The sequence below is a fragment of the Chanodichthys erythropterus genome, chromosome 22, assembly GCF_024489055.1.
Source record: "Chanodichthys erythropterus isolate Z2021 chromosome 22, ASM2448905v1, whole genome shotgun sequence".
In the NCBI taxonomy this organism is placed as follows: domain Eukaryota; kingdom Metazoa; phylum Chordata; class Actinopteri; order Cypriniformes; family Xenocyprididae; genus Chanodichthys; species Chanodichthys erythropterus.
The window spans coordinates 10555822-10626517 of NC_090242.1; the positions used below are offsets into that span (position 1 = coordinate 10555822).

The following is a 70696-nucleotide window of genomic DNA, read 5'->3' on the forward strand; positions in this document are numbered from 1 at the left end:
AGAGACGATGAATGACTGTACCTCGCTTTAATGTCGACAGTGAACGGAAAGGGTTAAATGTGACATTTCTGTCCCATTTTGGTGCTACGGGTGAATTTTGACTGATTAGGATCGAATAAAATCAAAGAGATTGACGTTCACCTTGATGTTCAGAAAATGTGTCAAAGCTTTCTTCCTAATTTTAAGAGATGCTTTAGAAACGAGCGTCAGCCATTGATATTAAATATTAAGAAATGAAAGAGAAGTGCGCATGCGCACTGAGTGCTGCGCGCAGCGGTGGAGCTGCATTCAAAGCGGTGGAGTTCAATTAATCTCGCACGAACGGAGATAAATAATGCTCAATCTGTTTTAACTCTTCACTGTGTTTTCAGTTCAGCGTCTGTAAGTGTCTGTCATTATTCAGAGCAGCTGACGCGGACTCTGACGACACGCGGAGGGCGTTACTTTCCTCAGCGCTGGGCAGGACGGACCAATCACAGCCGCCGGTGATTTACCGGATGCAGCATTGAATAATAGTGCATTCCTGATTCCGTTTTGATTGACAGGTGTCAATCCTTGAACTCAACAAATCAAGCCGTGCACATCATCATTGTGTTGAATTCATCTTGAATCAGAATATCTTCTCTTCGGTGATGATGAGGGCGGGGCAACCTGTCACTCACATGAGATCCACCAATAGCAAACCACAACCATCGTCATAAATGTGTAAAATATATATATGTTAATATCTTTATCTTAACGCTTACATGTAACAAACTTCTGTAGTTATTTTCTCTGAAACATGTTTATTTTGAGAAATATCTGTTTTTATCTAGCTACATTACAGTTTCACGTCACACTCTTAATGTTTCATATTGTTTATTCAAATCCTGTCAGATCATCATAATGTGTGTAATCAACATAAAACTACAACATTCTTTGCATCAAAATGTGTTTTCTATTACCGTACATCGCCTGAGACTCAATATTGTCGACGAACGACTAAATGACGGTATCATGTAAAACGTAAAATCATGATGAAAATGTCTGGAACAGGACAAGGAAATATAGAAGAAAAAAAACAGTTTATTTCCAAATGAAGTTCACGATTCAATTACATGGAGCCTTCTAAAATATTCAACAGGAGCAAGAAACAATGGATAAAAACTTCCAGAAACCAGCTGACAAAACAAAAGCATTGTGGGAATAATGCAGAAACACAAGCGCTGATCCGCTCCGGCTCTACAGAACCTTGTATCGGCCTTTGCTGGTCGGCTGGTACGAGTTTTGCTGAAAGAAGAGAGGATGACAGTGAGGTCAGACTCTATACAGCACAAGATAATGCGCTTACTTCATCTACTATGCACTAATATTTAAATTAATCATTTAATATGATGCATGAAAGTGAGCAGGAAATGATGTCACCGTACCAGGCGGATGAGTTCCTCTTTGATGAGGCGTGTGATCTCTGCTTTGGCCTTCTGCACGGCCAGTTCGTTCGCACCTGTGGACACACACATGGGTTAGTCACTGAACCAGAAGCTCAGCGTGTCAATCACAGACAGAGGGAGCGTCACGTACTCTCGATGGCCAGGTAGATCTTGCGCTCGCCCTCTTTGGGCTCTTTGCCCGGGGGGAAGTAGGTTCCTCGTATGGTGATGGCGGCCTCTGAATACTCGCCGATGCGCTGAAGGGCCTCCTTCGACGTCACCTTCCATCGGGCCGTCTGTGAGAGCAGAGAGCGTCAGTCAGTCTGTCCTCACACACACTCACACACACTCACACTCACACACACACACACACACACACACACACACACACTCACACACTCACACACTCACACACTCACACACTCACACTCACACACACACACACACACACACACACTCACACTCACACTCACACACACACACTCACACACTCACACACTCACACACACACTCACACTCACACTCACACACACACTCACACACACACACTCACACACTCACACACACACACACACACTCACACACACACACACACAAGTCAAGGAGGTTATCTGTAAAACTTCACAAGGTTATTAACGAGGTAATCAAATTTGTCTCAGGTTTTGCCTTTAAACTTAAAATGAAGAAAAACAGATTCTTAACCCTCTGGTGCTGTCTGGCCATTTTTAAAAAAAAATCAAAAATGAAAAATTAACTTCATCGTAATGGTACAAAACTTGGTAAAGGTTTTGGCACTTGCAGTGTGAGCACATAAAAAAAAAATCATGGATATGATTTGAAAAGTTTAAATAGTCCTGAAAAAAATAGTCACACTTGTGCTTCTCACAGTCAAAAATGAGTGAATGGGAAATGAATGTCATCTAGTGGAAGCGTTTGGTATTGCGGCCAAACAAAATCTGACTGAAAGCTCAATTTTTCAGATATCAAGCTCAAATTTTGAATTTATTTAGATTTAATTTTAGATTTTAGCTTTGATTTCCTCACAGTTTTAGAGTAAAACATGTTTTGAAAAATATATATTTCATAAAAACTTGAAAATGGTATTTTCATAACAATAAATGTAAAATTTAAACTTTTTTTAAGTTCACTTTTTCAAACTTTTTTCACTTCAGCAATAAAATGCCAAGTGTATTCTTTAAAAACAGACCAAACTTTTAAGATTTATGAAAGTTGGAAATTTCATTTTCAGGTCTATGGATTACTGCATAAATATAATTTCGTACCATAAAATACCCTAAAAATACAAAATATTAATTAATAAACATTATTGAACTAAAATGTAATACATTCTTTACTTAAAAATAAATAAATAAATAAATAAATAAATAAAAATAAAAATTGACAGACACATGAACAACACCAGAGGGTTAAAAGACAAAATACTCCAAATAAGACAATAAGAAGAATGTTCTTTAGAATTCTTTAGAAAGTTTGGTGAATCCGGCCTCTGGTCACTTCAGTTCCAGAAATAAACTCAAATGTGTTTCTGTGTGAGACGAGTGTAGAGCACTGCACAGATTCAGACACATCTGTACTCTGTAAGGAACCGAAGGAGTTAACTATCAATGATTGACTGACAGCTGTCGTTACTCGAGCGAACATGTTTATACTCCAGTTTCTCGACTCATTCTCATGCTCTGGGAAGGATAATCACAGGATGAGGTCAGCGCTGCGTTCTGAACTCAGGTGTTGTGTGTGCGGTTCACGTGATGAGAGAGAGGCGCACCTGAGGGAAGTCGTTGATCTCTAACTCCTCCTCGTATCTCTTGACGGTTTCGGCGGCCTCTGCGGCCTGTCGGTCCTCCTCCAGCTTCTCCACAGGCGTGTAGTTGAGTTTAGCGTTGATCTTCTCCGCCTGCTGCTCCGCGATGGTCTTGGCCGAGACCGAGGGCGCGATCATCGTCCCGCCGCGCAAAATGGCATTTGTCGCCTGCTGCATCACATCCTGAAATCAATGACAGCATGTGTCACATCTTTCATCTTTCTGGATTGCTGCAGGTCTGTGCTAAAGACCTGAGGTTATTCATTCATTTATATTAAAAGATGATCAAAAAATATCACTGGCTGGATACTGCATCACAGCAGCAGGAGAGAAGCCATTATCGGAATATGACATTACAGAATGAGCCGTTTTAGAACTATGGCTGTCAAAACTAAATGAAGAGCCCATTTCATTTCCAGTTTCATTCAGCAGACATGCGTTGTGTGATCTAATGCGGTGGTGTAGAGTCTGTGCTCACCTGCGCCTCAGCGCCCAGATTCTTCTGCACCTGTATCCTGGCCGCCAGTTTCTTGGCGATCTCCAGTTTCTGAATGTTTCCAGCGGAGGGGGTGCTCAGGCCGGAGACGGCTGTCACGGCTCCGCTCACGCCACCAGAACCTCCTCCCGCGGCGCCGCCCGGGGCCGAGAAATCCTTCACACGCTTCTTAGAGTTGAACATGCTCTCGATCTGCTCGTCGATCTGAGAACAGAGAACACCAGCCTTCACTCACGGTTCACAAACACAAACGAGTCTAACAGCATCACGACTGTGGCGAAAACATTTACTTTTAGAAGTTATACTTCTGAGGCTGAGTATTCAACATGTTATATGTGCAGAGAAGATATCTGAAAATCGATTTTGTCTTCACTATAAAATCGCAGGCATCACTTTACAATAACTTTGAACATAAACCCACCCAGATCTGAACACTCTCAGGAGTCACTAGTGCTCTACTGAAACCAAATGAACACTACTGAAAACAAATAAACACTACTGAACGCTCTACTGAAAACAAATAAACACTACTGAACGCTCTACTGAACGCTCTACTGAACGCTCTACTGAACGCTCTACTGAACGCTCTACTGAACGCTCTACTGAACGCTCTACTGAAAACAAATAAACACTACTGAACACTACTGAAAACAAATAAACACTACTGAACACTACTGAAAACAAATAAACACTACTGAACACTACTGAAAACAAATAAACACTACTGAACGCTCTACTAAAACAAATAAACACTACTGAACGCTCTACTGAAAACAAATAAACACTACTGAACGCTCTACTGAAAACAAATAAACACTACTGAACGCTCTACTGAAAACAAATAAACACTACTGAACGCTCTACTGAAAACAAATAAACACTACTGAACGCTCTACTGAAAACAATTAAACACTACTGAACGCTCTACTGAAAACAAATAAACACTACTGAACACTACTGAAAACAAATAAACACTACTGAACGCTCTACTGAAAACAAATAAACACTACTGAACGCTCTACTGAAAACAAATAAACACTACTGAACGCTCTACTGAAAACAAATAAACACTACTGAACGCTCTACTGAACGCTCTACTGAACGCTCTACTGAAAACAAATAAACACTACTGAACACTACTGAAAACAAATAAACACTACTGAACGCTCTACTGAAAATAAACACTACTGAACGCTCTACTGAAAACAAATAAACACTACTGAACGCTCTACTAAAAACAAATAATCACTACTGAAAACAAATAAACACTACTGAACGCTCTACTGAAAACAAATAAACACTACTGAACGCTCTACTGAAACCAAATGAACACTACTGAACGCTCTACTGAAAACAAATAAACACTACTGAACACTACTGAAAACAAATAAACACTACTGAACACTACTGAAAACAAATAAACACTACTGAACGCTCTACTAAAACAAATAAACACTACTGAACGCTCTACTGAACGGCTCTACTGAACGCTCTACTGAACGCTCTACTGAACGCTCTACTGAACGCTCTACTGAACGCTCTACTGAAACCAAATGAACACTACTGAAAACAAATAAACACTACTGAACGCTCTACTGAAAACAAATAAACACTACTGAACGCTCTACTGAAAACAAATAAACACTACTGAACGCTCTACTGAAACCAAATGAACACTACTGAACGCTCTACTGAAAACAAATAAACACTACTGAACGCTCTACTGAACGCTCTACTGAAAACAAAAACACTACTGAACACTACTGAAAACAAATAAACACTACTGAACGCTCTACTGAAACCAAATGAACACTACTGAACACTACTGAAAACAAATAAACACTACTGAACGCTCTACTGAACGCTCTACTGAAACCAAATGAACACTACTGAAAACAAATAAACACTACTGAACGCTCTACTGAAAACAAATAAACACTACTGAACGCTCTACTGAACGCTCTACTGAAACCAAATGAACACTACTGAACACAACTGAAAACAAATAAACACTACTGAACGCTCTACTGAAAACAAATAAACACTACTGAACGCTCTACTGAAAACAAATAAACACTACTGAACGCTCTACTGAAACCAAATGAACACTACTGAACACTACTGAAAACAAATAAACACTACTGAACGCTCTACTGAAAACAAATAAACACTACTGAACGCTCTACTGAAACCAAATGAACACTACTGAACACTACTGAAAACAAATAAACACTACTGAACGCTCTACTGAAACCAAATGAACACTACTGAACACTACTGAAAACAAATAAACACTACTGAACGCTCTACTGAAAACAAATAAACACTACTGAACGCTCTACTGAAAACAAATAAACACTACTGAACGCTCTACTGAAAACAAATAAACACTACTGAACGCTCTACTGAAAACAAATAAACACTACTGAACGCTCTACTGAAAACAAATAAACACTACTGAACGCTCTACTGAAAACAAATAAACACTACTGAACGCTCTACTGAAACCAAATGAACACTACTGAACACTACTGAAAACAAATAAACACTACTGAACGCTCTACTGAACGCTCTACTGAAACCAAATGAACACTACTGAACACAACTGAAAACAAATAAACACTACTGAACGCTCTACTGAAAACAAATAAACACTACTGAACGCTCTACTGAAAACAAATAAACACTACTGAACGCTCTACTGAAAACAAATGAACACTACTGAACGCTCTACTGAAAACAAATGAACACTACTGAACACTACTGAAAACAAATAAACACTACTGAACGCTCTACTGAAATCAAATAAACACTACTGAACACTACTGAAAACAAATAAACACTACTGAACGCTCTACTGAAACCAAATGAACACTACTGAACACTACTGAAAACAAATAAACACTACTGAACGCTCTACTGAAAACAAATAAACACTACTGAACGCTCTACTGAAACCAAATGAACACTACTGAAAACAAATAAACACTACTGAACGCTCTACTGAAAACAAATAAACACTACTGAACGCTCTACTGAAACCAAATGTACACTACTGACCACTCTACTGACCACTCTACTGACCACTCTACTGACCACTCTACTGAACACTCTACTGAACACTCTACTGAACACTCTACTGAACACTCTACTGAACACTCTACTGAACACTCTACTGAACACCATTAAAAACAAATGAACACCACTGAACACTCTACTGAACACATATGAACACTACTGACCACTCTACTGCAACCAAATGAACACCACTGAACACTCTACTGAACACATATGAACACTACTGACCACTCTACTGCAACCAAATGAACACCACTGAACAGGTACTAGTTTAACAGGCAGATGTGAAGAGTGTGGTGTAAGCCCTAAGGGCGAGTGAATGATGACAGTGTGATGGTAACGGTTCAGACTCACGTCCAGAGCCGCGTCATCATCGTCAGAGTCATGCAGACCCAACGCAGCTTTCTGCAGCTTCTTCCTCTCGTTGGCGAGCGCATGTTCGGTCTCGTCGAACTTGAAGCCTTTCCCGGAAAATCCGCTGCTGCTCCTGATGCTCTTGCCCTCCTGCGGGAACAACGGCACACGTATCAGACATCAAAGACCTCGGCATGACGACACACGTGGAATGTTTTGCTTCTATAATGTGTGTTGTTTCAGACTAGAAGACAGCCACTTGCTTTGGTCCTAAATGAATCAGCCATTTGAATGAACCGCCACCTACTGGCGGTTTTATTTTCATATTTCATAGTATTTAATTTTTCATTAATATTCATGCACCTCCAAGCTGTATTAAACAGACATCTTCTGAAAAAAGACAAACTGTAGCTTTAAAAGTTTGTGTAATAAATTCTGTGTTGATTCAAAATATTTCTTTCTAAAGCTACTTTTTCTAATGTCTCATCTAACACAATAATGACTTTAAATTATGATTTGAAGGCAGTTTCTCAGCCAAAATTAATTGGCACACGTATTAATTAGATTAAAAACTGTAATCAACTGTGATTAAATCATCTGGGGAAAGACCATCATTTGTTCTGTATTGATCTGCAGTGTCGTATCTAACGACTCAGTGAACAGGAGCGTCTCTTACAGCTTTCTGTTGCTCTTTGAAGCCGGTCCACAGCTGCTCGAGCTCGGGGGGAACGGGCGATCCGGACAGCTCCAGGGCTTTGATGATGTCGCCGGAGTATCGCACCTGGTCTGCAGTGATGAACGTGTACGCGAAACCCTGCAACACAGAGCCACACGTGAGCCTCTCTCCCATCACGGATCAGGAGCGTGGTGGATCCGCTCGGACTCACCTTGTTGCCGGCTCGTCCCGTGCGTCCGGCGCGGTGCACGTAGTCCTCATAGTGGTTAGGGCAGTTGTAGTTGACCACCAGGATGAGGTGCTTGACGTCCAGGCCTCGTGCGGCGACGGAGGTGGCCACCAGCAGCCGACAGGCTCCGTTCTTGAAGTCGTTGATGATGCTGTCCCTGTCGTACTGGTCAATGCCTGGATAAAGAGCACAGCAATACTGCGTCAATCTCTCAATACACCTGAAACTACTTCAACCAGTGGTGCAGCGTGCCGTCTCTGACCTCCGTGCAGCGACATGCAGGGGTACGAGGCCTTCATCAGGTCCTTCAGGAGGCTGTCGGCGTGCTCCTGCTTGTCCACGAAGATGATGACGGATCCCTTCTCCTGATAGTGACCCAGAATCTCCAGCAGCTTCAGGAACTTCTTCTCCTCCTCGATCACAATCTGTCAAACACACAGCCTGAGCTTCTCACTGACACACACACAGACGCTTTCATTCCCAGCTGAAGAGACGAGTGGGACTCACCACGTGCTGCTCCACGTCTGAACACACCACACTCCTGCCGCCCACCTGCACCTCGATGGGCTTGGACAGGATCCTGCGGGCCAAGGCCTCCATTGTCCGTGGAAATGTGGCAGAAAACATGACGGTCTGCCGGTCGGGCCTGACGTTATCCACGATACGCATCACCTGAAACAAGCACACATCAACCACTCAGAACTAGAGTCCTCGATTAAATTAGATTTTTTTTAAAATCCTTGATTGCAATTTATCCATGTCGATTAACCATCAAAACACCAGAAGTGGTTATTATATATGCCTTTTAAATCATTTTAAAGGCTATTGTTCACTCACACAACCAGTCAAAAGTTTGGAAACAGTAAGATTTTCATCTGCTCACCAGGGTTGCATTTATTTAAATAAAAATACGGTAAAAACAGTAATATTGTGAAATATTATTCCAATGTAAATCAGCTGTTTTCTATGTGAATATACAGTAAAGTGTAATTTATTCCTGTGATCAAAGCTGAATTTTCAGCATCATTACTCCAGTCTTCAGTGTCACATGATCCTTCAGAAATCATTCTGACATGATGATTTGCTGCTCAAGAAACATTTATTGTGTACAATTGTACAAAATATTTGTGTACTAATATATATATATATATATATATATATAATATATATATATATATATATTTTTTTTTTTTTTTTCAGGATTCTTTGATGAATAGAAAGTTCAGAAGAACAGCCTTTATTTGAAATATAATCTTTTGTAAAATTATAAATTGTCACTTTTGACCGATTTAATGCATCCTTGCTGAATAAAAGTATTAATTTCTTTTCAAAAATATAAAAATAAAAATTCTTACTGACCCCAAACTTTTGAACAACAGTGTATAATGTTACAAAAGCATAGTATTTCAGATAAATGCTTTATCTTTTATTCATATCTTTCTATGAGCAGCAAATCAGCATATCAGAATGATTTCTGAAGGATCATGTGACACTGAAGACTGGAGTAATGATGCTGAAAATTCAGCTTTGATCACAGGAATAAATTACACTTTACTATATATTCACATAGAAAACAGCTGATTTACATTGTAAAAAAATATTTCACAATATTACTGTATTTTTGATCAAATAAATGCAGCCTTGGTGAGCAGACGAAAATCTTACCGTTTCCAAACTATTGACTGGTAGTGCAAGTCTATTTTTATTACCACAAAAAAGTATCCGATTGCTTGATTAATCATCAAATAATCAACCAATTACCAAAATAATCATTAGTGACAGTCGTAATATAAACATGCATCTTTAGTCTAACACAAGAGAGACTGACCTGCGGTTCAAAGCCCATATCGAACATCCGGTCAGCTTCGTCCATCACCACATACGTAGCTCTGCGCAGGTTGGTCACTCGACCTGAGCAACAACATCAGATTGAGCAGAATGAATGCAGAGGACAACGACATTCACCATCAGCTCAAAGCAAACACGGCTTTAACAGGAAGTAAAGATGGTTCAAACACTACAGCCAAATTACTCCTGGTAAACTCAAGAGTGGGCCAACTGATCGAGACGTTCTCGCGTACCATCTCAGGGCCACGAAGAACCTGTAAAACTCATAAGAGCCACATCATACAATAAATGAGAGGAAGCCGCCGAGCGCTATCTGACGGGACTGAGACCTATGAAAGAAACATATTAGAGATTACCTCGCATGTGTGGAAACCAAACCAACACATCCACTGCGCCTGTCTCTATCCTCACTTACAATGAAACTGTCCAGACGGGTCTGAATGTCACTGCAATGGATTCTGGGTGTTTGGAGATCTGCCTACCTGTGTCTGACATGCATTTCTGAAGTAGTCACACACTGCTGAAGGGTCAGAGGATTGTTCCCGGTTCATTCAGCAGCATGTGTGACCATTTCAACCTTTCCTAAAAGGCAAACGACTGCAGCATTGTGTCACATGCTGAAATACAGTCTGTAAGTACAGCCACAAAACAGAACGGCACACCAGCTGACATGAGACGAGTGTGAGTCGCCAAACACGCTGAACAATCCTCTGAGCAGCTGAAGCACACACACACACGCCTCACACACACACACTTACCGCTGTTGGCGCCCAACATGTCGATCATTCGTCCAGGAGTGCACACTATGATTTCTGCGCCTCGCTTCAACTCCGCGATCTGAGAGACAAAACACTGATCAGAACAGCTTCTCTGTGACAGGAGAACCGTGAGGATGAGAACTATATCAGCGTCACACCAACATATCACGATATCGTGCTGTTTATCAAAAGAGCGCTGCAGTTTTATCATCTGCTGCTTTAAAGCAGGATGGATTCTGATTGGCTGTCAATGTTTTTATCGTTTCTTTAGCTGGAAAAGGTTCCAGTGCTCTCCGTCCTCTGTGCCGTCATCACTACAGTTGCAGTGTGTGTGGATTCTGCTAATCTTAGAGATAGATGATTTTAAGAACTAGTTCTGGTCCTCGGTGTGAACGGTCCTTCGTCACACACCTGCTCGCTGATGCCCGTGCCTCCGTACACACACACCACACGCAGGCCCAGAGACTTGGAGAACTTCTTGCACTCTTTGGTGATCTGCAGAGCCAGCTCTCGCGTGGGGGTCATGATCACGGCTGCAGCAGAACACAAGACAATTCATCTGATTATGATTCATTTAAATATATAGTATATAATATATACAATATAAAGCAGGCAGAGGTGGAACATACCGATGGGTCCTTCTCCCTCTCCTAGCGGCCGCTGGTCTAATATGTGCCGGAACATCGGCAGCAGGAAGGCGATGGTCTTTCCGCTTCCTGTTTTAGCGATGCCAATGAGATCACGTCCCGACATGATGGCCGGAATGGCCTGGGCTTGGATCGGGGTCGGCTTCTCATAGTTGTGTCTTGTCATAGTTAGAAAAGGGCAAAGAGGAATTCTGGTTACAAGTCAAGTCACAAATATCTGCTAATGATGTCATTATTCAGATCAGTGTTGATTCAGTTCAGATCAGTGCTGATTCAGTTCAGTGTTGATTCAGTTCAGTTCAGTTTTGATTCAATTCAGATCAGTGTTGATTCAGTTCAGTTCAGTTTTGATTCAGTTCAGATCTGTGTTGATTCAGTTCAGTTTTGATTCAGTTCAGTTTTGATTCAGTTCAGATCTGTGTTGATTCAGTTCACTGTTGATTCAGTTCAGTTCAGTGTCGATTCAGTTCAGTGTTGATTCAGTTCAGTGTTGATTCAGTTCAGTGTTGATTCAGTTCAGTGTTGATTCAGTTCAGATCAGTGTTGATTCAGTTCAGATCAGTGTTGATTCAGTTCAGTGTTGATTCAGTTCAGTTTTGATTCAGTTCAGTTCAGTGTTGATTCATATCAGTGTTGATTCAGTTCAGTTTTGATTCAGTTCAGATAAAGTTCATCAGTTATGAAACAAGTTCAGTTTCAGAGGTTTTGTTCTCAGTAGGGTCAGTGCGGTCAAATCAATAATGCAGTAACATGAAACAAAACTGTGAAAGCATTGATTCAGTCTGGAGCACGTCTGAGAGAGCGTTCATACTCACTTCTTCATTGCGTTCAGCACCTTCATGGATATCCCACACTGCACCCATGTCTTGATGGGCTTCGGACACCCTTTCCCTTTGACGATGATTCCCTCCAGCTCCAGACGGTATTCATTCACCTCTGAACGGATGAAACACATGCATGAACAAACTGTGCCAGAGGATCATGGGTAAACTGCTGTGTGAACGACAGTAAAGGTTAGAGTGTTTTGTGAAGCAGACCTTCAGGGGTCATCCGAGCCAGCTCCGGCACCTCCACGTAGAAGTTCTTGCGGAAGGATTCATATTCGATCTTCTGATGATCCACAGGCTCCAGAACTTTCCTCTGTTTGGTCTGAAAGCCTGTGAGAGCCGTCTGCAGGTCCACGACCTCTTCCTCTGATGAGTACTGCACACACACACACACACACACACACACACACACACACACACACACACACACACACACACACACACACACAGTGAGAAGTGTTTGCATCAGTGATGAGAGCTGTGAGGAGGATGAAGAGCGGCTGTACCTCCATGGCGTCCTGATCGTTCTCCATCAGCTCTCCTTTCTTCTTGGAGGAGTGCAGCATCTTCTTGGTTTTCACGACCGTCACCACTTTGGTCACAGACATGCCTCCTTTATGCTGACACACAGTACAGTGATAATGAAGGATCGTTATTCACGCTCTCGTGGTGTTCATCAGAGACAGTGATGGGTCTGCACCATCATACAATCAGTTACAGAAAAGAGCAGCGTGAACATTTCGTACCTTGTCGTTTCCTCCTTTCATGGTGCCCATGTTGAACTTCTTGACCTCTTCTTTGACCTCCTCCATGTAGGCGTCCAGAGGGTCGAGCTCCTCTCCGGTCTCCTCCTCCATGAGCGCAGCCTCCTCCGCCTCGTCCGCTGCGTCTTTCTCCTGCTCGTCCTCGTCCGGCTCCGCGGGCGCTTGAGTCTCTTCATCATCATCTGAACACACACAGTCAGGTGAAAACTCAGAACATCACTGCAACACAACACCGACTGACTGATGATTACTGACCGTCATCATCCTCCAGACTCCACTTCTTCCCCTGCTTCATCTCCTCCAGCTCTTTCTTGATCTCGCCGATGTTCTCCATGGCTTTCTTCCTCTGCTCCTCCCTCCACTTCTCCACCCGCTCTTTCCTCTTCCTCATCTCCTCCTCCAGGGTGTTCTGGTCGAAGTCTTGCTGCAGGATTCATTCATTAACACAAGGTCATTCATTCATTCACTCACACGGCTGAACGAGTCAGTAAGACAGCACTCACGTCTTCAGCCTTCTCCTCCTCCTTCTCCTTCTCCTCCTTCACCTTCTTCTTGTCAGCTGACTGCTCACCGTTCTCCGACTTCTCCTTGCTAGAAGGTCAGCATCACATTAGACTCTTTGATTTCAAGGACCCTGACTCTCAAAGACATGATAACGATGATCACATGATGTTTTTCTGAGTGTGTTATTGTGCAGCCGTGGTCAGCTGACTCCTAAAGTTTGTGTTATTTTATGCAGTGGTCAGTTCACAGCAGTGACAGAAATTTAATTTTCCAAATGTTTTTTTTAGCTTATTAAGAGCATTTTACCTAATCTTACCTAATTATATGTAGCTTATGCATAAATTATGTCAAATTATTATATTTAATCAATAAACTTGATTATTAAACAGAAAAGGTTATCGTAGACGATCTATAACGCACACCTCCACTGACGAGACATTTCTGATACTTCTGCTGTAATTACAGGCTTATTTTCAAAAGTATTTACAAAACGAGGAGTTGCAATATATTAATAATTACTTAAAATAATGATAAATAATAATTCTTCAACACACACACATATATATATTCACACAAATATATGATGTAAACAAACATATGTTAGATGCGATTAATCGACTATATACACATGCTGTATTATACTGTATACACGTGTGTATGTGTGTTTATATAACATTTATTTAAATTGTCATGGTCTTTAATATTTTATTGTGAAGAAATTTATTGATTTGTGAGTTAAATAATTAATGTATATTAGTGTTGTCTAACTTTACTACTTTACCTTAAAAAACACAGATACTCGATATGATTTTCGATACCACAGAGAAAACTGCCATATAGATATTTCTACTATCATCTCATAATTTGGGTGATTTTGTTGTAATAGTTTACGCACAACACAGGGAGGCTTTAATTGAAACTTTGAACTAAATTTACAAAACAAAAGATCAAATAAATTGCAAATGATAGCACAAATACATTTAGACAAGACAAATTAAATAAAAATGTTTAAGTTTTTCAGGTCTAACAGTAGTGTTCAGCTGAGAAATACTACAGACGTACTCAAATGTAAAATAACACTAAATAGCCTTCAATGTAAAAATTAAAAACAGATTAATGCTTATAATTACAGCTCTGAGTCCAGAGCAGAGAGTGATTTTCTGTGTGTGTTCTTTGAATCAGTCTGCCGTCACTTTAAGAGCTGATGCACGGACCGAATATACTGATACACAACGTGTGTTTTCTCAACTATTTACACTCCAAAACTGACTGCATTTTCATGAACGCTCACCAAGACGGGCACTGTCACATGATTCTGTATTTTACTGTTTAAGCACAATAAGGGAATGACTAAAATGATGCGTAATTCAAGCACTGTTCAGGCGGAGCGAGTGTGTGTCACTTCACCGTCAAGAGCTGGTAATATAGCGCTTATTTTACATTTTTATTGTAAACCTGTGGGTGAGTCCCGGACCCCTGCTGAAAGAGAGTGTGTGTGTGTGTGTGTGTGTGTGTGTGTGTGTGTGTGTGTGTGTGTGTGTGCGTGTGTGTGTGAGTGAGTGAGAGACGGACGCTCACCTCCTCCCTCTGCTCCTGCTCTTGCTCCTCCGGCGCTCTCGGCTCGCGCGTCTCCTGTCCCGACTCCTGGAACGTCTGTGAAGAGATGAGATGGGGCGTTAAGTCACATGAGCGCAGTGCAGCAGTGTGTGTGTGTGTGTGTGTGTGTGTGTGTGTGTGTGTGTGTGTGTGTGTGTGTGTGTGTGTGTGTGTGTGTGTGTGTGAGCCTGACCTGGGTCTCTTGCGGTCTCTGGAGCGGGATCTCCGGCGCTCTCTGCTGCGCGTGCGTTCCCTCCGGCTGCGCTCCCGGGTGCGTGATCCGGCCCGCTCATCTTTCTTGGAGCGTTTGGAGTCCGGCGACCGGCTCTTCGACCTGCTGCCTGACCTCGCCCTCGAGCTGGAGCGCTTCCTGTAGTGCCTGCGACAACATGACACGCCCCATGAGCACATGAGCACTGCAGGAGGCTGACCTCACACGACACGGCCAGAGCTCTTTTTAAACTGAACTCTCTCATCACACACTCATTTACTTTGAGCGTTTGGGATGATTTAAATTTAAAAAGGATTTAAATCCCTAACTGTGTCGTATATTCGAGTGCAACGCTTCTCAAACAAGAACAAATGTAGGGCGGGGCTTGATTTTGATTGGATGGTTGTGGTTTGCTATTGGTGGATCTCATGTGAGTGACAGGTTGCCCCGCCCTCATCATCAGAGAAGAGAAGAGATGCTGCAAGAGGAAGATATTCTGATTCAAGATTACGAGGAACATGAATTTAATGATGATGTGCACCTGTAGGACTGAATTAAAAATATTGGATTTCAAGAGTTTTAATTTATTCTAATTTTTATGTACCAATATTGAAGTTAAATCTGAAGAATCGTTCTGTTTTCAGATGATGAATGAAGAGAACTCTGCAGCACGCCTCCCATCCAATAATCACAATAATCTTTGTTACTTTTGGTATGAGAAACAGTCTCAGATTTCAAATTGTCCATTTTATTTTGACATCCAAAAATCGCTGGAGCGCCTCAGATTATCTCTTCTTTACTATTAGTTCCAGCAGCAAATAAACATGAATGAACATCAGAAGGTTCAGAACAACTGACTGAAATCAATCATGTGTCATGTGATCAAGATTCAACCGCGGAAACTTCAATAAAACAGCTGGAGAACAATATTATCCGCAATATGTTTCACATTTACCTCAGAAGAGACATTCAATGACCATAAACTCCATAGCTAGAGAATGAACTCTATTTACCATTCTTCAATAGCCTCTTTAATGCAAGTTTCATAAATATATATAAAACAACGAATTGGAGTAGAAACATAAATATGTACTTATAAAGTTAGTATTATAACTTTATATAAACTTCCTTGTGTGTAATTTAAATATTTGTCTACTAATCAGTTATATTAACCTTCACTATTATAGTGTAGTTCAGCTTTAATAGAGAATTTGCATGTACTGATTTATGCCCAGCCCTAGTGCACGGATAAATAATTTACAATAAACACTGCAATATTCCATAAAAAATAATAATAGTCTATTTTGATTTCATGTTGATTTTATTTTAAAGAAGCACAGTTTCGTTAATATTTCATTAGAAATTTCGTTTTCTTATACTGGCTGCATATTAGTTCAAAAGACTGAAAAACGCCTTTATTTAACTGTTATTTACAGCAGAGGTCAACATATCTGAAAATTAGACAAGAATGAAAACATGGACGCTAACTATACGTTGTTATGACGTAACTGATTAAATTGTGTTATTGTGTGATGTAATCGCGCTGAAGCGCCTACAGTCAGAGCAGATGATCTCTCACACACTGAGGCACTCATTAACCTCCAGTCGATGTTATTAATGAAGATAATAAAGTGTTAATAATGTTATTGTCAGAGAGTCGCAGCTCAGTCAGAGTTCACGTGCGATTCTCGCGCAGCGGATTTAGTAACTCTCGCGATAAACGCGTTTAACTCACACTGAAAATACTATGAAAACATTTAAGCGTGAAGCTTAAAGAAACTGAATAAACATGTAAAGATTTACCGTGACTCTCTTCCCATGATGTCGCTGTAGTGAGTTCATACACACAAACACATCCGGCTGCGCGATGACAACTTCCGCTGTTTGCTTTAAAGGGACAGTTCACCCAAAAATTTAAATTCTGTCATCATTTATTCACCTCAAGTTGTTCCAAACCTGTTTGAATTTATTTCTTCTTCTGAACACAAAGAATATTGGTAAACAAACAGTTGTGGAAAATCATTGACTATTTTTTCTCCATACTTAAGGATTTAACTGTTTTGTTTACTCCAAAATATCTTCTTTTGTGTATCAGTGCGACTAAAAACGAACATTCAGTTATTAATCAGGCTGTCCATTTATTTAAATGAGACAATTTATACCGCAAACAGAAAATGCAAATTAAATAAATAAATAAATAGTTATTTATTTTGTTTTTATGGTTCTTAAGTTTTTTTGTTATGTGTGTGTGTGTGTGTGTGTGCTAGTTTTTTTTGTTTGTTTCTTGGCACTGATCAGATGGGGCACTATAATTTCGTTGTACTGCAATGACAATAAAGCTTCTGTTCTATTATAATAATAAAAACGTGTTGGGATATTAAAAGTAACAAAAAAAATTATTAAAAGCTTATCAAATGTACCACTTCCGCCTACCTGAAATACTGCAGTTTGACCGTGTGTCTCAATCAGCTCCCTAGTTCAGTAGTCAGGGCACTGATGAGGGAATCAGTCACTTTCATGATATACTGATTCACGACCTATGGAATTAGGGAGCTGATTGAGACGCAGGGTTAGTTATATTACTGCGGATCCCCTTCATTTTGATTTGGTCATTTGATAATCCACTGCTGTCACTCAAACACTCCTAATGCCAAGATGATCATCAATCCATCAATCATTACTGTTCAGAAATACACAGATTACACCCAAATAAAATGAAATGACTGGAAAAGCACTGAATGGTTGTGTCTCCACAGCTATAGATCTGCCCTATGTAGACAGCATTCAGTACAACACTGCAGCACTTCCATTAATACCCTCCCTTAAAATGATTTTCTTCTTTTGCCCACTTCCCTCATTAATATTTCATGCTGACAGATTAATAACAGAGATTCCTGCACGTTTAATTTCACACAGCAGTCAGAAGGACATGATTATGTTTATTGTTCGACCAGGTATATACAGTAATCACAGGCATAAGAGCTCATAACTCACCTCATATTAGTGTGAAAACACAGTAGTACACTGGAATATCAGTTTTGCAGGATTATGTAAACATGATCAGAAACAAGTACCTATTAAGTGCAAACAATAAAGGTGATAATCCGTCCCAAAATGACAGAACAAAACGGCATTTACTGTAAATTAAACAGAAAATCAACAGATCGTGCAGATCTATTGTAAACTCATGTTTCTGAGAAGCTCAATAATACTAAAATCTCTTGAACACAAACATCAACTCACAACGACTGCAAATCAGAGCACGTGCTTTTCTTAAGAAACATTATTCGGATAGTGTTATCCAGAAAATCTGAAGACATAAACCTGCTCAGATTATGCTGGTTTTGCTGGTCCAACTGAGTCACTGTCAAACCAGAAACAAACGGGTGAAACCTTCATGTCTGGATCACAAATCAGTCCAACATTAAATGAAACTGATGACAGAAAGAAGAGGATGGTGAATAATGTCACAATGCAAAACAACGTAATGGTCCAGAAAAAAACTTGCTCAGTTGGACGAGACCTTCACTAGTCTCACAGCGGTCAACATTAACTCTAACCACCACTAAAAAGGACATTAAAATGTGACAAAATGAACGCTGGCTTGCAGAAAACGCTGCAAAGCAACAAACAGGTTTTTCACAGCTCTGATGGCCACAAACGAAGAGAAGGATGTGCGTCAGTCTCTCCCTCAGGACGTGTCCGAGCCGAAGAGCAGCAGCAGCTCGTGACACATGATGAAGCTGAAGAAATAAACGCAGAGGTCGGAGAAGACGTGGCTCATCTTCCTGTAGGTGTCCATGGAGCGGCTGATGACCTCGGCAGGGATTCCCGACAGCAGCAGAGCAGCGGTCAGCACCGTCGTCTTGCTCTTCTTCTCCACCTGATGGGTCAGACGAGGGAAGAACCTTATACAGCATCCCGCGCAAGATCAGCCTACAGAGAACCCAACTACAGTCTGCATGTTATTATCATCTACAGTCAGTGGCAACATCAAAACCGCTTTACAACTTACATCATCAGTTCCAAAGCAGAGACAAACCTTTGGAAAGTATTTGTGCAATCCCATGAATCCCAGCTCAAGAGTGAGGAACGGAGCAAATATGGACTGAAAAACAGAAGAGACAGCGTTTAGATGAGCACTGGACACAGCAGAAACACACGCCTGCGCCGCAACACTCACCAAATACTGGCAAACAAAGATGCGCACGAAGACGGCGAGAGCGACGCTGCCGACGAGCCTGAAGAGACAGAACGGGTCCAGATCTTCTGCCTCGCCGTCGCCGCCGTCCTGAGCCGCCTTCTCGCTGGACAGCTGCCCGCGCAGCTTCATGGCATCGTCGAAGCGGGACAGGTACTTCTGCAGACCCCTGCGAGGAGAGGACGAGAGCTCGTCGGCCGACAGATCCCCACGCGGCCGCTGCCGAAGCCCTCGGGACACGTCCTCCTCCCCCACGGCGTCACTGGAGTTCCTGTCGGGCGGCTCGGAGCTGCTCCCGCCGGACTCGGACGGATGAGGAGAGAGTCTCTTAGCGGAGCCGGACCATGGCTCGTGCCGCTCCAGATCCAGGTGGAATCGCGGCTCCAGGACGCTTCGGGCTGCTTTACAAAGGCAAACACAAACAGAGAAAGACCATATTCAGTTACATTCATGTAATCATAATTAGAATAACTGCGATATTATTCTAAAACCGCGATATTGACAAGCCAACCGCAGAGGATGGCAAGTAACCACCGCAACGTTTCTTCTTTTTTCATGAGGCTGTGCTCTTCTTGTTTAACATTTCATTGCATGCTAAATACGTTAATAATGATAACAAGAGTGAAGAGTGTAATTTTTTGTCAACTGGCTCTTTTTTAACTTCATTAAGACTCAGTGTACCATTGTGACTTCATGAATGAATCAGCAGGTTTGAATGCATTTGAATGAACGATTTAATGACTCGCTCATAAAGACAGTCCCTTGATTGACAGCCTGTCTAGAATGTGCAGACAAATCCCTGGTGAAATATCAACACTCTTGGAAAGCCCATCATACAGTCAGATTCGAGGATCGGAACTAAATGCTATTTATATAACAATAACCCAACAAGCTTTGCAAAGGCGCCAATATATCATATAGCGCGATGTTGAGCCACTCAAAATTCCTTCACCGTAACAGCCCTAATCATAATAATTTATCACACAGCTGGTTAACTGTCAGTGTCACTAATTCCCTTTTTCCCCACATCACGTTTTGGTAATCATCATAAATTAGGTATCATTCAGGTGATTAAAAATTCAAAATTCTGACACTATGGTGTCTGAAACTCATATCCAAACACACCAATCTGATTGGCTGAATGTATGGACGTTGTGACGTTAGTGTAGGGCATCACCGAGTCCATATATAGATGCCAGAAATGCAAGTAGACAGCTTTTTTGTCTTTGGAAGCCGCATGTTTGATGAGCGCTTGTCTGCCTGCAATCCTGTGTGTGAAAACAAGTTAGGAGTTTGTACTCCATGTCAGGGTTGAGATACAGGACGTGTGTGACGCCATGTCCCTGCTTTATTACGGCGAATGACTCACGGCAAATGTGTGTAATGTGTATGGATGAAGAACATACAAGGTCAGTCCTTGAGGGGATCTCTCCAACTCATGCATATCGCTGTGGAGGAAACCTGCCTTACCCACAAAGCCTTGCCGTGTTACATCTAACCTAGTGGGTAAAGCATATGCGGCAGCAGGTCAGGCCGGTGCGTCCCTGCACACCATGGCGGTTCTCCAGGCATACCAGGCTGACCTGCTAAAAGATCTGGTTCACGGTGAGGGTTTAGGGGCAGTTCAGGAACTCCACTGAGTCAGAGATCTAACCCTCCGGCAACCTAAAAAAAACAGCCAGTGTAATCGCCCATTCTATAGCCATAGTTTTTATGAAACAGTATCTGCGGCTCAACCTCACAGGGATAAAAGAAAAAGATAAGGCCTTTCTCCTTGATGCCCTGATATTGCTCTCCGGCCTGTTCGGCGACGGGTATCAGGAGGCAAAACTCAGTCTGTGGTGTTCAAGGAGCGAATCCCTCACTGTATCCAGGAGGAGTCGGCAGCTTCCACCAGCCATGCTTGACCGGGGCCAGCTCCAGGAGGGAGGAGCAGAAGGCGAGCGTGGCTTCTCACCTCGACATTGTGTGCCAGATTTTCTTCGAGGCTCTTATACCACCAGCTTTGGTGATTTGGTAGGTGGAGGTGTCCGACGGCCCATTCGACCCACGAGCGAAGCCTCCCTCCCAGACAGTTCACTGCTTCAGGGCCTCGAACAGGCCAAAACTGTCAAAAAAATTATTCCTGTCAGACGTTGTGGCAGCGTGGCAACTTCTGCCCAACGTCTCTCAGTGAGTTATGAACACTTTAAGAAAAGTTTACAGGATCCAGTTTGCTTCCTGTCCACCCTGTTTCCAATGTGTGGTAGCAATGAAGGTGCACCAGATAGACAAAAAATTTCCTCGAACAATTGCTACACTCTCTCCTGGGGCCATAAAACATGTACCCATCCCAGAGAGAGGCAGTGTTTTACACACTGTACTTTATTGTGCCCAAAAAGGATGAGGGCTGCATCCGATTTTAGCTCTGAGGGTCCTGAACTATACTCTGTAAACATACTGGTTCAAGATGATTACCCTAAAACTCAGTGTCACAAATCCAATTTGAGGATTGCAGATCTAAAGGATGCACATCGAGGTGAACACAGGAAGTTTCTCAGGTTTGCTTTTGAAAGCAAAGATTACCAATATCGAGTTCCACCATTCGGCCTAATTTTTTTCCCAACATACATTCAACAAATGCATAAATGTTGCTCTGAGGGGTCAGTGGAACAGCATTGAGATGTTGTGCTCGCTCATATGAAGCATCTGGGACTTTGATTAAACCCCAAGAAAAGTGTACTTTCTCACAAAGAAAGAACCATGTTTCTAGGGGTAGTGTGGGATTCGCCCACGATGCAGGCACATCTGCTTCCTGCATGTGTGATTTTGACTCTGAACACTGTAAAAGACATCAAGCTAGGTCAGGACATGAGACCTCTCCAGCGCTGCAGGCTACGTGCTCAACAACTTTGGAAAAAGCCATGGTTTCTCAACAGAGGCTTGGCATTAGGGATGTGTTGCCATTGCAAGTCTTTAATGATGGACGCCTCTCTCATGGGCTGGGGTGCGATTCCACCAGGACCACCTCCTTCTAGTGGCTCTGTTAATGTCTCTCCAATCTGGAGTGATCATCTCTCTCTAATGCAGGGGATCTGGAAGCTTTGGGTCTGGCCCCTGATGGTTACCAGCTCATAGATTCTGATCTTTCTGCTGAAGTCACTGAGACAATCCTCAGTTCTAGACCTCCTTCAATTAGGAAGTTGTATGCCCTGAAATTGCAATTATTTGTGACATGGTGTGAACAGCATGAGGTGATAGTTAACTGCACTGCTTTAATTCCTTCAAAAACGTGTCTCAGCGGGGCCGGCTACCTTAAGGGTATATGTGGCCGCTATCCGCTAGCCACATAGTGTCTCGGTTCATCAGCTGATCACAAGTTCATTCCTGGGACCTAGCATTGGTCCTGGGAACCTTAACAGAAGCCCCATTTGAGCCCATGGAGTTCAGAAAAAATGCAGGCTCTCAAAGTGTCTCTTCTGTTAGCATTAACACCACTCAAGAGAGTAGGAGACCTCCAGGTCCTTTCAGTAGCCTTCTCCTGCTTAGACTTTGCACCTGGTGATGTCAGAGTGCCCCAGACCGGACTACACGATCACTTTGCAGGCTTTCTTTCCTCCACCTCACGAGATGCTGGAGCAAGAAAGCCTCCACCTGCTATGTTCCGTCCATGCTTATGTCCACCGCTCAGGCCAGTGGCGTAGATCCTCTCTGCTTGAAGTTTGCTTTTGTGGTCACAATAGAGGTAACATATTGCATGTCGCATTAGAGTACAGATGCTATCACCCTCTTCTATGAGGTGTGTGGAATGGCTTCTCCTCTAGGGATCAGGGCCGACTCCACTATGAGTGTAGCGTCTTCTAGAGATCTTGTGAGGGATGCACTTTTACTGGCCCTCCGCACACATTCATCAGGTTCTACAGTTTGGATACACATTCAACCCCAAGATCTCGAGTCCTTCAGGGTTGAGCGAATCCAGTCTGCACTCAACAAGCATCTGTGATTATACCCGTTACCTTGGGCGTGGTGATGTTAGAATTGAAGTTCCCATAGAATCAATGACATGACACTGCGTCGACTTCCATTCGAACAGGAACGTCAGTTTAGGTTAAGTTTGTGACCTGGTTTCCTGCGAAGGGAACAGGACGCTGGGTGCACCGTTGCCACGCCTCGGGTACGCCTGTGCATCTTCTTCAGAAAAATGGTATCTGTTGATGCGCATTCCTGGCGTCTATTAATGGACTCTGTGATGCCCAACGCTACGTCACATCATTCATGTTCAGACACCGGCTCACATAGAAGAGAACCTGTTTACACACGTAACCTGAGACATTTTTTGATTTTAATCAATTCTCATTTTGATGAACCAGCATTGATTCTTAAATCCCAAAAATCAATATTTTAGTCTTTGCTGTTTTTAGTTGATGCTTGAACAAAGCTTCACTAAACATTATTTGTAGCGCCAATAATCATAAGCTTTGTGCTTTGATATTTTTGATATGAAATTCATGATATTATTACCTGTTCTTCAATATTTAATGTATGTTTGAAAAAATCTGTCATGAAAACAAGTTATGGTAGCTGTTATATGTTTAAATTTAAAACAACAAAAAACAATTGGAGTATTGTCATTAAATAGTTATTTTATGATTGCCTCATGTGTAATTTAAATGTCTGTACACAGATCAGTTGTTAGTTTTAACCTGCAATATTATATAGTAGTAAAGTAGTGACTGACAGGTTCTCTGTGTAGTTTACAGCATTACGGTAGTTCAGAGATTTTTTATTTTTTTAATTTACCTAAAATACATCCAAATGAATCGATATTGAATCAAACTGAATCATCCAAATTGAATCGAATCGTGAAACTTGTGTCAATGTCCATCACTAGTAACTGGACTTTTGTCTCACAGACTCATAGTTACTGAGACACGGTCAACATGATCAGCTCTGTTTCTTATCAATTATTCACACAGGTTGGGCCTCATGAATCTGCCGTTTAAAATGCCATTTTAACTGGAATTCAAATTGAAGAATAATGCTAAATGTAAAACAAAACACATTATGGCATGAAATGCATAAATGTTTTAGATTCTGCTCTATTTCTATTCATCTAATCAAATGTAAGTGAATGAGTGTCATTGATCATCTGACTCTTTCTGATGATCTCAGATCCTGATCATCAGGTGAAGCTCATGTCAGAAACAGAAGAATCAGAATCACTGCACATTAAATGAATCATAAGGGGAAGGGTTTTGTAAATCAGCCTCGAGGTTAATAACACTCAGTCAGTGTGATTGCTGCGTTGGAGCTCACATCTGTCGGCGCTGCTGCTGTCGGCGTCACTCTTACTGAAGCCCACGATCTTATTCATCCGATCCTCGGAGTTCAGCAGTAATTTCCTCCTCCGGATCTCCGCGCGCCTCTGAGCCGCGGTGCGCGCGCTCTTCTCCTGCTGCGGCGCGCTCTCGCTCTCGTCACTCACCTCCATTGCTCAGATTTGTGATGTTACAGCAGTTATTAAATATAATCCGTCTGCGGCTCCTGTCTCTCTCTGTGCGTGTTATTATTGACGGGGCGGGGCCTCGCGCAACATTATGACGTCGCGCATAATGTGTCTCCTATGAATGACGAACCCGTTTCAGAATAAAAGCCAGAGATCATCATCTCACTTTACAGTAACAGTGGAAAGTAATGATCTAATGTAACAAATGAGAGAGCTGCAAACACAAAAACATTTCTGAACGTCTAGCTCTATGTTTCTCCTGCTGATTTTAGGCTTCAAGTTGTGTTTATTTGTGAAGATTATTGTGTAAGCGTGTAAGAATCATAAACCAATCCAAAAGCCAATGGAAGAAGCTGTCAAATAATAAATGTTTTTCTATAGAAACATTTTAGGGAAATATATAGAACACAACCATTTAAATATACATTTACACAGTTTTGTGGTGGTGAAATAATATTTCTGGTCTTTACAGAAAAGAGTAAATAAGGGTTTTACCATGGGACTTTGGTTTTACAGACAGAAATGTACAATGTAAAAAAGGTTTATCAGAAAATACCTATCCTTAAAAACTCTTATCTAACTGTATAAACCAAATATAACATCTTTATACAACAAAGAAAAATAAAGTTTAACAGGTTAAAATCAATGAAGCACTCAAAATCGCCATGAAATCAAAATGCAGTTTTTTTTTTTTATGGAATATTGCAGTGTTTATTATTAATGATTTATCGGTGCACATCATTATTAAATTCATGTTCCTCATAATCTTGAATCAGAATATCTTCCTCTTGCAGCATCTCTTCTCTTCTCTGATGATGAGGGCGGGGCAACCTGTCACTCACATGAGATCCACCAATAGCAAACCACAACCATCCAATCAATTCTACACAGACAAAATCAAGCCCCGCCCTACATTTGTTCTTGTTCCTGAAGGGCATGAAGACGGCTGTGGTTAAAAAGGCGAGAGCCACGGAGTCAGTAGCAGCTCCTCATCTGAACACAAACTCCCCTGCTGTGGGACCCCTTGGGTTACACCAAACCACCGCCCGTCGAGGAGGCCGCTGCAGTCCACCTGTGCTCGAACACTCATGGGTGGAAGTCGTCGCTATCGCTTCCCTCAAAGCCGTGTCGTGATTCACACTATGGCGGTGCTTCAAGTCTCCAGGCGAAGATGCTGCAGGCCTGGGATGAGAGAGGTCCAGATCCTGAGTCGTTCATGAAACTGTGCTCGTCCACAGACCTGGTGCTCAGATTGACGAGGAAGACTGCTCAGCATTGGTCACTGTTTGGGCAGCCTGGTGTTCCTTCAGCGTCACTTATGATGACAGAGATGAGGGGCTGGGGGAAGGCGCTTCACAAGCACTTTGAGAACGCTTACGAAGTCTGTGAAGGCAGCTCTTTCTCCTGATGAGCAGAGCAGAATATGTATCTGAATTATTTTGACGACAGCTTCTGGATCACTTACAGTGCCCGGGGCTGTCTATCAACATGCAGAAGAGTCCCTCGTAAAGCACCGTGCTCTTGGGTACGATCCTAACTCGCGATTGTTGCGAGCGCTCATGTCTCAGGTCCGTGTCCAATCGCTACTCAGCGCTCTCACCGTATTCAGGCCAGGGAGATCAGATTCTCTTTCAGCTGCAGTAGTTGTGTGCCGGCTTTGACTCCTGCGTATGAAACCGCTTCAGCTCTGGTTGAATATGGGGGCACGGCTATATGGGCACGCTGACCACTTGGCTCAACACCTCCTGAGTGGTCAGGAGGAAAGTCGTTGACAGACTGGAGAGCCCCTTTGAGACAGCAGGCCAGCTTGCGGCACCTGGACGAGTGTGCAGTCAAAGAGGCACATAAACTGCCTAGAGCTGAAGGCAGTATCTTTAGCTTTGCAGCACTTCCTTCTGTTTGGTAAAGACCGTCATGTTCTTGTTTAATCACCAAGGGGGGGGGAACTCATTCTCTCTTGCTTCAAGGGCTGGTGGAACGTTTCCTCTAGTGGCTGGACAGGAACCTTCTATCGGTATGAGAAGGCCACATTCCCGGCTGTCTGAATTGGGCGCAGACATGCTGTCCAGGAATGGCACAGCTCAGGGAGAATGCCTCCTCAGACGGTCCAGATAATTTGAAGCCTGTTTGGGAGAACGCTAATTGCCTGCTGTTCTTTTCAGTGACGAGTGCTGCCCTAAGAGGATGCGTTATCAAGCCACTGGCCAAAGAAACGCACATATGCATTTCCCCCGGTCAAAATAACGCTGCTGGTGCTGCGCAAGATCAGGGAGGAACAGGAGACCTGCTGCTGCAATCAGCCATGGTTTCCAGAGCTAGTGGAACATCTGGTGGCTCCCCGTGGACGACTCCGTTACGGAGGGACCTGCTGTCTGAAGCGATGTGGTACCAGAACTATAGAACCTGCATGTCTGACAGGTCAGAGCGAAGGGCAGACATTGAGTAGGCCACAAAGGTTCTTGGATACGATTGTGGAAGCAAGAGCCCCATTTATGCTCTGAAAAGAAAAGTCTTCACATCCTGGTGTAAAGCAAGAAATGAGGACTCAGTGACCTGAGGTTTCTGTACCGTTTCTACAGGACCGTTTGGATAACGGGTGCACTCCATCCACTCTAAAGGTGTACATAGCTGCCATTTCAGTTTTTCATTTGCTCATTTATTGTCCCTCAGCAGGGAGCACAGTTTGGTAGCAAGCTTTCTGCTGCATCCCTCTCATCCTGGTACCCGTCTGGGATTTGTCTCTGGTGCCTAGTGCACTTTCTGAACCACCACATGCAACAGAGCTGAAAGTGCTCTCATTCAAGATGGCGCTTTTACTCGCTCTGGCGTGTGGGAAGAGAGCTGACGATTTACATGATACAGTCTAGATGAAGATGACTGTATGGTCAGACTGACACCCAGACTTGCATATGTGCCCAAATTGTTGTCTAGTCATTTCAGGCTGTCGGAGCAGCTGTTTGTCTGTTTCAGAGTTTGCAGAAAGTTCTGCCGTTTGTCTCATTGGACTGTAGCTATAGCATTAACGTATGCTTCTAAAATCACACTTGCCCCAGTGGAGTTTGTGCTCATCTACTAGGAGTGCGGCTTCTTATTGGGCCTGGAATAACGGGATGTCGATTCAGGACATTTGTTTGGCTGCGGATTGGTCTTCTCAGAACACCTTTGCTAGATTTTACAATCTTGGTATTCCCTGTTTTGCACTGCATGTTTTGTCAGAGGCATGCCAGCTGATTTGATTGGTTGTTTAGACAGCTGGCCACGCCCTTCCCTGTCAACTGTGTGATTTGAACTAGGTCCGGTACCGAACTCTGTTCTGAAATGCGTCCTGCCTCTTTGACTGGAACGTTTATTCCTTGCCTTAGCAAAGTGGCAATGTGCTTGTTTTGTGACGCCTTATGCTTTAGCAGCAGATGTCCCTTGTTTCATCAGTTTGGTATTTTCATGCGTTAACACTTGCAGGTGTGTTTGTTGCTTTATAGTACCAGCGATGCTGTTATTAGTTCATCTGTGGGCTCTCGTTATGAGTATATCACTCCTCGCCCTGTTGTAGGCTGGGAGTGTCATTGGGTTGGCTGTCGGTGGTTTCCTGTAGGTCCACCAGCTGGTACACAAGACTCTAGACTCTCCTCTAGTCGTCTGCTATCTGTGAGTCTCCGTTCAGTGTGTTTAAGTTGTGTAACACAGCGGGATCTTATGCTATCCCTATAGTGTTAACACACAATGTCAAGAGACCGACTCAAAAGGGAATGTCTACTCCCGTAACCTCAGTTCCCTGAGAGGTTTCGAACAACGCTGACTATTGATCTTATTGATCCTGCTTTGGCAGTCAAACGTTTCTGAGGCAATGGTGACGAGAGCCCAGATATGTAGTGTAATGCTCCGCCCCTCGCTCAAGCGCCATTGGCCAGTGATTTTTACTGGCGTGATGCAATCAGGCTTCAGTGCTGGAGGAAGGAGGGGGATACCCGATAGTGTTCACACTCCCTCCTCTCAGCGCACCGAGAGTAACCGGAGACGGCTTCAGGTCATGTTGACATCAATGCAATGTTTTCTCATTAACATGAACAAGTTTAGCTGAGAACATGAACACAGATGTAACTTTGTCTAAAGAAAAACCAAAGCATCTGTGCACTGAGAAAAACAAAAAAAACAAACAAATTCATGGTCAATTATTCAGTAGAGGTCATGCGAGGCTTCCTCTTTAATGATCATTTAATTCCTTCAGAAAGTTCACATGTACAAAATTGCAGAGAATTTACAAATTGCTCAAAAACACAGTTGTGCTAAAATGAGCTTAACAACTGAGAGGAAACGAGAGGATTTCTTTTTTTATTAATCTAAAAAAATATCCCTCTGAATGATAAACTTGATTACCCAAGAAATGTCTGCAAACATAATCAAGACCGTGAAGATTGCAGATTATTGTTCTTATACTCTTCCTTCATCAGTTCCTCATTCACAGCCAGTCACGTGACATGATTATCTATCATCTGCGGAGAGATCTGAAGAATCTCTACATATATTCTGTATTTTGGATTATATTTCAAGCTTTAAGCTCATCTTCCACGTCTCTCTGCAGTCGCTCATTCTGCTGTCAGATCAACCAGTCCATAAAAATCTCTCTTCACGGGGAAAAGAAATAATTAAAGTCCCAAGCAGTTTATTTTTCTTTTTATCATCTTGCATCATCTGAATAATGTTTTTACTAAAATTAACAATCTTTTGATATATAATATAGGTTTATCAATATACATGTTTCTATAATGTTTGAAGATCACAGAGTCGAGTGTCTGAATTCGCCCACGTGAAACACGACGGACTCACACAGCATCTCCAGCACATTTCCACCAGTCCCACTGAAGGCAAATATCGATCTCAACTGAATTGCCTCTCATAAATTAAAACAAATGACTGAAGAACACAAACTGAAACGAATAAATGTGTGAGAATGAACAGCACTAATTATGAAGCTCTAAATCTGAATAGCACTCATTATAAAGGTTGTAAGAAAGTCATAAGAAACAATTTTTCCTACATTTTCATTTTTTTTTAGTAAAAGGCAATAAATTAGAAATGATCTGCGCTCAGACACATCCTCATACAGACTGACGGCGAGGCGAGGGAAGCGCTCGTGAACGTGACGTGTGTGTCGGTGCAAACACCGGCATCACGGCTGTAGTGTGAGACTCGCTGCGGTGCGACCATCACTTGCAGATCTGCTGTTGCAGGTGCAGCAGGAACTCGTAGTACGACAGAGCGGATTCACTGAGGTCCTCGATCATGTTCTGCATGAAATCAGCCTTCAGCGGACTCTCGTCTCTGAAAGACAACATTCATACGGCGTCAGTCATTCAGAGGCTCACCTTAGCTCACAATAACATCACATCATCAGTTTCTGCTGGAAATGAGACTGCGATGAAGCCGGTAACACTTCATTTAAAGCCGTTATATCTGTATCTGTGTATGTGTATGTGTGTATGTATATCTATATATCTATATATCTATATGATCTCATATAATAGTTATGTTACACCATTAAAAAAGTGCAACACATTAAAGCACATGACAAAACTATTTTCAGATGAACAAGGAATCTGCTATTATAATGCACTTTAACTTTGGTTTCAATTATTTAAGAAAAGACGTAATGCATTACAGGGTACATTATGAATAACTTTATAATGCATTATACATAAAGGCTTTAAAACACCAATTTAGATACTAAAAGCAAAATCTAATCCTTTTAGTTTTGATTTCATGGGCCGTTTCATAAATATATTCATGAGCGAGGCGCCACCATAGAGGCAGATTAGCGCATAATTAATTCTGCCTTTTGGCCAATGTGTGTCGAGTAATAAATCAATATTCATAAGCAGGCTTTACTTACAGTATACAGAATTAAATATAAACTTTCATCAATAATATCAACAAACATTCATAAAAAGTCATAAAGTCATAGAAGCTTGATTTGTGCATTTCAAACTTCTGATCTGTTAGTTGAAAGTTAATGCATTTTACTTTTACTTTTTTAATGTATTTTATGTTCAAATGGTGATCAGTGTGTAAATTACTTAATGTCACGTAGAATTATTTACATACTAATGTTGCATTTGATTAAGAGCCATAAAAGACTTTATTTCAGTTGAATGATAATGGCATAAATGGACGACACACGGTGTGTTTTTGTGAAAAATGGCCTCAAAAAGTAAGATTGTCCCTGAACATCAACTGTAGGAGAAAGATTAGTGTATTTTCAAAGCGACACATGGATGTTTGCCCTGTAGACGCGCGTGTCTGACCTGATGACGTGCAGGACGGGGTGGAACGGCCGGCGCTCTCTCAGCCAGTCGATCAAAGCTCGGATCCGGGATGATTCTGCCGTGTCCAACTCTGGGAGCTGATTCTGTGTGGAAACACAACATTCTCTCATCACAGAGGTAATGTCCACCTATCTGCCTTTCCCATCACTGAGCTGATGAACGTCACACTAATGCGGATCTGCAGAGATCTTTACTCCAGCAGGGAAGGGACTGGGATGATTCTGCCGTCTTACAGATCAGACACTTACATGTTTTTAGGTGAGCTATACACACTCCTCTCTGTACTGTACACTTATTTTGTCTCTCTGTCTTTTTATTCTTAACATCAGGTAAGAGAGACAGCCATTCACATGTATTTTAATTTTTATTCATGTACTTTGTCCCTTTTTTAAATAAAATAAACTCTTATTGTGAGTCATTAGACTGATGCTGCAGAGCTGTAGTTCAGTTACCATGTTGAGAGGAACCGCAGCGTAACTGTCCACTCCCAGCACCTGCGTGAGGAAAACTGGGTTACAGTTTCGTCCAATCCAGAGATACAGGACCTGAAAGAGAGAAGCAGAGCGGAGCTCGACGACAGAAGCATTCATAACTGCATCAGGAGAGATTCACCGCGCTGAACAGCTGGTCTCTGATGGGTCAGTTATTGGTCTAATGTTTCCTGATGATGAGCGTCGTCAATAGCAACACCGTTTGGCCTAAAGCCAGCACTTCCTGTCTCACATCACAGCGCAGACTTCCTACAAACGCCACTGACAACAACTGGACTGTAATACTGTTCAAGTGTTCGTCTTGTTGCTAGAATGGTTTCTGTACACTGTAATGCAGGAGTAATGGCCACTGACCCTCAGAGTTCACCTCTAACCCTAATTACACACCTGAACCAATCAAGGCTTTTAGGCATACAGGAAATGTCCAGGCAGGTGTGTTGAGAAACGCTGGGGTTAAACTCTGCAGGACCGAGTTTGGACACGCCTGCCGTAAAGGATTATAACAGTGGTGCGACGGATCATTACGGTTTGAGTCATTTTTAGGATCAGCAAAAAAGAAAAAAAGCATAAGAATAAATAAATAAAAAATGTAAATAAAAATGGGGGGTTTTAAGACAAATGTAACTGCTTTCCATTTATTACTTTAGCAACACTTTAACATTTTACTCTGAAACCGCAGCAAAAAGTCCTGAATAATAAAGTTCAAACATTATCAAAGAGTAATGAAGAGAGTCAAAAGAAGAAGAATACAAATTAAAATAAAGAATAGTTAGGTCTAACAGCAGCAAATGTAATAATATAAATATAGTTGTAATTACACTGAATGCATAGTGTGCACTGTATAAACTAAATATAATGTCCCAAAATGCACAGAACCAATGAGATAAACACGATAATTATTATCTCAACTCTTTAGGTTCACTTCAGACTTTATAACGACTGTATAGAAGAACACTCGTCGAGACGGGGATATTTTTTGTGTGTGTGTGTGTGTGCGTGTGCGTGCGTGTGCGTGTGCGTGTGCGTGTGTGTGTGTGTGTGTGTGTGTTCAAGCTGAAGGAATGGTGAAACAGAGCTGGATTATGAGCTTTGAGTGTGTGCTCACTGAAAATAACGTGCCACTGCAAAATCTGCCTTTTCATTTGTGTTTAAGACTTACAAACACGTACAAATAATAACCTTTCACTATATAACGGCTAAAGGAGGTTAATCTGCGAATCACATGCGTTCTGATCTGTTACACCCCGAGATTATAACATCATAAACAGGTAAGATTTCAAAAGCGTCATTTATGTGATGGAAACTGTGTAATATTAGTCTTGTGTTCAGTAGCAACTCTTTCTCCACAGAAGCTTTTGATGAACTAATGAAATATTTCAGCTCAACTTTAATTATTTACTCATACAGTAATCGAGCGCTGATCACCCGTCAGCTTTGAGATAACGACCGGCCGGATCATTAACATGAGATGACGTCTGTGAATGTGTGTGAACTCACTGTGCCGCAGTCCATGAGGAAGGCGGCGTCCCGGCTCAGTTTCTCCACAGACAGCTGCAGCGCTCTGGGCTGAGGGACGGTGCGGTCACTGACGTTCAGCGCCCCCTGTGAGCGAGAGCATGCGTCAAACACGTCACCATACAGGCCTTTTGTTCATGACATGCATAAACCTCGCCCCTCCCCTGTGAAACTAGTACTTCAAACGAAAAAAGACAAAAACGCCCATCCCAGTGTCCAATCTAAGCAGGCGGTTCTTGACCAGAGCTGCAGTGAAACCCATTGGTCAGTGGTGATGATGTAACAGGTGAGGCTCCGCCTTCTTTGCACTAACCTCATCACTCAGGTTATCCACTCGGTACAGGTTGGGATGGACCATGAGCATGAGATACGCCAGCGGCTGGCACTTCAGCTGACACATGGCAAACACGCGCTCGTCCAGCCGGGTGCCGGCGCTCGTCCGGAAGGCTTTCTGAAAGAGAAGAGGCGGTCAGTGTGTGGCGGCGGTGTGAGGGCGGAGCTGCGGCGCTCGGGCTGACGTACGTGTTTGAGCAGGGCCAGGATGTAGAGCGGGAACAGACGCAGGCAGGCGGGAGCCAGCAGACCGGGCTGCTGGACGCTCAGCACAGAGGAGCGGTACGACGCCAGCGTGTCGATGGCCGCGTTGATCAGGGCGTCCCGCGCGTCGCCCAGACTGGCCGTCACGGAGCGATCCACAGCTGAACGAGAGCAGAAACACATCAGATCACATGACCTCACACATCAGATCAGGGTGTCGTGGGATATGAGGGCCGTACCCATGCTGGCCAGGAGAGCGGCGATGGCCTGAACGTCGGCTCCGGCGAAGATGTCGCTTAGAGAGTTGACCACCGGCAGACACAGCGTGTGCACTCGAATCCTCCTCTCGCCTGCAAGAGCACAGAGACACCGTGAGCGTCATGTGACGGCAGACCATGTGATGTCAGCAGATCACATGACAGCAGCACCTTTGCTGGACGTGTAGAGCAGCGCGGCCTGGAAGGACACCACCTGCAGGTCCAGCAGGTTCTCCTCGATGGACATCTGCACGGCGAAGCCGGCGTCGGGGTTGACGTTGGCCAGAGACAGCAGATCCGTGGAGCGCACGAAGAAGTTCCCGTGGAACGTGTGTATGGACAGACCTGGAGGAGACAGAGACATTAGTGACACCACAGGCCGGACTCCGGTACGGGACACGCTGGATGGACTCCACTGACCTTTGGTGCAGCGTATCCTCATGACGGCCTCGAAGCCGATCTTGCGCGTCAGGTACCTCTTCAGATCCTTCTGGAAGCGCTCCGTCTGAGACGGGTTGTGCTGCTTGTGGTACGAGGGGTAGAAATACACACTTCCTGCAGAGTATCTGGATATACAACCTACAGGAGAGAGAGAGAGAGGAATTAGACACGCTGCAAAATATCCGTATCTGTCATTCCTGAATCTGCATGAACCCTCCGCGCACTTTCAGTACAGTGACTTCACATTATAAATCACACTGCCTCTCCTCCAGTCCTTCCGTCTCTGATAGTTTAAACTCTTTTATCAAGTAAAAGTCTTAGTTTAATTGTAGAAACATCCTTCAGCTCGTGTCTTTCTGTTGTCAAATCTGCTCTGATTTTATCAAGTAAACGTAAGATTAACTTTGATATTGTTAGTAATATTTCAGCTGGACTGAAGCAGCTTTTCATCATCATGAGTCTCACGAGTATCAAATATGATCATCAGCGTTATTTGTTTATCTCTCAATCATCATTGCATTATATGTATTAATTATTGGCAGATATTGATATTTATATGCATTTTCTGTCAGTATCTGCCGTTATAAAGATATCACTGATTTACATCACATCAGAATTTCATCTCGCTCTTTGTCCATATAAATATTAACATCTGCATGTTTACTCAGTTTTTGATCTGAGCCGTTTATTCCTCCATATTCTCACATTTCAAACTACATGAGCTATAAAAGCCTGACATATCAAATACAACACAAATCATCTGGAGATTAATTGAAACACATTCAGTAAATACAGTCCAGCTAAGATACAGATATGAAACACACAATGCCACACGAAAAAATATCCAGTTTCATCTTACAAAACAGATTAAAATCATCTAATCTACACTGAGATGCTGCATTACACTTCAAATCATGTAGAGAAGAACTGCTGAGAAACACTGGAATAAACTTACTGCACATAATCCAAAATTCACCATGGTATGACAGCGTTATCAGGTCTGTTATTAAAGAGCTGCACATAAGTGTTCATATATCACACACACACACACACACACACATCACATCACTTCCTCAACCAGTCACCTGTGCAGTCATGACTAACCTAGAGAGGACAGATCGCAGTACTGAGCGCTCAGCAGGAACAGATCCACCGCCACATGATGACCAGAACAGTCCAGAGCCAGCTTCTTATAGAAGTCTGTGGCAGGACTGAGATTCTGGACGTCCTGTAACAGAAAACAGCCATCAAACGATAAAGCACAGAGAGACTAGAGTATTAACTTTAAGTCGAGGACTCAAAGTTCCTGTCAAATTAACATCCGGCACTGCAAATGATAAACTCTTATCAAAGTACTAAAGTGTTGTGAAATCAGATCTAATGTGTCAGTGAAGTGAGTCCAGGGTTAGTGTTGAACCCAAGGGTCAAAGCAGTGAATTTACACACTGATCAATCAATCAATCAATCAATCGATCGATCATGATGACAGTGTCTGAACCTTGGCTGGCGCTCTCTGGTTGGGCTCCTCTCTGGGTTTGAGCGCTCCGATGCCGACGGTGGGCAGCTGGGTCTGGAACACAGACATGCGTCCGCCGGTGGGCGACAGCAGCTTGAACGCGGCCTGCAGCGCCGGACCCAGACCGGACTGAGTCTCCATCGTCCTGCTGAACATCTGCGGCAGACTCGCCAGCAGATCCTGGACCAGCTGCAACGAGACAAGGCACACGTCACATACTTTACTGCATCACGTCACGTCAGGTTTAGACCCAGAGCACACGCGCTCACCTCTCTGCACTCGTTCAGGTTGACCAACAGGCTGTCCGGAGTGGGCAAGAACACATCTGAGGGAGGAGAAAACCAAAGCGTCTCATCTCTGAACATCTACAGCGTTAGGGGCTGATGGGAAAGAGCAGCTTACCGTCCACGTCTGACACGATGAGCATCTGCGGCTGCGAGAGTCCTTCCTGGAGGTTGTAGAAATGGATGGTGCTGTCGAACGTGATGAAGCCGATTTTCATCCGAGTGTCTCCGGGAAGCCTTCACGGTAGAGAGACATGTGACACGTGGATCAGTGAACGGTGCGAGTGAACAGAGGCTCATGGGTGACGCTCACTTACGAGTCCAGGTTGTCTAGAAGAGACTGGCAGACCACATCCAGATATCCGGTCTCCACCGCGTTGTGAGACACGTCCAGGACGAACAGGTAGACGGCGGGCTGCGGCGGCCTCAGCTGAGGACAAACACACACGTGCGGTCAGAGACATATATAGATCTGAACAGTGACATCATCAGCACAATCTCAGGCCCGCGTTCGGCCGTACCATGTATTCCGACGGGGCGATGAACTCGATGGTGGCGTTCTGGACCTCTGGTCTTTTGTGAGGCGCTCCGTACGACCTGCTGACCGGATTGTACATGAACTCCTCTGGAACTGTGAGGAAACATGTTCAGATCACACTGCGTTAACACCAGAACAACAGAACATGTGACCAGAGCAAGTGTTTACAGCAGCGAACCGCCCTCACCATCATTGACTCGATGACACAGATTGCACTTCCATCTCCTGGCGTCCACGAACGACACGAACGGGTTGATGTACGTCCGACAAGAGCGACAGCGTACGATATTACTGGAGGTCACAACGGGTAGCTGCTGAAGAGAGAGACGACCGGCTGATTAATAACAGAATGATTAATAATGACTGATTAATAATGACTGATAAAGGAACAGCTCACCCAAAAATCAAAAATGTCGTTCCAAACACACTCGGCACTGAAGGACGACTCTCTAACGGCTCTAGACCGCAGTGTGAACGATCACAAATTCGACAAAACATTACAAGATGATTTCAGCTTCTCACTGGCAACAGGAAAACGTCATGTGGATTCTGATCTCAGAGCGAGCGAGAGTTCACAGTGATGACTGATTCTCAAACAGCTGACTCTTATGAAGCAGTCTAGTTGAATAAGATTCACTCGCTCTGGAGTCAGTGATTCACTCAGTAAATGACTCCCTCACTGAACAGCAAGTCAACTCTTTCAGTGACGTTTGATTAGAGATGAACACAGAACGGTTTCTCTCTACACTTTAGATCTGTGAGACTTACATCAGTCTATTATGAAGTGGGGCTGTAGTCGAGTCCAAATGAGAGTCAAGACAGAGACAGGAAAAAAAGAATCCTCTTCAAGATCCATACATAACTATTGATAATTTATGTGATTCGAGAGACAGCATATCTCCTATTCTAAGATAATCGTTTTGCATTATTATTTGTGATGATCAAAAAGCATGTGGAGAGTAGCAACACTGTAGGATTTGATTTACTTTAGCTATAGAAATTCCACTAAAGTCACATAAAGCTGAAGAGCAGCTTCACATTTTCAGTGGCGTAAGTCACTGTCTTACTGAGTGAATCATCGAGTCATTCATTCATTCAGTAACGAAGCAAGTGGATGTATTTTTGAAAGAGTAATTGAATCATTGAATCTCATGGTTTGTTCATAGCCACAGATTTGTTCACAAAACATCGATATCAGTCTCAGTCCTGCTGTGGCTTTCGTTTGAACTACAGATGCGCTGACTGCAATTTTCTTGGCCGATTCCCATTTTTTGATAGTGTGATCTGCCGATACATATTTTTACCGACTCCGGAACTATAATTGACAGAATATACTGAACAAACAAAAATCTACTTTTCTTCAACGCAAAGTTTTATTTTCATAAAAAAGGTAAATCTCAGTAATAATAAAAAATTGCAAACAGCACAAATAAATGCAACAAAATAGAGAGCTATGAAACTACGTTAGGTAAGAAATACTACAGAAATTAAAGGAATCAAATGTAAAATAACACATCCAGTGTTATTACCTTAATTTTTGTATTCTTTATTGTAAATATTACATACAGATTTATTCTTACCATTAAAGTTATTAAACGTATTCAGTCAAGAGCAGAAACTGATTTTCTTTGTCTTTTGTTCTTTAAATAACAGGACAGACAGCAGCAGGAATATTGGACTGCTGTCCCTTTAAGAGTTTATGAACCGACCCGATACCGTTACACAACATGCATTCTCCTATTTAACGATCCAAAACTGACTGTGTTTATCTGAATAATCACCAAGCAGTGGTGCACGCGCTGTTAGTGTGAGACCTGCGGGACCCGGAGCAGAGAAGAGAGCGGGAATGTGCGGCGCCGCTGGTAACAACGGATCGGCTCGGACTTGGAAAGAAGTGAGACTGACCTGCTGGACTCGGTCGAGACCAACTAGAACTTTTGGCGAGACCAATGACCGAGTCCGAGACAACAGAAAAACGTGGAGTCTGGACTCGAGGACTACAGCACTATTATGAAGTACACACGTGGCTAAAGATGATCTTCTTTTGAACAATCTTGATATTGATTCTTAAAAACAGACTCCCATGATTGATCTTAAATGTCTATAATCCTGCAGATGTTATTGCTGAACCAACATACAAAACAAAGTTTTAGCCGACGCAGTGGTGCAACAGTTCGACATTTCCACCTTAACCGCCACCGTGTGACCCGATCAGGTTCAAAGGATCATCACTTCCTCTTTACCATTAGTTACAGCAGCAAATAAACATCAGAACAACTTACTGAAATCAATCATGTCTCGTATAATCCATCAACAGTAGATTATATCACTTTTGCTCTTATCTTGTAAATCTAATTTTCACATCATTTTTGCCCTGGCTCATGTTCACGATGGTCTACTTCAACTCTTCATGAACCTGGTTGGGAATCGCTGCACTGAAGACAGACACGAACCGAAGATCTAAACAAGGATATGGCAACTAAAAAAAAAGCAATTCAGCACAAAGTTTCACTTTAGGAGCCAACAGCTGTGTGTCCCGTTTCATGAGACAACACGATGAAAAGCGCCACGGTTTGGATATGTTTATGGTGCTTTCTGGAGCCTGAAAGATTCAGTTCCTGTTCATCATTACTGAGTGTAAGCTTGTGTTCTGAACTTCTCCTGTGTTTGAACGACATGAGAAATAAACCATGACAGTTTTAATTTCTGGGTGAACCACACCTTTAAACGTTCAGCGAGCGAGCGGATGAGGTGCGATGCGTGACTTACGGAGAGGTCTTTGAAGGGGTGCAGCAGGAGGCCGAGGGGAAGCTTAGCTTTGTTCAGCAGAGACTGAGTCTGAGGGATGCTGGTCAGAGTGCAGCGGAAGACCCTGCAGACGAGACACAGGCAGTGAGAGACGGCACAACACACCTGCAGGAGAGCGGAGAGAAGGACACTGACTCTGGGCTGCAGTTGAGCTTCTGCAGGTCCTGCGGCAGACACGGGGCGGGCGGCGTCACGGCTCCCGCGGGGAGGAGGCTGCGCTCCTGCAGCAGGTTGACCACACGCAGGGCCTCGGGCGGCTGCGACTGCAGGCTCATGGCCGCCAGAGACGGACTCAGCTGAGCGGCGCTGACAGACGGCTGGACAGACAACACACCCTTTATTCTGTGTGATGACAGCTACAGTAGAGATCACGCTTCAGAGCGGCAGTAATGTGAGGCGGGTACCTGCGGGTAGTGCTGCTGCTGCGGCGCCGGCGCTGGACTGTGATAGGCCGGCTGGAGAGAGGGGTAAGAGGAGCCCGCCGGCCGGTTCATCGGAGCAGGCTGAGCCGGATACAGTCCTGCTGTACACAAACACACTCAGATATCAGTCGGGTAAGGACATGACAGCTGATGTCACAGGACAAATATGAGTTCAGTCAGATGATGAAAAAAGGTTAAAGGTGCCCTAGAATCAGAATTTGAATTTACCTCGGCATAGTTGAATAACAAGAGTTCAGTACATGGAAATGACATATAGTGAGTTTCAAACCCCATTGCTTCCTCCTTCTTGTGTAAATCTCATTTGTTTAAAAGACCTCCGGAAAACAGGCGAATCTCAACATAACACCGTTATGTTACGTAACAGTCGGGATCATTAATATGTACGCCCCCAATATTTGCATATGCCAGCCCATGTTCAAGGCATTACACAAGGGCAGTCAGTATTAACGTCTGGATCTGTGCACAGCTGAATCATCAGACTAGGTAAGCAAGCAAGAACAATAGTGAAAAATGGCAGATGGAGCGATAATAACTGACATGATCCATGATATCATGATATTTTTAGTGATATTTGTAAATTGTCTTTCTAAATGTTTTGTTAGCATGTTGCTAATGTACTGTTAAATGTGGTTAAAGTTACCATCGTTTATTACTGTATTCACGGAGACGAGAGCCGTCGCTATTTTCATTATTAAACACTTGCAGTCTGTATAATTCATAAACACAACTTCATTCTTTATAAATCTGTCCAACAGTGTAGCGTTAGCCGTTAGCCACGGAGCACTATCAAACTCATTCAGAATCAAATGTAAGGATCCAAATAAATACTATAATCACATAATTCGAAGCATGCATGATGAACATCTTGTAAAGATCCATTTGAGGGTTATATTAGCTGTGTGAACTTAGCAAATGCACTGTATTAGTCGAGAGCTCGGGGGGAAGGGAGCAGGCGAATTAAAGGGGCGGCGCGCTGCCAAAATCAGTGCATAGTTAATGATGCCCCAAAATAGACAGTTAAAAAAAATATCTATTAAAAAAAATCTATGGGGTATTTTGAGCTGAAACTTCACAAACACATTCAGGAGACACCTTAGACTTATATTACATCTTGTGAAAAGCATTCTAGGGCACCTTTAATACCTGATCATGAAGATCTGTAACCTTTTTGTCAGTGACGGATACCGTCTACAATGGTCACGGCGCTCTCTTACCGTCGCTGTGTGGGGCGAGAGGCGGCGGGACAGGGGGAGGCGGTGTTCCTCTCATGGCTACTGGCGGTCCGAACGCTGGCGGAGGGCCGTACGACTGATGGGGCGCCATTACATTCAGCGCAGGTGGAGCTGTGACAGATCAAACAGACAGTGATAAAACACTTCCTCAGCGTGGACAGTGTATTACTGAACCGAATCACCCTCTCGTCTGATGAACGGATGAAAGCACAAATATTCCTTGTAGCTCAGCTAATGCGAGATGTAAATAATGACAGCAGAGTCAGAATAATGTGTTTCCCACAGGACTTTTAAGGGCAGATAAACCTGCTATCCGACTCTGAGCAGAGGTCAAGGTTCACTTCCAGCACAAAACACTGGATCGGTGTCAAACCGCCCACTTTATGGACCCGTGTCACGCCTGACATGCTGAATTTGACATGAGAGACAGTCTGACCCGGGTGAGAAAAGGACACTTTCATAAGGTACTTAAAGTGCTCTATTTTCACACACTAATTTTGTACTAAATATACTAAAAATTCTTCTTTAGTACTTCCAGATAATCTTAGAAACTTACAAGTGTGCTCAACTGAGCTATTTTGAGACAGCATGAATATGAAAATGTGCTTTTAACATGCCATCTCTGTGCTGAAACATGTATTTAGTGACCACTCTTACTTCACTCGAGCCCGTTTATGAAAATAAAGTGTATGAAAGATGGGTTCAAGTGTACTAGGAGTGACTAAATACAGTTTTAATATAGAGATGGTGTGTTTTCTCACGTCATTATTAGTGTTTAGTGTGACGTCAGTGTGTGTGTGTGTGACGTCAGTACCGTGCTGCAGGGCTGCCGGAGGCTGCATAGTGTTCTGGAAGACGGGAGGGGTGCTGGTCCCGCTGGCGTACGGCGCCGGGCTCACGTGGTTTCCCGCAGGGGCCGGTGTGGCGCCGCTCCAGCTGCTGGGCTGCTGAGGATGCTGGGAGTAGCTGCCGGGGGGCGGCGGGGTGGCCGAGGCCTGTGGCGGGCCCATCCTGTGGCTGGGTGACGCGGGCAGAGCGGCGGGCGTGCCCACGGGTGAAGGCTGGTGCCGGTTGGCGCTGTAGCAGCCGGGTCCGGCCGGCGGAGGGCCTTTGGTCGGCAGGCTGTTCATGTAGCCCGGCAGCGGCGGAGCCATGAAGCCCTGATTAGACGGGTAAACGCCCACGGGGTTCTGCGACGGACCTGCGGCACAAAACCACCATCAAAGAGTCGGTTACAAACCAAACTCAGAGAATGATCCTGTTAAAACAGCGACTAACGACAGAACGAACATCACTAATCTAATCTAACACCGCTGAACCACGTGATCAATCCCATGCTGCAGAATCTGCTGTGAAGATTCATTCAGGCCTGAAGCTGGACTCAGAGGAATCAGATGCGAACCCAATGACGTCATATTCAGAATTCAAACGCTGATGAAGTGAGTGTTGTGAGCGTGAAGGAACCTCACACACCTGATCCGCTCACATCTCGGTTAGAGGAACTTGTGCTCATGGAGACCAGACTCTCTTTTGGATGAACGGCTCTATACAGTATAATATTACAGTAAAGTTAGTTTTAGCCCGTAATGTTACAGTAATGTTAGTTTTAGCCCGTAATGTTACAGTAATGTTAGTTTTAGCCCGTAATGTTACAGTAATGTTAGTTTTAGCCCGTAATGTTACAGTAATGTTGGTTTTAGCCCGTAATATTACAGTAATGTTGGTTTTAGCCCGTAATGTTACAGTAATGTTAGTTTTAGCCCGTAATGTTACAGTAATGTTAGTTTTAGCCCGTAATGTTACAGTAATGTTAGTTTTAGCCCGTAATATTACAGTAATGTTGGTTTTAGCCCGTAATATTACAGTAATGTTGGTTTTAGCCCGTAATGTTACAGTAATGTTAGTTTTAGCCCGTAATGTTACAGTAATGTTAGTTTTAGCCCGTAATGTTACAGTAATGTTAGTTTTAGCCCGTAATGTTACAGTAATGAAGTGACTGACAGCTTTAGTTCAGAGAAAATGACACGTATTGAAGAGATCAGAGCTGAATCGACTCTCAAGCTTGTGAATCGACTCGTGAATCAGTGTCAGTGTTGAGCTCTGAGAGGAACATCTCTCCCGAGTCCGACACATGATCGAAACTGGCGCTGATCCGCTTTCAGAAGTGATCTGACTCCGACGCGACTCCCCGTGACTGACGCTCAGAGCTCGCCAAGAGTCGGTTCACCGTGTTCGGATCTTCTCTGACAGCTCGTGTGGAGTTCTGAACTTTACTCGGATCATCGCAGGTTTGGCCTTCATCGAGCGACGCGACGCACTGGAACGCTCCTGGCTCGTCGCGTCGCTGAAGTGATCAAACTCTGAAGAACTCGGCCTACGAGCGTCGCGAAACACTCGACACGGACACCGCGCTTTAAGCGTGGCGTTCACTACATCGACGCGTTGAGACGCGACAGCGGCGCGTTCTTTACTCACCGTTCGTGTACGAGCCTCCAGCGCCGTTCTGTGACGCGAAGCCGCCGCTGGACATCCTGAAAGACGCGCAGATTCACTGGAGTCAGTACCGAGCGGCTCGCGGCGCGATGTGTCGATCACAGGCCCGCGGCTCCGGTCATTCTCTCGACGCGCTGCTAATGTTTCGCTCCTGAAGATAAACCAGCGCCTTCCTCTCAGCGGAAGTCAAGCGGGAGCTCTGAGGACGCGCATGCGCAGTTGGTACACGTGGCATTTCCTGTGGAAGCTCGCTCTCGCCCGTACGGGAAACGCGTCCGTCAGGATTTGTTTTATCGGGATATTTAGTTTCAGCGTTTGGGAGGTTTGGAAAATGACACTCAAAAGTTGCTAATATTATAATTACTCTTAAACAATCGCTATTTTTAAATGTACTTCAGCTTTTTTTTGCGATTTCAGAGTTATACTGATGCATTATTACATACGCAGTGTTAAATGACTGAGACAAACACGTTTATTTGAACAATTTACAACTGATATCAACACACCTCAAAAGTACATAAGAAAATACATTATCGCTACTTTAATATTTACTGTATAATCGCTATTGTTTTGAAGTTCCGCATTGTTATATGCACTTATTTAAAAATGAATAAACTAAAAAGAAAAGTATTGTTAGTTAAGGCCCGTTCGTGTGTTGTTTATGTAGGTTGTTTCCGCTCCGGACGGTTTCGGTTGAGGCACACAGCGGAAGTGGCGCCATTGCTGTGTGTCGTGGCTGTGATCAGTGAGCGGAGTCTCTTCTCTCGACTCTCCTCCAACATTCACCTGTTCAGCAGCGGAGGAAAGACCCGCACTCACCTGTACACACGCTCGAGGTGAGTCTTCGGCCCCTCAGGTGTTTCTCGGGGTGTTTCTCTCCGCGCGCGGAGCTGTTTCCTCCTGTGCCGGCGCTCGCGCTAAAGCTAATGCAGACTTTAGCCTGACAGAGTTGTGTAACGGCGAAGTTCGATTAATTAACACTAATTATGTAGTGCCTTAATAACAGCATCGATTATGTGTCTTAATGAAGGCGTTCAGTCGCTCGTGGAGGGTCAGAGGTGCTGTCTGACGAGAATCTGTAGCTGTGTTCGCTTCAGCAGTGACACGTACATGAAACTGATCATCATTATAATACCTTCATCATCGAGACACTGCTGTGGACCACAGCTGAGAAATGATGATTAAAACACATTTGTCAAGTTTCTCAGAAATGTGTTCTTTATATTAACGCTTTAAAACCAGTTTTAATGACCGGATCTCGTTTTAATCATCAAATAAACACTAATGATGTTCATAATAAATATGAAAACAGTCATTGATCAAACCCGGATGTCTTCAGTTCATCTTTGGAACACAAATGAAGATATTCCTGATGAAATATTTCTGTTCCTCTATTGAATTATTCATCAGTGTTTGTTTTCATGATCAGTTCAGTTAAACCATTAATATATGTGGAAAATATTCTCTATGCTTTAAATGTTTTAAATATGAGGGAAGAACTAAACACTGAACTTGAAGGTGTTTATCTGACAAAATTATTTGGCAAAAAAAGCCAAACTACAGGTTTGATTTTACTACACAAATCTGACAGGGAAGGCAAACATCCACTTCAACACGCTCAGTTATTAATATTTGGTTGGTTCTGAAAGTTACTCAATTAGTGTTATCATCATGAATAAACACTCGCTCAAGCACGTCTACTCAGTTTCAGTAATATCTGAATAAAGCGTGAAGATGTCGGTATTGCTGTAGGCGTATCTGAACACTGCTGTAGTGTAGGAGTTCATCAGAGTTTGTCAATAATTAAATCCATTGATCATATAAACGTGTGGATCAGGGTTACTGCGTCTGTATGAACTTTCACTGGAGCGACAGAAACTCCAAGTTTTCTTCATTAGCAGATAAATGATGAACGAAGTTCAGGTGAACGAACCCTTCGAGGCTCTATGACATCATCATCATTGTCGTCACATGACCGGTTTCACTTCTTGTTTCCGTGTGTTTGCTTGACCAGCATGTTACACCACATGACTCTGATTTGGTGGACAAATATTAGTGAGCTGTGAAGCAATATTAAGATATTTCTTAAAGAATCATTAATTATTGGTAATTCCAAACTACTGAAGGTAGAGCTGCGCGATTAATCGTTAAAATCCTTAACCCTTAGAAGGGTCCGATCACGTTCCGATCTGATCCAGAGACAGCCGTGGTCATGTTTAGATCTGAATCTGCTTCAGTCTTTTCAAACACAGTTTCATTATTTCTGCTGCAGTAATTCAGATGATCAGGAGCACACGTTTATAGTTCAGATATAAACACTGACGTCTACAGGAGCGATTATATCATTAAAACTGTTAAAACGTGTTTGTCATTGAATCGTTCACACGAATTGTTCAAAAATAATTCATTCAAATCAATCAAACATTTTTAAATAGATTCCAGCAATGAACATGTTGTCAGAATCTATTAAATTACATTTCGTTTTTTGTTCATCGTTTCTGTTTGAAACCAAATAATCGTGATTCTCGTTTGATCCAGAATCGAGCAGATCTAACTTCAGTATATGTTCTTATGATATGAACACACTTCTGAATTTGTGCTTAAAGTTTGAAATAAAAACATCGTTGAAGATGTTTGTTCAAGCTGTTTTATGGTGAATTAATGTTTTATTTTGCTTTTGAAAATAATAGATACTCATCATCACTCATCAACATTACAGTGATGTAATCATTTATTGGCGCTGAAGTCGAGTCTGGCGGTTCGTCTCTCGCTCTTCTCGATCGGTCTGATGTTTCTGAGCGGTTTCATACATAAAGCCCAACAGTTCTTGTGTAGTCTGGATTCACTGATGGAGCTCTGTACACACGACTGTGAGAATTATTATTAATATAAATCTGAGTGTTTGCTCAGCCTCCTTCAGACAGATCAGTGGATTGAGATTCAGATTTATCAGTTGTGTTTGTATTTGGTGTGTGTGTGTGTGTGTGTGAGAGGTGACGTGTATCTCAGGCGTGTCCTTCACCTTTGCCGCTGCTGTTCTTTACTCCGTCAGTTACACAACGCCCGTCGCTCGCTCATGTGAGATCATCAGGTCGTCTGGATGTGGATCGGTCTGATCAGTGGCTTGACTCGGATTATTCACGTTGTTCTTACTCAAAGATAAACGCTTGTTTTCTTGTGCTGGTGTTGAGTGTTCAGACCCTGATGACACTGAAGGTTCATCAGTTCTGCAGCACAGGCTGAAACCATGACGAGGAGCTTTAAAAACTCTGAGCAGGAAACATTATATATGGACTATACGCATCGAATGAATATATGATGAGAGGATGAAAATCAAATGATCATTGTGTCGTGAGAAATCACAATCATCAAAAAGAGTTAAATCGATGGCCATGTGATCAGTGTGATGTTCCCGTGCTCACGCTCTCAGCGCTGATGTCGCTGATCTGACACGTGTGTGCCGTCTCTGTCTCCAGAGAATAATCAAGATTGTCCTGCAAAATCTCATCGTGTCTCCCGTTTCTTTTCAGAAATTCCACGGCCCGGATATGTCCTTCATATTTGACTGGATCTACAGCGGTTTCAGTAGCGTTCTGCAGTTCCTAGGTGAGTTCCTCAGCCTCGTTACTGTAAACGAGTTCATCGTCCCTTCAGTCCCACCAAACATCAGCAGGGTGTGAGGAGTTTATTCTTCTGGAGATGTTTGATCATGAGAGGTGGATGTTATTGTCTGAGGAGGACACGGCTCAGTGTGATGATGAGGATTTAAACACACGAGGTCTTGATGTAGGGCTGGACGATGTGACCTAAAATCAAAATCTCTATTAATTGTGAAGCTGTGTGTAACAGAGACTCTAGAATAAGTCCCGCCTTCTAAATAAGAGCCAATCGCTGATTGGTCAAGTCATCGCATCACTGCAGCGGGCGTTAGAAGCTCCGGTTTCTATAGAAACGGACAGACGCGCGCCTCATGAGACACGAGACGCGCATTAGCTTGATCCAGCCTGAAAAATACTGCCTCTTTTGTCATGATTCAAGCGTTTAGAAACTAAATTTATGGGACAGTTGTCAGTTTTCATTGGTATCTACTCTACTGATAATCACAGGACAACGTTGACAAGACTTGAAATTGCGACCATTTTAGTTGCATATGCTCCCTAAATGTAATGTTTGCAACCTCAGAATATATTTGGGAGCGTTTGTGTAATAATGTGTAAATAATTATTGAGGTGTGAACTGTTTTCATTTCTCTACAAAAGCTCGTTAATTACTGCACAGTGGTTTACATGCCTGCTGTCTGTCACATAAACAATTAAACTTCATCTTTACATTCTAGAGTTTAAAGCTGATTTTAGTTTGGTTAATATTAGCAGTCGTTCACTCACGTGACGGAGCTGAAGAGAGATCATTAAATCACAATAGTGGCTGTTTTTGTTGTTTCAGCAGCGGAAATAGTTTCAAATCAACATCACCGCCGAACCATGACAACACAATCCTGACTCGATCTGTTGAGTCAAATTCACTGACACGTTTATAAGCACCTGCCTCATTCTTGAATGAACCGCGGTGTTTCTTCCACGCTGACTGGACGGGGGGCAGTCATGTGACTACACGCGGAAGTATGTTTTGATGGGGAAAGTATTAACCGGATGAAAACACAGAAATGAGAAAATTACGTCAGTTACAGGTTCTGAATTTCAGTTTGGATTGCTTTGGAGATATCGTCCAGCCCTACCCTGAAGGATCTGCCGTATCTTCTGTTCGTGACGTTCACTCTCGGCTCTTCTCGCCGGCCTCGTTTTTCCTGTTCGTCCACACCTGACTGATACTGAAACAGCAAAACATTTCACTCCAGATTCTCTTTCTCCCGGTGTGTGTCATGACATTCTCACTCCTATTCATGACATATTTTAATATCCAGAGTTTTCCTGTAATATGTTTGTCTGATGGGGAGTGTAGGAGACTTTGGACTGTGACAGCCAATCAGAGCAGCTCATTGTGAATGATGTCTCTATGACATGTTAATGCACTGCACTCCTCTGTGATAGAGTTAACGGTCCTGAATAATTGCATGTATCTGCTAACGACTATTTCACTATATGTCTGAAGTGTTCACATTACAGGAAGAGCGGAATCTAATGTCAGTTTCAGCGTTGGGCTTGAGTGCTGTTTCCTGCTGTAGAACAGTGAAAACGGATCGATTAAACTGAATTAAATCTGTTTCAGGGCTGTACAAGAAGTCTGGAAAGTTAGTATTTCTTGGCCTGGACAATGCTGGCAAGACGACACTACTGCACATGCTCAAAGATGACAGACTGGGTCAGCATGTGCCGACCTTACACCCCAGTGAGTGGACACCAACACCAACACTGCATAATGTCTCTATCATTGAGATTTCACTGTTTTGTGCATACGGCTGTGTGAGAATAAAGCTGCGCAGTTACACGCTACAGCGATAAAGAAACGTGAATGATGTTAAAGTGTTCAGCACAGTAAGCCGTGAATAAAGACGCTCTCTCAGATCTGTGTCATGAATGTTTTGATGCATTTCATTTCGTTTTTCATGCAAACTAATTCACAAATTGCACATATACTGAAATAAGTTTAGTAATCCAGTCTGTCTGTTTCTCCTCTCAGCCTCAGAGGAGCTGACGATCGCTGGCATGACCTTCACCACCTTTGACCTGGGTGGCCACGCTCAGGGTGAGTAGATGACTTGACCGTCTGTGTGACTCTGATCCTCCTGACATTAACGCCGAGTGTTGTTCCGAACAGCTCGACGCGTGTGGAAGAACTACCTCCCGGCCATCAACGGCATCGTCTTCCTGGTGGACTGCATAGATCACCCCCGCCTGGCCGAGTCCAAAACAGAGCTTGACGTGAGTTCAGACCGTCAGATAAACGTTATCCTCGTTATACAATAACATGAAGATTGCTTTTTCAATTAATCAGAAGAAAAATTTGAAGCAATGAAAACAAATATAGTGAATGTCCATTTAAACGTGCAAAATACAGGGTTCAAAAATAAACTGAAAAATGTAACAAGGGTTTAAATTTAATTTAAAATATGAGGTTTAAATTTAAAGACTAAATATTTAAAATTTAAAGTAAGGGCTCGAATTAAAACTGCACGGCGTTTGTTCACTGAAATCTGAAGTTTAACAGAGACTCACTCACACAATGGAAATACTAATATATATTTCTGACATTTATAGATGAGGATATAACTGTAAAATGTAAGTTATGTGCTGAGGAACACGCGTCACACGTCTGTGTGCTGGAGCGAATGAAGCTCATGTTTCTGACCGCCGGCTCGTGTCCTGCTGTTCTCCACATATAAACGCATTATTCACGGCTGTGTGTCGTCAGCGCTGGAGGATGTTTTCAGTGCGCAGACGCCATTAATTGATAATCAAACTCTTTGTCGATTAGATTTGTTATAATGTGTTGTTGCAGCCCCACAAGAGACGCATGTTTCCCAGAGTTCAGAGCGGGTGTTTGTGAAGTATCTGCTGTCTCACGGCTCACTGTCCCTGTGTTTGTTCTGAATAACAGGCGCTCATGACAGACGAAACCATTGGGAATGTGCCCATCCTGATCCTCGGCAACAAGATCGACAAACCCGAGGCCATTAGTGAGGAGAAGCTGCGTGAGATCTTCGGACTGTACGGCCAGACGACAGGAAAGGTACAGTCGGACACCGCAGCGCTCTCAGGGTTCACACACCACACGCTTGTGTCTTTTGAGTTGTGTTTCTGCGTACTCGTGCACGGCCTCTGAACATCGCGCCATGTTTCGCCTCTTTCCATTGGTCAGTGCTGCAGTTGGTGGTTATTGTGTGTGATCTCGTGTTTTAACAGCGTAAACGTGTCCGGTGCGGACGGCCCTGGACAAAAGGCTGGAAGATAATGAATGTGATTCAGCAGTGAATATGAAAAGCTCTTGCAACAATTTATAGGATTAGTTCACTTTCATATTAAATTTTCCTGATAATTTACTCTCCTCCATGTCATTCTTTCTTCAGTGGAAAAGAAATGAAGGCTTTTGAGGAAAACATTCAAAGAGCTCAACATGATCCCAGACGAGGAATAAGAGTCTGATCTAGAGAAACCATCGGCCATTTTCTAAGAAGAAATTAAAATTTTCTACATTTTAACCGTAAATGCTCATCTTGAACTAGCTCTCTTCTTCTTCTCTGTTAGAATTCTGGCAGTGTAGACACTGAAGCTAGTTCAAGATGAGCATTTACAGTTAAAATGTAGAAAATTTTAATTTCTTCTTAGAAAATGGCCGATGGTTTCTCTTGATAAGACTCTTATTCCTCGTCTGGGATCATGTAGAGCTCTTTGAAGCTGCACTGAAACTGACATTTGGACCTTCAACCCGTTGAACCCCAGTGAAGTCCACTATATGGAGAAAAATCCTGGAATGTTTTCCTTCATTTCTTTCCCACTGAAGAAAGAAAGACATGAACATCTTGGATGACATGGAGGAGAGTAAATTATCAGGAAAATTTAATATGAAAGTGAACTAATCCTTTAAGGCTGTTCACACCAAGAATAATAACTATATTAGCGTCCACACCTGCAGTTTTGTCGCCTGTCACTTGAAATCGCATGAAAATGTTTTATTTATAATGCACATTTTTTCAATCCCAAAGTGTGAAAAGGAGCATTAAAAATGTCTCATTCAAACCAAAACATCTGACTTCCTGTTGGTCGGAGGTATTGACAGTAAATGAGAGAGTGGTTCGGCTCGATGATAACAATATGTGTCCTGAGTTTGGTGACTAGGTAAAACTAACCCTAACTTTAGTCAAAAGGTGGCGCTAGAGAGCCCCACTTCCTGCCCGTTTCTCTGCTTTTGCCAGTGTCTAACTCTGATGTGTGTCAAAATGATCTGTTTCATGAAATGTTTTATTTATTTCACTGTATTGTCGTGCATGTAATGAATATTGCAGAGAAATGCTCAGAAGACACAGATGCGTACTCCCCGGCCGGACACAACTGTAGTTTACAACAAAACATCTCAGAAAATGAACATATGACCACTTTCTCCTTGATAATAAATGTGATGACTGCTGTTTTTCTTCATCATTAATGAATGTGATGTTGGTGCGTCTCTTCAGGGCAACATCCCGCTCAAAGAGCTGAACACGCGGCCGCTGGAGGTGTTCATGTGCAGCGTCCTGAAGAGACAGGGCTACGGCGAGGGCTTCCGCTGGCTCTCTCAGTACATCGACTAGAGGAAGTACAGCCGTCTGACAGCACCACTCTCGTCCCGCCTTCACACATCGACTCCGACAGACTGTTATCGTTCAGTTCAACTGCTTCTTTCTCTCTTTCTTTCTTACCAGCAGTGATTCTGCAGATCTGGTCAATTCAAAACAATGCATCAGTTTTATAAACTCTGTAATCTGACATTTCTTCCCGTTGGTTTGTTTCTGTTCTTCAGTAAATGATTCTTCATGTGTCTCGCAACACCACGTCAGAGCTGATAGTAATGTACACAGATCACATGACATCCTTTAGACAGGAAGCGCTGTTTCTCACTTCCTGTCGTGTGAGGCCACGGTCCTCAGGCTTTAAGATGAAGTTGTGACTGTCTGTTGATACGCAGTCCGCTGATGTGGCCATGTTGAGTTGCATATCTGTTTATTGTTTTTCCAAAAAATATTGTACTGCCACATTCGGAAACTCATTCCCAAACGTGCTGTAAACCGATAGAGACCAATAGATGTTTTTCTTTTTAATATGACTTGGAATTTGAGAGGCACGGCAATAATCCTCAGTGTAACGGACGAATATCAGTACTGGACACGCGTGTCTCAGAGTTCAGAGGTCAGCGCGCCTCTCGCACAAACACAGATTCTAATTAACTGCTAACGACTAGTAACGAGATATCCAGCCGATACACAGATCCTGATGTTTAACAGAGCCGGCCTTGAACAGACGGCGCAGGGACCGAATCCTCGAGGACAGATGTTAATCGCTCACATGGACAAATGTAATTTATGTAAATGCCGTATATGGATTTTTTTAAAGCTGTCCTTGAATAGCTCTTAATTTGAATAACATGGATGAAAAAACATTATGCATGCCTTGTTCCATGATTATTATTAATTTTTGTTAGTGTTTTTTTAAGGAAACACATAATATAGTGTAAAACATTGGGAACGGGGTGAGAGGCCAGGCCGCAGTCTTTAGCTCTCTTTCTATGGAATGACACACGGATGCGGTTCATTTCCTGTGCTGTCCCTCCATGCATCAGTCATTCCATGAGCCGGTCCATCTATGACAGATACAGTTGTTTCCATCAGAAATTGTAATAAATGTTTGCAATTAAAGCAAGCCATGTTGAGCTCACTTCTTTTGCTGAATGAAATAAATATTTTGGATGTCTCTCTCTCTCTCGTCATTCGTACACGTGCAGAGAGAGGTGTGGTGTGGAGGACTGACCTCTGGCCAGTGATACAGGCTGATTTCACACTTCTGCAGTGAAGACAATACAGCTCAAACATGAGGGAAAATTATCTTCGAGGTTTGAAATGAAACCCTGTCAGATCACGTGTTTGAAGTCTCTGAGACGAGCATCAGTGACTGGAATATCTTACTATGGCTGAAGTTAACATATGACTGATCAGCTGACCTCAGAACTGTGCATGATTTTAATACTTGCTTTTCATTTCAGTTGTCTTTTTATATAAATGGTTTGTATGCATACATTAAAGGTAGGGTAGGCAATGTTTTTAATAAACACTTGTATACTGGATGAAACTCTTCATATAATGAAAGAAATCAATAATAGAAGTGTTCTATTATAAAAAACTTATTCTGTGGAAGTCTCAAGGCCAAAAATGGTCCGAATGCACTCATAGGATGTCCTACCTGCCTGTCAATGTGTGTATTTGCATACCTCCTCCGCGCTCCCTGCTCACGCAGACGTGTTCCCCGAGGCTTTGCAGAGATGTTACTCGGCACCTTTTACAGTTCCTTCTGAACCAAAACAACGAGCTCATGCTTCTTTCACGCCATTTCGTAATTACGTCTCCGTTTACCACCGTAACCTCGGTTCCCTGAGAGGTGGGAATGAGACATGCATCAGCTACGCTGCAGGAACTCCCTTCAAAATTCAGTTAGAAACACTGGCCAATTGCTGTGTGATATGCAAATCGCATGCAAATATTGACGGGGTATCCTGGTAGTATAAAAGGCGAGGAGAGCGGTAATTACCTCAGAATCACGACCAGGGGCGTAGCAGCCATTTTAAAAGTGGGGGGGCAGCTGTATGGTGAAGTGACCCAAAGCTGATGTTCATAATAATAAATTCTAAATAGAATACCAATTGGCATTTTACAGCACCCTAGTGGCCATTTTTGCAATATGCCGTGATAGCCTACAGGAACCTATTTTTGTGAAATCATCCTCAAAATTTAAAAATACTGCAGGACTTTGAGACCAATGTGAGACCATCTATACTTTATTTAGATAAAGATATTTTATGATATTTAAAATATTTCAGTTACACTACATTTGAAGAATAACTTTTCTTACTTCTTAATAGTTAGACAAAAACAAGTGTTAAATGAGTATACAGATTATATCTACAGTAATTTTATACAACATACATTTTATGAAAATATATCAATAAAACCTAGATCTATGTATTTACAAGTTTTTAATATTTTCAAGATTGAAGTGAGATTTTTAATCAAAACTTCCAAACTGAATTATTCGGCTTTCCTTGCAGGCCACAAATTGTTCAGCAATTTTTTTCTCTCTAATTGATCAAGTTTTTCCTTATGTAAATGACACACAGCAACACTATTCAGCCTTGTTTGTGTCATGCTACTACGAAGCCATGTTTTTAGACTTCTGAGACCACTGAAACTTCTCTCAGCTTCTGCTGAGGACACGGGAGTGACAAGAAGCAGTCAGACAAGTGTTTCCACCTGATCAAAAAGACTTCAGACTTCTGGACACATCCCCTGAAGGATGCTAGCTGCTTCACTGCTGGACTGCATGCTTTGATCTGAACATTGCCAGTTGTGTGTTAAGGGATATTTTGTCAAGCAGTTCCAATTAAGAAAACACTGCCTTAAAATAGTCAATATGCTTTTTTTTATACAAATCTCACCTGTACAAATTTTTTTTTTTTTTTTTTTTTTTTTTTGCTTAATGTACATAACAAGACAGGGAACAATGTAAGGCACTTCCATTGAAACAAACATTTACAGTTTACATTAAAAAAAAAAAAAAAAAAAAAAAAAACAGAGCAAGGATGAGGACAAAGAGTTAGCCGATGTAGATGTCAAAGAAAAAAAAGAGACTAAAATAATAGATATTTTGACAAAGATAAACACAATGTTTCAGATTTTCTATTAAGTTTTCTGAAGCATTTGAAACTCTTCAACATTTTCACAAACTCACATAAAATATATTAAAGGAGGGCTTACACTTTTTCCATTTATAAATATGGATATGATATTTACCCATCAATAAAACAAAATTAACAACATCAGAGAACGATGGATTTAAATCATATTTGAAAAAAAAAAACATCTTGTTGAGTTATAGGAGGAATTGTCTCCATTTTTACTGATAAACAGCTATGTATATCAAACCAAAATTTAGAAGTAGCATCACAGTAAAAGAAAAGGTGATCAAGTGTTTCAGGAAAAGAAGAACAAAAACCACAAGGATCCACCTCAAAATGAAATCGTTTTTGTATAAAATCACTAACTGGGTAGATCCTGAACATAATTTTGTAATGAGTCTCCTTGACCTTTGGAGCAACAGGGTATGCCATATAACAGGTAAAAGCTTTATCCCTTATTGAAGTTTCAATATCTCCTAGAAAATAACACTGATAATCACCAGTGATAATACGTTTAAGTTCTTTGTAAATAAGTTTGTTATTACACTTACTGTCTAAAAGGTCTATATTATATATTTTTAAAGAGGGAAGAAAAACTACAGGTCTAGAGAAAGGATCAGAAAAACTGCCTTGGATTATTCTTAACAATCCAGTGGGTATAACACTGCATACCTTATCATAACCTTTTATAGTAATTCTAACCTTGTATTTATTAATAAAATCATCGTGAGAGAAAAAAAGGCCATTATCATCTAATAAATCATGAATAAAAATAATGCCTTTGTCATACCAATCACTTTTAAATAAAGATTTCCTATTAATAAGTACGGCCCTATTGTTCCAAATAGTCGAGTTATGAGGTGAAAAGTTATGGGTAAATATCATTTTCCAAAAAAGCAGCACTTGTTTATGAAAGTTTGACAACTTCAAAGGAATTTTACAAAGATCCAGATCACATCTCAACACAAATTCAAGACCGCCAATATTTTTAAAAATGTGGTTAGGAATATGGTACCATATCGAGTGTGACTTTGTTAAACATTCTTTCAGCCATTTTATTCTAAATGTACCAAGAAGAGATTCAAAATCAATGGCTCTCAAGCCCCCGTGTTCATACTCTTTAACCATATGGAATTTACGTAAATAATGTGTTTTATTTTTCCATATAAATGTAAATAATATAGAATTCACTGATTTAACTACTTTTGGGGCAGTATACAAGGCATGGGATAAATAGATGAGTTTGGAAATTCCCTCACTTTTAGTCAAGAGAATTCTACCCAATATAGATAGGTCTCGAGATAACCAATGATTCATACTTTCTATTTTAGAATTAAAATTTGAGTGTTCTCTATTAGCAACATTTTTAGTAATCATAACCCCTAAATACTTAACCTCATTTTTCACTGGAATGCCCTCTAAATTTTCTAAATCACAGTTATGGATAGCCATTAATTCACATTTTTTGAAGTTTAGGGTCAGACCTGATGCCTTTGAGAAGACAGAAATTTTATCAATTACTAATGGAAGCACCTCTTTATTTTTAAGAAATAAAAGTGTGTCATCTGCAAATTGGCTTATAGTAAAGGTCCTACCAAGAATGTTTATGCCAATAATGTCCTCAAAATTTTTTATAAATAAAGACATCAGTTCGACAGCAATATTAAAAAGTAGTGGTGAAATAGGGCATCCCTGACGGATTCCTCGTTTGATTTGAATTCTGGGTGATGAGCCAACGTTAAGGGAAACACTACTAAAAATGTCATTATAAAACATGGAAATTACTCTACAAAATATAGGCCCAAAGCCAAAAATTTCTAATGATTTAAATAAAAAAGAGTGCTCGAGGGTATCAAATGCCTTGAAAAAATCTAGAAATAAAAGTAAGCTAGTCTGAGGAATTAAATAGTTATAATCGAGCATATCAAGAACTAATCTAATATGACTGTGAATACCTCTCCCTTTAATAAAAGCTGATTGTGTTTCACTGATCATTTCGCCAATGCCTTTTTTAAGTCTATTTGCAAAAACATGAGAGAGTAATTTGAAATCATTACATAAAAGAGTTATTGGTCTCCAATTGTCTAAAAACAATTTATCTTTATTTGACTTCGGAACCAGAATAATTAAACCATGCTTCATTGATGGCGATAATTCAGCTTTATCTACGCATTCTTTTAATGCTTCGAAAACTAAAAATCTTATTTCGGGCCAAAAATGTTTATATAGTTCTATTGTGATGCCATCAATACCTGGGGACTTTCCATTGGACATCTGTTTAATAACAATGTCTAGTTCTGAAATCTCAATATCAGCTTCCATCCTATTTCTATAATCAGAGTCTATGGTAGGAATTTTATCTTTTAAGGAGGAAAAGAAGAAATCACAATCTCTCTCTGTAAATTTAGATTTATATAACTTATTATAGAAGGAATAGATATAATCATCAATCACGGTTTTCTCTTCACTTATATTATTATTAATGTTAAGTTTATTAATAGTTTTTAAAGCTTGTTTATGTTTTTCTAAGTTAAAGAAATATGAAGAATTTTTTTCCCCCTCTTCAATCCACCTAGCTCTAGATCGTATAAATGCTCCTTTAGCCCTTTCCATATAAAAATCATCCCAACTCTGATTGTAGAAGGTGAAGTTCTTTTTGCTCACTCTCACTAAGGGTATCTTTATTACCAAAATAATTTAGCGTTGATAAAATTGTTATTTGCCTAAATTTTCTAGCATTTGCAATTTGTTTCCCTTCTTTAATTGCCATTTTTTTAATACTAAATTTGACCCATTCCCATTTGCCAATTGAGGATAATTCAGACATAGTTTTAACATTATTAATCATTGACAAAACAGAATTACAAAATGATTCAAATTTAAGTAAATTATTATTAAACTTCCAATGAGTTCTGGTAGACGGTGAACTGCCATTGCTTCTAAGAGAGAGTGATATGGCACTGTGATCAGTTAAAACTGAAGGAGAAATATTACAGTCAAATGAGGAAGAAAGAAGATTGCTAGTTATCAACCAAAAGTCCAGTCTGGAACGCTGAATCCGCCCTGAAAAGGATCCCCATGTAAATTGCTTTTTATGCGGGTTCATTACACGCCAAACATCGATTAGATCAAGAGACTGAGATATATTATAAACCAGGGGGTTGTAAGAAAAAGTGTTGAAAGGAGTGGGGTATCTATCCTGCCATTCATCTGGAACAGCGTTAAAATCCCCTCCAATTATAATTTTGTCTGTAAAATATATATTCTTCCAATCATCAATTTTTGTAGCCATATTCTGAAAAAATAGCTTATTAGCAGCCTTGTTAGTGTAGCCATAAACATTAATCAATGTTTATGGAAAAAAGCCTCTCCACCCCATTGTGACTTCCAAAATCTCACATCTACATCGGTTGAATGAGTCTCTTGAAGAAAGAAAGTTTACTTTTACCTGCTCCTTGCAAAAAAGAAAAAGTGCCTTACGTTTAACATTACATCTAATACCTCGAACATTTAAAGATAACAGAGAAAATGACATTTTTGAATGAAGAAAAACAAAGGGAAACAACAACAGCAACAAACGCTAGCTATTAAATATGTTCCTCTTACACAGGCATATTTTAATAACACATTTTTAGGCCGATATAAAAGAACTTAACATTAGACTATGAACATCGGTCAAAGAACATTTTTGATATTGTATTGTTTTCTAAATGAAGTGGGCCTACCTGGATCCCTACAATCGTATGATCTAAAATGAGATAATTCTGTGCCCTAATATTCAGTACTCTACATACATAAATAAAGGTTACAACTCAAAAACAGGCACATCACAGCGTTTACCATAGATTAAGCTGTCACTCTCTGACCGTTAATCACTGCATATCCGTCGCGAAGGTAGGCTTTCAAACTTTTCTTTCTTGCCTCCTCAACTTTGGGCCATAGACGAGCATGAGCCTCCCTGTCATCCTTACATAAATCCTCTCTAAAACGGATTTTTCTTTCCATGCAGACCGGTGCATTCTTCGACATCCTCCAAACCATGTCGCGTACAGTTCTCATGCCAAACTGAATGATGATTTGCCGCGGTCTTGCGCCCTTCACTTTTTTGCCCAAACGATGAACGGTGTCCACAGAATTCTGCAGTTGTTCAGGAGAGTGAGGGACTATCTGGGACAGAATATCAATCACGACGCTTCTGGCATCCTCATCTTCTCTTTCTGGAACCCCATTTAGCCTTAAACACCATCTGCGTTTGTATCGGTCATGTTCCACGCACTTCTGTTTCAGCAGTTCGTTTTCCTTCTGTAGATGAGTCACCTGTGTTTTCAACTTATCCACATCCTCCTTAACGCCTTTCAGCACCGTCGTATTGGCATCCATAGACTCCGTAATTCTGACGATTGCATCAGTGTTCTCTTTCAGTTGAAATTCAAAGGCGCGAATGTATTCTGAATTCTCGTCAAATTTACGACTGAGGCTTTGGATGGCGGCGTACAGAACGCTAGTGGAAATCTCGGTCTTTTCCTGCACTGCTTTCACTCGTTTAGGCCCAGGACTTTTGAGAGGGGTGTGAGGCATCGTCTGCTGTCGAACATCACCTGTACACATTCTGGAGAGGTTGAGCAACTGTCCCCTCTCTCTGTCAGTGACGTCACAGCCTGCCTTTCCTACAGACCAGTTAGGACATAAAGTCGAATATTTACATAAAGTATAAAAAATATATATATTTTAAATTTGATAAAGTATTTTAAAATATTCGGTGCAAAATAAATTTGATTTATTGTGAAAGGATAATTCTACTCCGCGAGCAGCACGTTGGCAACAAAAGACAGCAGAAACCAATAATTTGTTACGTCTCATTTAGCAGACGCTTTTATACAAAGCGACAAGTAGGAGAGCATTTAACACACTGAATCCGGTGCGACGTGACGAGGTCCATACGGGTTCTGTTGTCTTTTAACATTACAGTAGTTTAAATAAAATAAAATGAAAACTTTATCGCGTGATTCATGTCATCGCGACATACTGTAACATACTTACAGTGTGTGTTTGAAAAAAAGGATGTAATCGTCCTTTGCTTTTTTCTGGGGTGCATTTTATCCCAGACGGCCTAATAGCAAAGTGAATGAACGAACGAAAACTCACAACAGCAACAAGAGATTTGAAGCTCATAGCAGACGCGCCCAAGAGATGATTCGCTCTGTGATTGGCTGAATGTTAGTTCACTCAAATCTAAGTATCAAATCAGAGAACACTGCCGGTGCCGGAAATATTCACGCTGGATCCAAAAAAATAAAAAATAGCAGGGGTCAGAATCACCGGTTTCTAAAAGTGCGGGGGACGTGTCCCCCCCGTCCCCCCCGGTTGCTACGCCCCTGATCACGACTGAACGCTGTAATCTGAGTGAGCGGCGAGCACGCCGGCTTACGCAGTGTCGTTCCCACCTCTCAGGGAACTGAGGTTACGATAGTAACCGGAGACGTTCCCTTTTCGAGAGTGGTCACTTCAACACTGCGTCAGCTACACTGCGGGAACCGAATGAAATCCCGCCAGGAGAGCTGTGAGGTAACAGAAACCAGAATAAGTTGCACCAATCGCAGGAGGTAACAAGCCACAGAGGAGCGGCGCCACTAGAAGCTCAGTATGTTAGACAAAGCTAGGCCAATGAGAGACAAGCTTAAGCCTACCAAAATTAGCATATGAGATAGAGAGAAGTGCAGGCTGCACTGATAAGGGCAGAACTAATACAAGAATATGCATTCAGGTGCTGGTCATATAATTAGAATATCATCAAAAAGTTGATTTATTTCACTTATTCCATTCAAAAAGTGACACTTGTATATTATATTCATCCATTACACACAGACTGATACATTTCAAATGTTTATTTCTTTTATATTGACGATTATAACTGACAACTAAGGAAAATCCCAAATTCAGTATCTCAGAAAATTAGAATATTGTGAAAAGGTTCAATATTGAAGACACCTGGTGCCACACTCTAATCAGCTAATTAACTCAAAACACCTGCAAAGGTCTTTAAATGGTCTCTCAGTCTAGTTCTGTAGGCTACACAATCATGGGGAAGACTGCTGACTTGACAGTTGTCCAAAAGACGACCACTGACACCTTGCACAAGGAGGGCAAGACACAAAAGGTCATTGCAAAAGAGGCTGGCTGTTCACAGAGCTCTGTGTCCAAGCACATTAATAGAGAGGCGAAGGGAAGGAAAATATGTGGCAGAAAAAAGTGTACCATCAATAGGGATAACCGCACCCTGGAGAGGATTGTGAGGGGAGATTCACAAAGAGTGGACTGCAGCTGGAGTCAGTGCTTCAAGAACCACCACGCACAGACGTATACAAGACATGGGTTTCAGCTGTCGCATTCCTTGTGTCAAGCCACTCTTGAACAACAGACAGCGTCAGAAGCGGCTAAAGACAAAAAGGACTGGACTGCTGCTGAGTGGTCCAAAGTTCTCTGATGAAAGTAAATTTTGCATTTCCTTTGGAAATCAGGGTCCCAGAGTCTGGAGGAAGAGAGGAGAGGCACACAATCCACGTTACTTGAGGTCCAGTATAAAGTTTCCACTGTCAGTGATGGTTTGGGGTGCCATGTCATCTGCTGGTGTTGGTCCACTGTGTTTTCTGAGGTCCAAGGTCAACACAGCCGTATACCAGGAAGTTTTAGAGCACTTCATGCTTCCTGCTGCTGACCAACTTTATGGAGATGCAGATTTCATTTTCCAACAGGACTTGGCACCTGCACACAGTGCCAAAGCCACCAGTACCTGGTTTAAGGACCATGGTATCCCTGTTCTTAATTGGCCAGCAAACTCGCCTGACCTTAACCCCATAGAAAATCTATGGGGTATTGTGAAGAGGAAGATGCGACATGCCAGACCCAACAATGCAGAAGAGCTGAAGGCCACTATCAGAGCAACCTGGGCTCTCATAACACCTGAGCAGTGCCACAGACTGACTCCATGCCACGCCGCATTGCTGCAGTAATTCAGGCAAAAGGAGCCCCAACTAAGTACTGAGTGCTGTACATGTTCATACTGTTCAGTTGGCCAAGATTTCTAAAAATCCTTTCTTTGTATTGGTCTGAAGTAATAGTCTAATTTTCTGAGATACTGAATTTGGGATTTTCCTTAGTTGTCAGTTATAATCATCAAAATTAAAAGAAATAAACATTTGAAATATATCAGTCTGTGTGTAATGAAAGAATATAATATACAAGTTTCACTTTTTGAATGGAATTAGTGAAATAAATCAACTTTTTGATGATATTCTAATTATATGACCAGCACCTGTACTCAGCATCAACAGCAGAGCGGTAACCAACTGTGCAGCATAATGACACTTGAATAAGTGAAACTTAACTCATCAAGAGCACTTGAGAAGCCACAGATGGGATGTCCAGCTTGTAAAATCTGGTGAAATTTTTCAAAGAAGACCAGCAGCAAAGCATATATCTTAAATGGACGTACCTTTAGACCAAGCCCAAGATGATGCAATGGCTCTCGTAGAATGTGCCCTGATGTGGAAGGGGCAGTCCTGACCCAGGCTAGCATAAGCCAACACAATAGTGTCCACTATCCAGTGAGAAAGCCTCTGCTTAGAAACAGCCCGCCCCTTAGAGCAGCCCCCGTAGCACACAAAGCTGGTCCGACTGTTGGAAAGTGGCCAAGCGATTATATCCTGAGCACCCTGACCGGACAAACAGCACTCAGAGTGTCAGTGTCCTGTGAGGTTGACAGTTCAGTAGATAAAGCAGACAGAGAAACAACCTGCGCTTTAAAGGGCGGAGACTTCGGCAGGTAGCCCTGTCTTGGTCAGGACCCTTGAAGGCAAATCGCTCAAACCCTCTAATGACCCTGAAGCATCCACACATGAAGGTTCCACAGTTCCAGGCTGGGGTGCCATTTCACGGCATTCGCTCGAGACAACAGGTCCCTTCTCAGAGGGATTTGCCATGGTGCGGCTGTCAGCATCTCGGAAACCATGGCTGGTATGGCCAGTTTGGAGCAATGAGAATCACAGATGCTCTCTCCTCCCTGATTTTGCATAACACCAGAGGCAAAATCTTCACCGGAGGGAACACATAAAGTCTGTCTCTCTGCCAGCTTGATGTCAGACTATCCCCTGACATTGGGGAGTGGGACAGTGATGAGAACACCGCTGCACTGCACATTCTCGCTCGTCGCAAACAGATCCACTTTTGCCCTCCCGAACCGGGCCCAGATATTCTTCACCACACTGGGGTGAAGCCTCCACTCTCCCTGAGGAAATCCTCTCAGTTTAGAAGACCAGGGATGTACATCACCCTGATGGAGAGAAGGGTCGATCTGCCCACAAGAGGAGGCCCACAGCCTTCTTGAAAAGGGGTCTGGATCTTATACTGGCCTGGCGATTTATGTATGAGACCACAGACCTGTTGTCAGTGCGAATCAGAACATGTCACTGTTCTAGCTGAGGCAGGAAAGCTTCCAGGGCCAGAGAGACTGTTTTCCAAGCTGTTTATGTGCCACTCTCTCTGTGACTCCGACCAGAGACCTGATGTTGGTGAGCCCACAGAGACCGTGCCCCATTCTGAGGTAGACACATCCGTCATGACAATGGTGCGCCTCGTCACTGGACCCAGGGTCATGCCCCGCCTGTACATGTCTAGGTTGCACCACAGTTTCAAAGCGCTGATGCAGCTGTGATTGACCAGAATGCGCAAATGGCCTGATGTCCAAGTCCTCCACGGGACTCTAGACTTGAGCCAAAACTGCAGCGGACGCATATGCAGGAGACCCACATGGCAGACCGAGGAGGCTGACGCCAACAACCCCAGAAGCCTCTGGAATTCCCTCGATTGAACAGATCTGCCCGGTTTGAAACGGCGCAGGGTAGAAATAATGGTCTCCACACATTGTTGAGAAAGGCTGGCCCTCATAGTTATCGAGTCGAAGCAAACTCCCAGATAGGTTATCGACTGGCATGGGGTGAACATACTATATTAACAAAACATAACAAATCTGTGGACTTCCTGTCTCAGAATCATTGCGTTTTGGAGTTAGTGATGTTGAAACGGGGTGGTCTGCGTCTGAACTGAAGAGAATACCTGTGTTGAATTATATTCGGTAGCCAGCACGATATGCCAGGAATGGCTCTTCACCTGTTCAGAAATAGAGACAGCGCTGTATTCTGTCCTTGATCATTGCCCCCAACGGCAAGAGAAACTTGAGAAACTGAGATTTAACCCCGGCGAGGCTGGGAGTGCTGGACGGGACACGGCTCGCGGAGAACATGCCGGCCACCGACCGGCCTTGAAATGGCATTGCGGGTGGTGTGTGGATGCGGGTGTCCCGGGGGTGATGAGAGGCCATCACAAATACAGGCTGCATCTCTGAGGCAGGGCGAGTAATGCAGTATTGGTATTTGAGAGTACAGGTATTTGAAGCTGCTGGTGTCTCTGGAGTCTCAAGAAGCTCTCCATGCAGGCTGGCAGTTGTGCATAAAGATGCATTTTAGACACCACTAACCAAACCTCACAAAGAGAAACATTTACAGTGGGTGTAGAAATACATTTTCAAAGGGTTGTAACTGAAATAAATATTTTGAATGTTGCGATCCTATTGGACATATGATAGCAACCTTTTTATACCATAGCTGAAAATGGCCAGTTGTGAACTCGTATTTTTGCAGCATATCTTGCAAAAGCAATTTTAATACCCTCAGAGACCCTAAAGGGACCTTCCATCTCACTTCCCAATAATCCAGCCCAAATTATCACCCGCCAGCTCCCTGCTGACGTCGCAGTCTTGTTTCTCTTTGTGCGGTTTGGTTAGTGGTGTCTGAAATGCATCTTTACGCACAACTGCCGGCCTGCATGAAGAGCTTCTTGAGACTCCAGAGACACCAGCAGCTTCAAATACCTGTTTGCTGCTCAACACTGGCTTTTTATAGTTAATTATAATTTTTTTGACAGGAACTTTCATTAATAAGTCTTTATCTGACCGAGTTCTGATTTGCTCTAAATCACTCACAAATCTTATGATAATTCGATAATCTCCATTCAGTTTCACACAATATTAGTTGTTTTCATGCCTTTTGCACAACATTGGACCATTTCATGCTTTTCATCTTCAGAAAGATCTTTTTTCCTCCCATATTTCATGAGAACTGTGACTTGCTTAATAATGTGGAACAACCTCTAAGTAGGGTTTCCATAGACCTGGCAAATTATTTTGTCTGAGATTGATGCCAGTTATCTAAAAAGACATGGATAAATAAACGAACAAACATTTTCTTTAGAAAAACTAAAATCTAAATGTTTATTCTACTGAAATCTTGCTGATATGTCACTTGCATAAGAATTTGAAACGCGGTTTAAGGTTATTGTTAGCGTGGTAAAACTCCAGCCTTGTGTTAAATATAAGGGAGCTGGCGTTGTTTTAGTACTTATGCGTTTGTACTATTTGTACTAGGCTGTTTTTTATTAATAACCTTCAGCCAATCACAATCAAGGCCTGGGACTATCAGTTTAAAACACTGCATTTATTTGAGCATTTTGCACATCCACTTTCAATAATCATCATCCTGTATGCAAACTACCATTTCTGAGCTCGATCTCGATGTGATTCGTCTTACGACAACTTCAGTCGTTCTCACAACAACCATTATTGCCTTTTAAATAATGTCAATTTTAAATAAAAATATTCATGTGCTGATACCACTTACAGTTTGGCAGAGGGAAAAAAAACAAATACACTGTTAATACAATACAAAATAAACTCATACAATGTACAAATGAAATGACATGAATTCATATTTCATTCACATTTAAATAATGTCAAGCCATTGACTTCCTGTGTGATGACGAGAGGATGATTTTTACTCATTCATTCATGTATTTATTTCCTGATGTGTGTTCTGTCATGGTGATGGATCCCTTCCCTTCCTCCAAGCTGTGTTTATCTCTTCTAATGAAACTAAAAAAGGTCATATTTAATGAAAAGTTAAAGATGAGAAACTTGTGTATTTATTTATGTTTAAAAAACAACCATAAATCGAGTGATGGAAGACTTACCTTTTACATTTCTGCATTTCTTCCAGAGTCTCAGGCAGCACTTTCTCAAACGTCTCGGGCAAAAACATGTTAGCTATTGAGGAAGCGATGGTGAGACTTCCCATCAGGATGTAGGGCAGATACTTGTTGAAAGTACCTGTGTGAATAGAGGTGAATGTCATCGCTAAAAACGAGTATTTCCCCCTAAAGCTATTCTCTAAAATCTGTTCTTTGAAATGACATGAATGAAGTTTTGCTCAAAGCACTCGATTTACCTAAGAATATGACGTAAGGCGCAGTGATGCTGCCGATGCGGGCGGCTGAAGAGCACATGCCGATGCCCAGGTTCCTCAGGACGGTGGGATAGAGCTCGGCCGTGTAGATGTACACCACCGTGAAGGACATGGTGAAGCCGAACTTGCCAGCCATCTCTAATGCCAGTGCCAGCGTATGAAGACCTGTGAAAGAGCCTCGTCGTTACGCTGATCGATCGCTGCATTGAAATGTCTGCCTTTATTAAAATGCTTTTGCCTGCTGATAGAATATGTTCTTTCAGAAATATTTCAGAACTGGTAAACGTACCCATTCAGACCTGCCAACCGTTATGTAGAGTTTAATAACGTTTTATGTTTTATCCTCCTATACAGTATAAGCTCTAATCTGCAGAAGCATGTGAATGTGGCCTTCAGTAATAGGCTTAACCTCTTTTCCTTGAAATGGTCCAAGTCCAGTTTTACTTGTGTGGAACGTACGCTAATCCTCGACCCGTAGTAAACTCACAGGCGTTCGTTCATAGATGTCGCTTGAACAAGGATCGAGTCAATAAACCGATTACTGATGCTTTTTCTTCAAAGTACACTAATCTCGCACTCCTCTATGTGCCTTTTATGATCAGTTCTTCAAATGCTCCTGCTGCGTGTCTTCTGCGTTACTCACATCTGCTCTTTTATCGTTACAAGCCCTCGTGACGTTTGTAACTCGCTCTAGATAAATCCTCTGCTGAAAGAGTAAATGCACAGAATGACTCTTGTGTTCAACACTATCCCTTCCTGTAAGTGCTGTAAGGTCATGTTGCATGGACCTCTGTTCAATTTTAGGATAACCTTCAAAACCTGAATCACAAGAAGGATTTTGCTAAAATCTTTGAGTCGTGTTGCGTTTGTGAACTTACTTTCAGGAATGAGTTGCACCAGAAGCAGAAATCCTCCTCCTATGATAAGGAAAGCAGACAGGACGGGTCTCCGTGGACAGCTCTTCAGGAGGAACGTGGACACGATGTAGGCCGGCACCTCAGTCACCGCGGACAGGAAGCAGTTGAGGAACGGATCGCCGCTAAGATTAGTGGTGTTCAAGGACAAGCCAAAATATCCAATGTTGATAGCCATCCTATCAGCGGGAGGAAAGGACACTCGCTGACACACGGAAAGAACAAACGTGTTCTAAGAATGTTTCGCTAATGTTCATATTAAACATTATTTCTGAATGTTTTAAATGCTTTAAAAACGTTTTTTCATGATTATGCGAATGTTAAAGGGATAGTTCACCCAAAAATGGCATTTCTCTCATCATTTGCTCACCCTCATGCAGTGCTGGGGAGTCGCTAACTACAAGTAGAATACAGCGTGTTCTTGTTAGATCACAAACTAAAATTGTGCATTACCCTCTATTGTTATATCACGGCTTGACAGTTCACTGAGAGCAGATTCTCTGATGATTGTGTAAAGGACAGGAGTGGGCTGATATTTCACATAAATCGACTAGAAAAGATTACATTTTGTATGCAGTTTATACAAACCAACGATTAAAACACTGTCTGCGTCGAAGACTTCAAGCACATACATGTAGAATAGATTTTTTAAAGTAATTAATTATCCTGCCTTTATATCAAATATCTATTTCTGATTTAATTACAATGATGACCCATCATAATTTAATAGATTTTGTTTTGTAATGCACCCAAAAGATCACTAATGTTGTGTTTTGCTCCATTGCTTTGGCGAAGCAATCTGTCAATCGAGCAGAATTTGGTTGCGGCGAGTTTCAGAGTGAAGCGCACTGTGTTCATGATTCACGTCTCAGTGAGTTTAATATGATTTTTTTGACTAGTGTGTATCCATTTTAAGTTGCATAACTTGCATACTTTTTGTTCTTGCATTGATGTTACATTTGTAGCAATATTACACTTTGACAGTCAGTTTTTAGATATATTTGAGTATTGAGTGTTTGGATAGTTTACAAAATAAGACAATACTCTTTGAAATCATAAGTAGTTTCAATGTAGTGACCTACTTTTTGATAGTAACTTGTAGTGTAGCTCACCACTTTCAGAAGGGTAGATTGACTGTATCTGAACTACTTTAGCGTATGAGTAGCTTGTAAAGCTACAGTTTCAGAATATCTTGATCATTTAATCATTCTGAAACAAGTAATGACGTTTAAAAAACATTAGACAAACGTTCAGCTAAAATAAACCATAAACAATGTATATAAATAATGTTTTTGTGCTAACGTTATTAAAGACCAGATAACTTTAAATGAGTGTTTATTAACGTTACAGGAACTTGAAGAGAACCTTGCCAGAACATTCCCTGTTCGCTGAGTTAATGATTCGTAACATAAACAGGTAAAGCTAGAGCATGCAGGGTCATGTGTCTGTCATCTCTCACCACAGCAGTAAACACATGAAGGTGGTTTTGCGGATCTCGCTGGTCCTCAGGACGTCAAGCATGCTGTACTGGCTGTTCTGGGATGAATCCTCTTTAACCTAGAAATGATTGTAAAGAACAGATTTGTCTTTCTGAAAGCCTCACTTATAGTAGCTACTTTGAGTCTGGACAGTGCAGCGGTCAGACCTCGGACGCGCTGAAGATGACCTCCGGCGCAGTGACTTTGTTCTTCTTCGCCGCCTCTCTCACGATGGCCTCCGACTCCAGCACTCGTCCCTGAGCGAGAAGCCACCGCGGAGACTCCGGGATCAGCCTGGGATTGATCATGGAGAAAAGAGGAAATGATGAGTCTGAACCGGTTCACACTAGACTTGCTTGTTCTGAATCAGATCCGAAGCTAAACATTATCACTTCTACTTCTATTACTTGCACTTGAGTACAGATTGTGAGCGCCGTGTGTTCTCGACTCACCACCACAGAGGGACGTACACCACCGTCACGCCCGACAGGACCCTCAGCAGTGTCCTCCAGTCGCGGACGGCGAAGGCGATCCAGGGCAGCACCATGTAACCGATGCAGTAATGCAGGAACGCTCCCAGCGTAGTGAAGAGAACTCGCAGGGATTTACTTAATATTTCACTACCTGTGAGAATGAATCTCAGTTATACAACAACATGGCCAGATTATATTCACTTCTGTCTCCTTCAGTGACATCTCATCACATGCTTACCAAGTACAAAAGCTGTGAGGTACAGGGAAATCTGGAAAGTGCCAACAAAGAAATACAGGACGCAGAAGAGCGGCCACGAGTGAGAGAAGGACTGCGCCAGGATCAGCAGCGCTTCTGCCGCCAGAGACGTGAAGAGAACCTTCTTCCTGCCGAACCTGAGACAGCAGACACCAGACGACAGTGTGAACACACTCTCCAGGTTAGGAGAGAGCAACGAGAACATGGAAGTAGACCAGTAGACCATTATACTAGCTTACTAGATCTGTAAAGCACACAGGTGCTGTCATATAGCTTCGGCTGTTTGCATGAATTATGACGTGGACAGAAGCAATACCTGTCAGAGAGTTGACCAGAAACAAGAGAGCCCAACAAGTAGCCCATGTATAACGTCGAGGTTGCGAACGGGACTCTCCACTCGCTGTCGCACACCAGATCCCACTGTGAGAAAGACATCAGCTTACCATCACGTGTTCATTTGGACACGGAACGTTATTACTGGTCCAGTGAAACGCCTGTGCTGCTATTGACCATTTCAATGATGAAGACGAGTTTACACACACTCACGGCACAGTTTGAGTATTTGCATCTTTTTGAATTTATTTAAACCCAAATTCCTTCAAATCAGCAAACAGGCGATTTTTATTGATGGTAAACATATTTTAAAACACATTTTGTTTATTACTACAACACAAATCTCATTCTTACTGATTTCATTGAATATGTATTAAACTGTGTCATATATGTGATTAAAATACACTAATCCTCCTAAATCTTAGGTTTAGGTTGTCCTCACCTCAGAGACGATGGTGGAGTGGTAGACATCAGTGCTGTAGCTCCATCCGTCCGCACATGTCTCTCGTTTGAGGTCCGTGAGGTTCACGTCCTGCGGTGAGTAACCTTGAGCCGACAGGTTTCGGACCGTCTCCAGACTGTATCTCCAGCACTGACTGGGCTGCAGTTTTCCATTGACCATCTCCTTGGGAATACTCGCTCTCGTCCATTCTTCACTCAGATTTCCATCCGCTACCTGACAGCGATGTGATGGTGAAGCCCCGACAAAAACAATGTAGAGGCCGTGAAACCCGG

General features: G+C 42.3%; 5 protein-coding genes across 12 annotated transcripts in view; 1 reads left to right on the forward strand and 4 right to left on the reverse strand.

Moving 5' to 3' along the window:
- Positions 1–813: 813 nt before the first annotated feature.
- On the reverse strand, positions 814–17105 carry ddx46 (DEAD (Asp-Glu-Ala-Asp) box polypeptide 46). The gene is made up of 23 exons (XM_067375493.1): positions 17023–17105; positions 15202–15387; positions 14991–15065; positions 13412–13499; positions 13164–13332; positions 12891–13090; positions 12651–12764; positions 12355–12520; positions 12133–12253; positions 11300–11475; positions 11082–11203; positions 10671–10749; positions 9893–9975; positions 8572–8736; positions 8327–8489; positions 8047–8240; positions 7836–7973; positions 7160–7309; positions 3710–3931; positions 3196–3414; positions 1561–1705; positions 1410–1483; positions 814–1269 (listed from the first exon to the last, which is right to left on the reverse strand). The coding sequence occupies exons 1-23, from the start codon at positions 17037–17039 to the stop codon at positions 1222–1224; spliced, it is 3114 nt and encodes a 1037-aa protein (XP_067231594.1). The 5' UTR covers positions 17040–17105; the 3' UTR covers positions 814–1221.
- Positions 17106–18140: 1035 nt separating this feature from the next.
- On the reverse strand, positions 18141–24972 carry camlg (calcium modulating ligand). Of its 4 annotated transcripts, none has more exons than XM_067375523.1 (4): positions 24716–24972; positions 19403–19818; positions 19262–19327; positions 18141–19102 (listed from the first exon to the last, which is right to left on the reverse strand). In XM_067375523.1, exons 1-4 carry the CDS (start codon positions 24888–24890, stop codon positions 18911–18913), a joined length of 849 nt encoding a protein of 282 aa, XP_067231624.1. In that variant the 5' UTR covers positions 24891–24972; the 3' UTR covers positions 18141–18910. The 4 variants fall into 4 exon arrangements, with proteins under 4 accessions (XP_067231624.1, XP_067231622.1, XP_067231623.1 ...); XM_067375521.1 differs by having other exon boundaries at positions 19235–19327; XM_067375522.1 differs by having other exon boundaries at positions 19403–19821.
- A 4081-nt stretch (positions 24973–29053) lies between these two features.
- On the reverse strand, positions 29054–43902 carry sec24a (SEC24 homolog A, COPII coat complex component). 5 transcript variants are annotated; one of them, XM_067375499.1, is made up of 22 exons: positions 43763–43902; positions 42102–42488; positions 41270–41398; positions 40017–40132; positions 39748–39929; positions 39574–39676; positions 36992–37118; positions 36788–36897; positions 36584–36696; positions 36385–36503; positions 36252–36307; positions 35965–36171; positions 35571–35694; positions 34446–34604; positions 34197–34370; positions 34008–34118; positions 33754–33929; positions 33545–33682; positions 33214–33318; positions 31678–31770; positions 31205–31308; positions 29054–30224 (listed from the first exon to the last, which is right to left on the reverse strand). In XM_067375499.1, exons 1-22 carry the CDS (start codon positions 43815–43817, stop codon positions 30110–30112), a joined length of 3003 nt encoding a protein of 1000 aa, XP_067231600.1. In that variant the 5' UTR covers positions 43818–43902; the 3' UTR covers positions 29054–30109. The 5 variants fall into 5 exon arrangements, with proteins under 5 accessions (XP_067231600.1, XP_067231596.1, XP_067231599.1 ...); XM_067375495.1 differs by having other exon boundaries at positions 39748–39947; XM_067375498.1 differs by having other exon boundaries at positions 40017–40135.
- A 575-nt stretch (positions 43903–44477) lies between these two features.
- sar1b (secretion associated, Ras related GTPase 1B) lies at positions 44478–53457 on the forward strand. The gene is made up of 7 exons (XM_067375530.1): positions 44478–44616; positions 47311–47386; positions 49007–49126; positions 49418–49483; positions 49556–49659; positions 50336–50467; positions 51909–53457. Exons 2-7 carry the CDS (start codon positions 47329–47331, stop codon positions 52023–52025), a joined length of 597 nt encoding a protein of 198 aa, XP_067231631.1. The 5' UTR covers positions 44478–44616; positions 47311–47328; the 3' UTR covers positions 52026–53457.
- Positions 53458–66032: 12575 nt separating this feature from the next.
- Positions 66033–70696, reverse strand: part of slc22a5 (solute carrier family 22 member 5) — a 4797-nt gene continuing 133 nt past the window's right edge. Inside the window, exons 1-9 of the mRNA XM_067375517.1 lie at positions 70404–70696; positions 69945–70048; positions 69611–69765; positions 69352–69523; positions 69067–69193; positions 68881–68978; positions 67386–67600; positions 66490–66672; positions 66033–66371 (exon numbers count right to left, since the gene is read on the reverse strand). The exon at positions 70404–70696 is cut by the window's right edge and continues 133 nt beyond it. Coding sequence (XP_067231618.1) covers positions 66232–66371; positions 66490–66672; positions 67386–67600; positions 68881–68978; positions 69067–69193; positions 69352–69523; positions 69611–69765; positions 69945–70048; positions 70404–70696 — 1487 coding nt within the window. The 3' untranslated portion in view covers positions 66033–66231. The remainder of the gene's footprint in view (positions 66372–66489; positions 66673–67385; positions 67601–68880; positions 68979–69066; positions 69194–69351; positions 69524–69610; positions 69766–69944; positions 70049–70403) is intronic.

What these genes read in the sequence shown, in the direction of transcription:
- ddx46 (XM_067375493.1), bottom strand. An exon ending in TGAAAGGAGGAAACGACAAG is followed by an intron (nt 12,765 to 12,890) that starts GTACGAAATGTT and finishes ACTGTGTGTCAG; the next exon opens with CATAAAGGAGGCATGTCTGT. An exon ending in CATGTTGGGCGCCAACAGCG is followed by an intron (nt 9,976 to 10,670) that starts GTAAGTGTGTGT and finishes GTTGTTGCTCAG; the next exon opens with GTCGAGTGACCAACCTGCGC.
- camlg (XM_067375520.1), bottom strand. Translation starts at nt 24,890, where the DNA reads ATGGAGGTGAGTGACGAGAGCGAGAGCGCGCCGCAGCAGGAGAAGAGC. An exon ending in CAGCAGCAGCGCCGACAGAT is followed by an intron (nt 19,822 to 24,715) that starts GTGAGCTCCAAC and finishes GCCTTTGTAAAG; the next exon opens with CAGCCCGAAGCGTCCTGGAG. An exon ending in TCTTTGTTTGCCAGTATTTG is followed by an intron (nt 19,328 to 19,402) that starts GTGAGTGTTGCG and finishes TCTGTTTTTCAG; the next exon opens with TCCATATTTGCTCCGTTCCT.
- sec24a (XM_067375494.1), bottom strand. Translation starts at nt 43,817, where the DNA reads ATGTCCAGCGGCGGCTTCGCGTCACAGAACGGCGCTGGAGGCTCGTAC. An exon ending in CTTCTAGACAACCTGGACTC is followed by an intron (nt 36,504 to 36,583) that starts GTAAGTGAGCGT and finishes TCTACCGTGAAG; the next exon opens with GCTTCCCGGAGACACTCGGA. An exon ending in TCCTGGCCCTGCTCAAACAC is followed by an intron (nt 33,683 to 33,753) that starts GTACGTCAGCCC and finishes CTTCTCTTTCAG; the next exon opens with AAAGCCTTCCGGACGAGCGC.
- sar1b (XM_067375530.1), top strand. Translation starts at nt 47,329, where the DNA reads ATGTCCTTCATATTTGACTGGATCTACAGCGGTTTCAGTAGCGTTCTG. An exon ending in TAGCGTTCTGCAGTTCCTAG is followed by an intron (nt 47,387 to 49,006) that starts GTGAGTTCCTCA and finishes AATCTGTTTCAG; the next exon opens with GGCTGTACAAGAAGTCTGGA. An exon ending in AGTCCAAAACAGAGCTTGAC is followed by an intron (nt 49,660 to 50,335) that starts GTGAGTTCAGAC and finishes TCTGAATAACAG; the next exon opens with GCGCTCATGACAGACGAAAC.